Genomic DNA, 72,089 nt, shown 5'->3' on the forward strand with positions numbered 1-72,089 from the left:
GGTTTTCAGCTGGAATATTATCCCTCTCAACAAAGAAAACATGTTTTATAAGATGTAGACAGCTCTGTTTCCTCACCGTCATCTGTTAGCATCATGTTTTCTGCCTTGGGCCCTGAGCCTTTTCCTTCCCTCCTCTCCTTATCGTAAAAATTGCTTCTAAATAGCCCTACTGCAGCTCCCAGTACCTTTAATGCTGAGTATTCTTCCCAAGTATTTACGTTCACTCAATGTTGAAAATCCACAGTGAACAGACTGACAGAGTCCCCGTCCTGATGCTTCTTACAGTGAGGATCGGTTTCCTGCAGCTGAAGTGGGATTTACCTCTTGCCCCAGGTCCTGGGGTGAATATAACACACGATAGCACCAGGATGCTTTCTGCCATGTGATGTTGGCACAAATAAACTTTTTTGAGAGATGTGAATACCACCAAGGAAGCGTTATGAAGTATGCTGTAAGGAGGCCCCACGGACCGCCTGTTATCACCTGCCTCTATTCAGCAGAATATCAACAAATCCTTCCTATATGGATACAGGATAGGGTCATTACGGCGTAACTGATAACAACTAAGGCACACACCACATCCAGGAGGAATAGAGTGGTGGCTTTATTCATATCCACACACTCCAGGAGCGGTGTGATGTAAGTGGCTGTCCTACCCCCATCATTCATCAGTTAACTCCAATTTAATCTTTCCATAGCTCTCAAACATTAAGCACTAAATGCAGCCAACAGAGGATCCTTTCACTGCATGATTACACATCCTTGTGCCTGACAACCCATACCCTTCTTTATTCATTCTCCCCATAGTGAGGTATAAAGAGGTCTTGGGTGGCAGGGGTGGACCTGGGCTATCATCTCACTCTTGTCCCCAGCCCTCAGGGTATGACCATGGAAACTCATTGTACCTCTCTGGGCCTCCATTCCTCAACTGTAAAATCAAAAACCTGGACTTGAAAATTATTGAAAAAATATCCTGCCTACAGTTCTAAGTGGTATGTTCCCTGGTTCCAGAGACACTTGGTTGTGCACAGGTATCAGCAACCAGCACCCTGCTCCAAATGCCATCAGCTCTGTAGAAACAGCTCTTCATGGGAGCCCCCACACTGTGACTTGAATACTCACATTCTTTCCCGAGAGCTCGTTCACGTACTTAAACAGTCTTTGTGGGGAAAACGGAATCGGAACTGTGGCAGCCTTCTCGTTGCCTGGCTTTGTCACTTACGCACTTGTGGCCTTGAAGAAACCACACCACCTCTTTGAGCCTCTGTCATGTTCTCTGTAATCTGGCATAATGGTATATCATCAAAGGCAGTGGTGGGTCTAGAATTCTGATAAGACTAAATCATTGATCTTATTGGAAGGTGGCCTGAGGTGCCTGGCCAGAACCTGTGGCTAGAAGATAGCTGGCACAAGCGTAGTGCATTTACTTATTTGAGGAGGTCTGAGTGAGAGCCCTGGTGTGGAGGATGTGAAACAGATGGACTCAAGCCCCAAGTTACCCCAACAGTACACTCATTATTCACAGGGCTATTGTGGCAATTCAATGTGATTCTGTATACCAACGTGCCTGGCACGTGCTCAAAGAAATGCAACAAAATGCTGGTTGTGAACACAAGTCTGTTTTGTGGCCATGCTCTAGGTAACATACACAGAAACTCTTGTTGTGTACATTCTTGTTACTGGTTGACATTCAATAAAGTACCACCTTTTCTAAGCCTCAGTTTCCCCTTCAGTAGAATGTGACCACTAAATTAAGATCTCTCTTTTCTCCAAATTTACTACCCAGAATAATTTTTAGAAAAATACATCATGAACTCGTATGTGAACTACCCCATCAAGCTTAAGGATTTTAGAGAAAGAAGAGTCTGGTCAGAGAGATAATCAACATTTTCCATATACTTATTCATGTCAGTGCTAGATTCTGGAAATACAAAGTTGATCTAAACAGAGATTCTGGCAAATAATGATACACAATCATAAACAGAAAAAAGATTTTCATAGGAAAGATGCATGTATTTGCTGGCACTATGTATCAGAAATATATTACCTATGAAGGAAAGAATACATGAAGAAGTGATATTTGAAATATGGAAGATGGTTGGGAGTTAGGTGAAGAGTAGGAAGAAAGAAACACAGAAAATGTATCTTTAGTGAACTTCAAGGGCTCCTTAAGCACAAGTTGATCAAGATTATTGAGCCAGAGTAATAGACTCATTGATTTACTCTTTCCCAAATGTGACCCTATTAGAAACTGATGCCTCCAGCAAAATCTTCCAACCAATCCCTAATACTCATGGTTTCAATTCTGGAAGATATGTCTATCTTCCCAAGTATGTGTATATATAGATATAGAGATATATCTATTATATACAATAAATATAACATGTATTATATATATTATATATATATATATTTTTTTAAGTGGCAGACTAAAGTATTTTAGGACTAGATACTCTCCGTTTTCATGTGCACAGTATTTTTCAACATACTGTTTACAAATCAGACTTGCACATTTGATTTCACCTAATATCCAAGGTATTATCCTCAATTACAGGGGCAGAAGTGTAGAGATGGTGGAGTGAAGGGGCATACTTCTGGTCAAACAGCAAGCAAGCAGTGGGACCTAGATTTTCCTCCCTTCGATTTCCTGACCCAGCATTCTGTTGACCCTTCTCTTTCTAGTGAGGAGACCATGTGCAATAGGGGAAAATGTTTATTTTATTCCTTTTAACAGAAAATTGAGAGATTAAATTCAAATGATTTTTTTTTCACTTCATTTAGGACTTGCTTCCAAGCCACACAAAAGAATACATAAAAATTTTAAATCCACCCTTTGCTTTTTGACCCCAAACATTATTGTATGGCTCCATCCCAATCTTCATCCAACATAACTGGCTCTGAATAACACTTTGTTTCCAAAAAGTCAACTCCACCCTCAAAGGATAAAAATTCATCACCATAGGGAAGTCTCAAAGGATTGTGCTGTAAGCTCTGAAGGCTGTTCTCAGGAATATCCGAACATCTTTTGAACAATGACAATGCTATGTGAACAAGTGCTCAGCCTTCCTTGAGTGAAATCCCTGATGGTGACCAGTGGATCTTTGAAGGAATTGGTACTTATACACTAAAATACACCGAATTATATACTTATATACTTTTATAAAGGGTGAATTGTATGAAATGGGACTTATACCTCAATAATTTGGTGTGCTTTTTTTTTTTTTTTAAGTAACCTCTTGGGCTAGCTGCAGCAAAGCTAAAAGAGTTAGCTTTATCTACAGGTTGCAGTTAAGTTGGAGAGATATAAACCTACCATTACCCTCGCTCCTCCCTGTTTATCAGGTGAGGACTTCCTGCTGCCTCCCTGGGTTCCATGAACCCATCATCTTCATTTTCACAGGAGCCCAACGATCTAGATTGAGCCTTCCAGTCTTTCTTCAACAAAGATATTTGAAATGTGAGTCTTTTGAGAGCAATCTCCATGTCACAGGCCAGATGCCTTGAGGCCTGCCAAGTGTTCATGGAAACTGACAAATCCCCAAGGCCTCTCACGAAAACCATTTCCTCCAAAAAGACTCCCTACAGCGGAGTTCAAGGCAGCTGCAGAAATCCCCAACATGTGGGGGCTGCAAAAGAGAAAACAAAGGTTGGAGAGGTTAAAGCTAATTACTCTGAGGAATATGTTTGGTCAATGGCCTGGGGCCTTTTAAAACCAGCAGCAGACTTTACTGAGTGGAGAGATTAATTGAGTGCAAGGCATTGGCACCCTGAATTCAAGAGAATGTCCTCATTAGCAAAACTCACTAATAAGTGAAAGAACCTTGGATAAGAAACAAAGGAGTCTAGTTATCAAAAAGAAATTTTACCTAAAACTGACCTAAACACACACACACCATTTAGTGAATAAAATTATCTCTTTATCTTCTTTTTTCTCTCTCTTTTTTTCTTTCTTTTAACTCAGCCATCAAAGGCCCTACTCTGCGCCTAGCGCTGAGGCAACAACAGAAGGGGCTGCCACAGCCCTTCTCCCACATAGTTTATGGTTATTGGAATATTTCCAGATAAAGAATCTAGAATGCTGCAAAATTGCTTCTCACACTCATTCTTGCAAGTGGTTCAGTCTGGAGCTGTGTGTGTACATGCTCCATATGTGTGGATAGGTCATCCCTGGATAATACTTCCTTTGGTCAAGATCGGATTGATTCTGGTCAACAACCAGTCTTGGGGTTTGCAGAGGGACCACCAAAGTCAGAAGCAGTCATAGAAAGCTGTAGACCCAGAGGAATTCTAATTTTTGATATCTATGGAGCGGAATGGAAGACCCTAAACCATAGAAGAATGGGCTTCAGTATTTACCTGACCACAAAGCATCGTATCTTTCTTTATTTCCTCAAGATTATGGGAGACCCAAATATTACAATAAGTGATTTAGGAAGAAGGAATGTGTCACATCCCCAATGCTGTCAGGGCCCTGAGGTTGCTGATTCCCATAGAAAAGTAAGTAGCATGGAGGACAAGGGACATTAGAGAGGAGAAGGGAATTTGGGTAAATTGGAAGGGGAGGTGAACCATGAGAGACTATGGACTCTGAAAAACAATCTGAGGGGTTTGAAGTGGCAGGGGGGTGGGAGGTTGGGGTACCAGGTGGTGGGTATTATAGAGGGCACGGCTTGCATGGAGCACTGGGTGTGGTGAAAAAAAATGAATAATGTTTTTCTGAAAATAAATAAATTGGAAAAAATGTTATATATATATAAAAAAGAAAAGAAAAGAAAAGTAAGTAGGAATGCAAAGTATCTTGGTATTAACTCAAATACAGGAGGTCAAACAGATATTGGAATAATATCCCCAAGGTAGAAAGTCATATATGTAAGAGTTCATTAGTATTAAATTTTGCTATGAGTAAAAGAGATCTAGAAATTATTGCTTAAATTTTAAAAAAATGGTTTCTTTTTCACATTTCATAACTCTTGAGGTGGGTATTCCAGAACTGGTGGATTGCCTCCTTGATGTCAAAAACCAGCATCCTGATAAATTGGTCCTCTAGAAATGGTTTCTAACCCCATTACATCTTCAGGTCCAAAATTTCCTTCTGAAGCCAACCATTACATGCATATTCCAGAAGCAAAATGGGTGAGTGTAGAAAGAAAGGCAAGCCTCTTAGTTTTTAAAGAAAGCTCCTGGAAGATCCCAGTGATGCTAATTGTTATATAACGTTGGCCAAAATGTAGTCACATGACCACACCTTGTTGCAAGGAAAGGTGGGAGATTTGGCAGAGCAGCAATGTGCCCCAGTAACCATTATGGCCTGTTACTAAATGGAAAGGGAGAATGGATTAAGAGCTCAACAACAAAAAAATCTCTACCTTGGTCATCAAATTGCCGGAAAAAGAAGTATCATAAGCCAGCTATGGTATTAACTATCCAAGTTCCTTGGGAAAGAAAACTTCTGCCTTGCTGAGCCAGTTTCTTCACTTGTAAAATGAGGACATATGATCACTCAGGTAGGACCCCTCTCATTTTTTAAAACCTATTTGACTTAGGTAGATTATGTAGAGAATGTTCTCAATTCCTTGGCACTAAGAGTCTTATCAACTATCTATAAAACCTGAGTATCTTTTGCTAACAGGTGTCTGTCTAGGACATGCTACATTCAATAAGAAGACAAAACTATCAGAATGTGGTCAAGCTAATGACAAGGAATAACAAGGTCCATTAAACTCCATGTTAATTGCCTATAAGTGGTAAACTCCTAATTAAGCAGTTGACTTAAAAACCAGACAGTTAGGATTGCATTAGTCCTTATTTTTTTTCCAAAAATGTGTTCAACCATGAGCGTGAAGGACTCTTCATGCTGTTGAAGTGCAATTGATGTCCCAACCAACCTGGGGAACCCACTGAGGACCAATAAGGGAAGCCAAAAGACCTTCAGGGCATCTTGTGAAGCTTTCCCAAACACAGATGCTAACTCAGCTTCTGGAAACTTAAATCAACCTGCACACACGTGATTATAAGCAGAGAGGAGCGTGTCCAGGAGAAATCCACATGCCTGGGTTTTTCTGGTAATCAAACAGGGAAATTTCAACGTTGACCTATCTAGACATAAAAAAATCTTTAACCTTTACCTTCACAGACCCTCAACCACGTAACACACAAGGCTGCTTTCTTAAATATCACCACCAACAACTAATCCAATTCTAATATCTCAGATTCTGAAATTCATGTTTTTTATACAACCTAAGATGCTGAACTGTTGGGACTAAGAAATCACACTCAGGAACTGGATGTCCTGGGATGCTAGCTGTGTGACATTGAGCAAATTACTTAACTCTGTACAATGCAGTTCCTTCTCCCTTTTAATACTGAGAGAGATACTGATATTTATCTCTTTATGGGAGTAGTAAGTACAAGATATTCTGGAATGAAAGCACTTGTTAAATGTTACTTTAAAAAAACGCAAGCAAAATTTTATTCTTCTGCAGTCCAATTGTTAATTTCCACTAAAATCTCTTGTTGATCTTACTTCGACACCCCACTTGCCAGAGGTATCATTCTTGAGTCCCTGATGACTGGATATCATGGGGGAGCTGTTTCAACATCAGTCTTACAAGCGTCTACTCTCCCAAATTAACCTTCCATGTTGTCTGCCTTTCTGGTGTACACCCTGTACTTCCAGGTCAGCTAAGTCACAGTAGGAGAATGATGGGTTAGAAGCTAATAAGTAGTACTATAAATTCACATGGAGTCGTGGTTGGGCACAGAATGCTGAAGGGCGCCAGTTAGTCATGCCTACTTCCTACTTCCCACAGTGAGGCTCCCACTGTCCACACACAGAATTGTGATCCCAACTCTACCTTTTCAGCATGAATGAATTTTCTTCATACATGTCCTAATTCACTCAACCAATAAAATATTTACTCAATCTCTTCCACAAGCTGGATTAGTGGTTTACAAGACAACTCTCACAAAGATCAGTCTGAGTGAGGCTCATTCATTCATTCATTCAAAATGATCTTACTACTGCAGAAAGAATGCCGAGATCTTTCATACGGTTCTCTCAAAGTTAAGCAACACTCTTCTAATGTCAACAGAAGAAACGCGGCTTCTCATGGTCCAGTTGCTCCATCTGTGTTCCCCTCTATTCTCAGCTGTTTCCTCTGATACCTATTTTCACATTCTTCATTTCTCCCCTGTGGCTGATTCCTTATTCTTCAATTGTTTGGAGAGTTTCCATTCAGAAAACAAAGCAAGCATTACTATCTTTTATTTTTGTTCTTACTCACTCTTTTTCCCTCTCCTTTTCAAACATCCTAAGCATGTATAATACTTTCTCAGGGCCCTCTCCCCTTCACTGCATGACTCATAAGAATGTGGTGTATCCCTCAGACAAATGGCTTTTTCCAAGGTCACTACTTGCCATCTCTGTGCCAAGTTCTAGGGATCTTCATATCACTTCTTTGTCCTTTCTATAGCACATAGTCTGGTCACCCCCCCTGTGCTTGACCTATCAATGTCTCTTCCATCACTTTATTCTGAGTGTATCTCTGCAACATTACTGATTCTTCTCACTGTCCCTCCTTGGATCCAAGTTTTCCACCACCTAGGGAAGCAGTTCCCCAAAGTCTGTTCTCTCTTCTTCTTCACGTTCCTCCTCCTCAATGTGTTTCATTGATGTATGAATGCTGAGCTCACACATCTTTCTCTATGATGACTTTTCCAACAAGTACCAGGCTTTACCTTTCCAGTGGTTACTGGACATCTCCATAACAGTGGGTCACTCAAACATATCTCAAAAGGAATGAATGGCCTTCATGCTTTGCTCTACTTCTGTAAAGGGCCCTTAAATTGTCCATTTTTGTAGGCTTGCCAAAGATGGTCATAATCCAGAGTGTCCATTGTAACCCAATATATTCTTTTTAGACTCACATATATCATTGTCCCATTCAAAAACCATTGATCAAGATCCTTCCACAGAGAAAAAAAGAAATTTAAAATCTTTACTTCTATAGTGCTCAGACACCTCGGTGTGATTTGGGTCCAAACACCTTATTAGCTTCATTCATTCAGTCAGTCAGTCAGCCTTTCAATAAGTAATTATTGAGTACTTACCATGAGCCAGGCACTATTCTACACATTGCTGAATAAAATAGATAGTACTTGATTGCTATTATCATCAGTGCTATTATTAATATCCCTGCCCTTAGGGAGCTCCTGTTTCTGTATGGATTTGTCCCCCACACTATACTACATTCCATTTAAAGTATATTATTCTCTTTTTCTGATCCACTCAGTTTTGTTTTTCCCTTTTTTTTTTAATGCATGGCATTTCTTTTCTTCATTTCCTTTTTATCCGATGAAAATTGCCTTTTAGAATATTAACCATGACTATGCATAAAACCTCAGAAAACAGGGTTTATCAAAATCTGTCATGCATGACCTCCCTCTCCTCAGCCTCATCCCATTCCTCATTCCTCATTCCTCAAGTATCCCATGGGTTTCAGAAACACCAAACTCTTGTAACTCCTGGGATGGTTATGACTTCTCATGTCTCTGTACCTTTACTGCTGAGATGACTCCAGTCTGGGGAACACACTTCTCCCTCATTTTCCTGGCTTACTCCAGAAAGACAAGTGAACGGAAGAAGTAGAGTCTGGATTGGAATCCTGGATCTACCTTTCTTTACCTGTAGCATGACCCGGACAGATTGTTTAATGTTTGAAAGTCACAGTTTCATCACCCATACAATGTGGCTAACAACAGTAGCTACATCACAGAGGTGTTGCCATGCTTAAAGGAAATAATACATAGGAAGTACATGGACCACTGCCAGACCTCAGTAACTATTGGCTGCTGGCATTGTGGTCCCAGGCCTGTGGTCGAGATAAACCAGGAGCTCGAACACATGTAAGAAGAGCAGTTCATGGAACTCTGACAGGACTGTGGAGATTGGGGAAGTCAGCCCTTCTTGTGTGAATTCAGTTTATCTCTTCCACAGACTGTGACAACACATTTTATTGCAGATTTACGTGACTATCCACCGTGGAGAGGCAGAGAGGTAGGGCTTACGTCTTATCTGCATTTGTATTCACAACACGTAACACAGGCACTGGCTTGCAAAAGCTCAGTCATGTTAAGTGAAATAAAAGATTGTACCAAATTTTACCGCTGAGTCAGCTTCTTCTCAAGGAGGCATTTCTGGCTCTCCTCCACCTGCTTTATTCTCCGCAGCATCTGACGCTTCAACATTTCAAAGTCATAGTTACCTGGGCAATAAATATCCTGGTACCCCCCAGACTGTAAGCTCCCTGAGAGAAGCCACTCCATCCATGGGCCATATTTCAGTGTCGCTTGCTGAGAGAATGCAGGAACATGGTTGAAATCACACCTGGAAATGGAGCGGCTAGGAATCCAGGAATTGCCTGGAGGAAAGCTCTGGCATGGGCCTTGAGTGGATGGCCTGGCCTTGCTCTCACTTCCTGCCTTCCTCCAGAACCCCATGCTTGCACATTTTGAAGACTCTACTCTCTGTATGTCAAAGCTTTGAGATCTGGCTGCTAAAATCAGATGAAGGAGAAGCAGAGGGGCTGGGAGTCATTTGAAAGGACTGTTCTGAGATCCGTTTCATCATGTGGATGAATTCCATGACACATCAGGAAACTTTTTTCCAGCAGCAGGGTTTTTTTTTGTTTTCCTTCCACTTGTGGACATGTTGAAAGATCACACATACATTTTCAGTGAAGTCACTGACAATCACAGGAAGCCAGAGGCAACAGCTGGTGGGTCTGAGTTACCCCGAGACAATTTAATCTCCTGGCCTCACATTGGCGAAACAGTTTGGGAAAGGTAAAGTCCCATGTATAAAATAAATGTATATATATAAATATATAAATAGATGTATCTATGTATATTTTCTTTAAGAAAGAGAACAGGAGCAACAGAAGAAATCATATGGGTTAGGGCAGTTGGTGCCAATACCCAAAGCTAAGAAAGAAGGCAGGAGGGACCTTAGCCCTTGGATGACAGTGAAGCTTGTTATCAGCACCCAGGGTTGCCAGGACCAGTACTCCTGGAATAATATCCCTTCCTTGGCACAATGAGAAACTAGAAGACTTCCAGCTCCCTGCAGACAAACCCAGGGAGTTTATCTGATCTGGAATGCCTAGACCAGCAGCACTCATGGGAGATGAGTAAGAAGACAGGGACAACCAACAGGCCAGGGAACCCCCAAAACAGTCATCAGAGGGGAGCAGGCAGACATGCTGTATACCCATGAGTATGTCAGCAGGGATTCCAGAAAAGGTGGCACTTGAACGAGGTCAGCAGGTCTCACCTGCTATTGGCCCCACGGGCACAGGATCACATAGCAGAACTTCTTCCCAAGGGCAAAGCAAAAGTAAGGAGGATTGTGGAGGTCCCTAATGCTCACATCCTTCCTGCTGGATGGAGAGGTCTACACAATGATCATATTTTTGTATATCAATTAAAAGAAACTACCCTTCAAAGGGAAGGCTTAGCTTTCCCTGAAAACGGGGACTTTTTTAACCAAAAGAAATAACTGACCAGGAGAAGTGACCAGCTCTGTGATTACAATTGAAAGAGAAACTCTCCTGCAATAATTTACTGATCGCCACATTCACAGAGATGAAGAGGGTGTAGTTGCTGACCTTGAGAAGGTCAGCAGTAACAAGGTATGAAGAGCCCCTAAACAGGCCATCATGATGCAGTGGCTTGTGGGCTGCTCTGGAGGCCCACTGACCCTGCAGAGAGGGTGGGCAAGAGGGACCTTAACATGGTGGGTCACGAAGAAGGACAGGATGGAGGGCACAGACACAAAGCGGTCTATGTGCCACAATTTGTTTGCATTTGTACTCGTGTGCTCCTCTTCTGCACCTTTTACACGTTAGCTGAAACTGCTCTCGTTATGTATTTTTCCTAACCTTTTCTCATTTTTCCTCTACTTAATACATGCCTATTTCACTTAGGCTTACCATATGCTGGCTGCCCATTTAACTCTGTGCCTATCTCCTTACTGGCAGGTGGAATGCCCTCCTTAGTGTTCTCGGTATTTTAATCTGCCCATCATTCAAATCCTATCTTCCTCTGACTCCGTTTTCTTTCTTTTTCCTTTCCTTTCCTTTCCTTTCTTTTCATTTCCTTCCTTCTTTTCCTTTCCTTTCCCGCCTTTCCTTTTTTTTTTTAAATTTATTTTTTATTTATTTTCGGCATAACAGTATTCATTATTCTTTCACCACACCCAGTGCTCCATGCAATCTGTGCCCTCTATAATACCCACCACCTGGTACCCCAACCTCCTTTCCTTTTTGAGAGAGACAGACACTGGGCTCCATCTCACAACCCTGAGATCATGATCTGAGCTGAAATCAAGAGTCAAATGCTTAACCAACTAAGCTATCCAGGCTCTAAGACTCCTTATCTTTATTTTTATTTTTATTTTTTTAATTTATTTTACTTAAATTCAATTAGCCAATATATAGTACACACTTAGTTTCAGATATCATGTTCAATAACTTATCAGTTGCATATAAGACTCCTTATCTTTAAACTTATCTTTGAACAAATGGGACAGTATTTTTGCTTCCACTAAGTTCTCATTAACAACAGGCAAGAGAAGAAATGTGGTTGTTACAGATGCTGGTATAAAAGAGGGTTCATACTTTTTCTCATAAACATTTTCAGGAAAGCGGCCTATCTAGGCCTTTGAAACAACTTGGTTTTTCATTGTTACTCCTCAATGGATACTCAAATAATTTCCACATGAATTATATAATAAGAGAGTTGTATTTTGAATGATAGTGTCTTTTTGACTTCTGAATGTTAGATAATATTTTGATTACTTTTATCTCCCATATCTTCCTTTTAGAAACTCGTCCCCACCCCATCATTTCCTATTCTTTTTTAGTTGGTCCAATTATATAGAGTTGGGACCATGATCCAAACTACTCAATCAGAATAGCCTGTTCTCCTGGCTACAACAATCCAATGTCTAATGGTTTAGACATGAGGACAAAACACAAGCCCCAGACCAATCAAAGCTATCCTAAGATGTTTCCCAGAAGCCATGGGCAAAACTGACCATCTAGATGATCTGAAATGGCTAACGGCATGGGAAGAACTATAGATGGTGGGGCGCCTGGGTGGCTCAGTGGGTTAAAGCCTCTGCCTTCGGTTCAGGTCATGATCCCAGGGTCCTGGGATCGAGCCCCACATCGGGCTCTCTGCTCAGCAGGGAGCCTGCTTCCTCCTCTCTCTCTGCCTGACTCTCTGCCTGCTTGTGATCTCTGTCTGTCAAATAAATAAACAAAATCTTAAAAAAAAAAAAAAGAACTATAGATGGTAATCTTGGACCCTGTGTCCAAAAAACATAAATGAGAATAAAGCTAACACAGAAAACAGAGGCGGGTTGGGGAAAAAGAATAAGAGAGAGAATGATTTTCCCTCTTGAATTCAGCAGTTTCCAAAATGAGAATGGCCATTCTAGAACTTCCCAGTCATGGAAATCTATCCACTCTGACTTTTTATTGCTTAACTTAGTTGCCATTGAGTCTGTGCCTGTTGCAACCAAAAGTAATTTTTACATCCAGATGTATAGACGTATATCACATGATATATTGATGATAATGATCTCAAATGAAATGGATTTAGAGAAGAAAAATGGAAAGATAATAGATTATACAGAAAAAAAAAATATGGTCAGGGCATTGCATGATGATCAAAGGCTCAACCACCAGGGAAACATAACCCTTCTGAATATATATGCAGCAAACAGGGGAGCCTCAAAATATATAAACAAAACAAAGCAAGAGCTGAAAGGTGAAAGAAACACACATTATAGCTAAAGACCTTAACAGCCCACTTATGGCAAATAACAGAACTACTAGCCAAAAATTCAGTAAGAATACAGAATTAACAATACAACCAACCAGCAGGATCTAACTGATACAAACAAAAGAAGCCACCCAACAGAATCCACACATTTCTCAAACACCAGCGGAGGATTCAGCAAGATGGCTGTGTCCTAGGCCATAAAACGAGCCTCCACAAATTTAAAAGAACTGAAACCATACAGAGTTATGTTCTTTGACCATAATGGAATCAAACTTGGGCCCAATAACAGAAAAAACACAGGAAAATCTCAAAGTGCTTAGAAATTAAATGACGCGCTTCAAAATAATCCACGGATCAAAGAGGACATCTCAAAGGAAATTAAAACAAAAAAGAAGTGATTAAAAATGTAATATATCAAAATATGTGGGGTGCATCTTAAGCTGTGTCAAAAGAGTACTTGACAGCACTTAAGACAGTAGAAAAGAGAAAAACTCCAAAATCAATAATCTAAATTCTTACCTCAAGAAATATAATTCTTACTTCAAGAAATATAATTCTTACCTCAAGAAAATAGAAAAAGAAGAGCAAAATAAAAATAAAGCAAGCAGGAGTAGGGAAAAATAATAAAGAGAGGACAGATATAAATGCACTTGAAATTGAGAAAATATTAGAGAAAATAAATGAAGCAAAAAGCTGGTTTCTTCAATAAAGTTAATAAAACTCTCATAAGTCTGACAAGTTACCAGATGAAAAGACGCAAATCACCAATATCAGGCATAAAATGGGGGATATTACTGTAGATCCTGCAGCCACTAAAAGGATAATAAGGGAGTAATACAAATAACTTTCTGCTTATAAATTTGACAACACTGAAGAAATGGACCAATTCCTTAAAAAATGCAACCTACTGTCACTCAACGAAGACAAAATAGGTTCCTAAACAGTTCTAGAACCACTATAGAAATTTAATTTGTTATTTACTGCTCCCCAAAAAGAAGTCTCCAGGACCAGGAGGTTTCAGTGAAAAAATTTACCAAATATTGAAAAAAGAATTAGCACCAATTGTACGCATAAGCCCTTCCAGAAAATAGAATAGGAAAGAACCCCTCCCAACTCATTTTATTAGATATCCTATACTAAGTCATAAAAGAGCTGGACCAAAAAAGAAAGAAAGAAAAGAAAGAAAGAAGAAGAAAAGCTATACACTAATATCTCTCATGAACTTAGATGTAAAAATCCTCAACGGAATATTCACAAATTGAATCCAGCAACATAGAGAAAGAATTCCATGCCATGACCAAGTGCAATGTATTCCAGGCATTAAGACCTGGTTTGTTATTCAAAACTCAATCAATGTAATCCACCATTTCCACAAGCTAAAGAGGAAAAAGCATATGATCAACTGAAAAAGCATTCTGACAAAAAGCCTTCTGACCATCCATGATAGCAAATTAGGAACAGAGGGAAATGACTTGCATTCGACAAAGAGAACGAACGAAAAAGCCTACCGCTGACATCACACTTGTCGGTGAAGGACTGAATGCTTTCTCACCAAGATCAGAAACAAGGCAAAGATCCCCATTCTCACCATTCTGACTCAGCACAGCTCTGAAGTGCAGGTCTGCCCTCATTCATTGTGACCGGCTAACTCGGGCCCTGTGCGGGCCAAGTAGGTTTGGGGAACCACCGCCTCAGGAAGGAGATACACAGGCATATGGAAAATGACAAGAGGGTAGAGCCTCTGAGTTGCTGGGAGTGTAGAGGCACGGAGCGGTGGTAGGTCTGAGTGAATGCCAGAAAACTGGGAAACCTTAAGAGCCATTTCTCTCCGGCATTAGCTGAGCAATAGGAGACAGGAAGCCAGTGTCCCAAGTAGACATCCCCACCCCCACGTTCCCCACCACACGGTCCTTTGAGTCACAGCAGCAAAACTGCCCTCCATGCAGCACAGCAGAGCCCGTGGCTCTTTACACCTAAAGAGCAACTTTAATTCTATCAGACCTGCTGGGGCTTGTTTCGAGTCTGTGGAAAGATAGGAAGCTCTCAAACAGGAAGGTAGGATAAGGTTACACTGACAAATCTGTAATTTTGCTCATGACTTTAGGGCAGAGGAATGTTCTGCTATAAAAGTGCATTGCTACAATCAAATTTTAAAAAAATGTGTGTCTAGTGTAACACTAAGTGCTCCATGCAATATGTAGACACACATATGTATTTAATATGGGCAAACAATGAATCATGGAGCACTGCATCAAACACTAATGATGTACTGTATGGTGACAACATAAAAAATTTTAAAAAAATTAAAAATTAACTAGTTAACCAATTAAAAAATAAAATACATGTGTGTCTGTGTGCCCCCCTCTCTACCTATCATACACACACACACACACACACACACACACACACACTCACAAACATGTATACACACAGACACACATGTTTAAGCCAATTTGGCTGCTTGGAGGTGGTTCTGACCCTTAAAATTTGAGTGTTATCTTCATTCTGTCCTAAGGAAAATGCTTCCCTCATATAGGGAAATTGCTCCCTTCCTTATGGTCTTCAGGATCCCCTTTCAAGGTTTTCATCTCAAACCGCTGTTAACTACATCCCAGCACCCTTAGGTTATCAGAATCTCTAACCCTCCCTCTGTCTCCTCACATATTCCTCAATCACCAAGTCCTGGCATCTTTGTTTCTGAAATGGTTCTTAAGTGCATGATCTGTTCCCCCATAGGACACTCATGACCTCAGTTCTGATCCTCACCAACTCTTACCTGGACTAATGCACCAGTTTCCTGAACCATCGTCTTGACTCTGTCTCTACGTGGAAACATTTCTCCACCTTGCTGCCAGCATGGCCTTCCACGTCTTCTTTCATGAAGCTCCTTGACAGTTCTCCAAGTACTATGTACATATTAATTTCTCTTTCTGAAATGGCCTGCCCTGCCTTGTCTGTCTGGAGACTTTCTCTTTTCCCTGACAGTTCTGCTAAAACAGATTCTGTGATGCCCGTTTAAGTCACTGATACAGATATTTCCTCCTTGTGTCCTTTCCTCCTACCCAGTACTTTCGCTCAAGGAGCATTTTTGCAATGGCAAATCTGGGACGAACAGACGAAGACAAAATTCCTGCCATCAAATGATTTCCAGTCTCATGAATATTTTGAATGTTGTCTCCTTGAAGACAGTTCCCACATCTTAAACATCTCTGTGTCTCCAAAGCCTCTGTGTTGTGAACCTAGTGGAGACAAAGAAGGATAACATTCAGAATTGAGTTTGGTAATAATGGTTGAACCATAAGGATATCCTGGAAAATCTTTTATCCTCTCACTTAACCTGTTTGGGATTTCACTTCCCTTTTTATCACACGTAGGATTTGAAATGTATGACACCCACATTTCCTTTAAAACTCAAAGATTCTACTCTAGAGCCAGGGAATTCACATGATCATAGTTACTTCCCTCCAGATTCCCCCTAGAGGATGGCCCATATTCTCTCCACCTCCCCCACACAATTCTTCAGACCCTAAACACAAAAGCAGTAATCATGAGAAGGCATCTGGTTCCATTTTCCTGATACTTTTCATCAAGTCTCTCTCAGTACCGCAACCCTTCGGCGATGGTTATCTTTCAGCAGCTTGTAGACTATTAACTATATAATTAAAATAGAAAAAAAAAAAAAAAACAGGGATTTCATATTTGGGTTATATTCTACTGACAACTTCCCTAGGTGTTGCTGGGAAATGGAGGCGACAAGAAGGGTCATGTTTCCACATCAACATGGCACATGTCCGTAGGCTTGCAGAAAAGCATCTGATAGTCACCCACACATAAAACGTAGATCTGGAACACCTCAAGCTAAACATAGTAAGCTGGAAACAGGCTGTCACTGTGGGCAGTTAAGTTAAATGATCCCCATTAAACCCGCTGAAGTCAGGTCAGTGCCCTTGTGTCCTCCCCACTCTACAGAAACCAGATTTCACAGAAATGTATGTGGAAGTACACAGTGCTCTAAGTTTTCAGATCAGATCAAAGTATCTTGTCCCCACAAGATTTCAGCATAATAGAAAATCCTTTCTAGATTTTTTTTCATTTTTTTATAAACATATAATATATTTTTATCCCCAGGGGTACAGGTCTGTGAATCGCCAGGTTTACACACTTCACAGCACTCACCAAAGCACATACCCTCCCCAAGGTCCATAACCCCACCCCCCTTCTCCCAACCTCCCTCCCCCCAGCAACCTTCAGTTTGTTTCGTGAGATTAAGAGTCACTTATGGTTTGTCTCCCTCCCAATCCCATCTTGTTTCATTTATTCTTCTCCTACCCCCTTAACCCCCCATGTTGCAATCCCACTTCCTCATATCAGGGAGATCATATGAGAGTTGTCTTTCTCCGCTTGACTTGTTTCGCTAAGCATGATACCCTCTAGTTCCATCTCCTTTCTAGATTTTATCCAACATCTGCCTCTTTCCTTAGGATGAACAAACTCTATCTGACTAAACTCCATTGCTCTTATTTGATATCGTTGATGAATTGATTTAATTGTTGTTTTGAGTCACAAAAGTGTCATGCACAATGACCATTTTCCATTCTGTTGCCTTTCTGGAAAAGTGGGCAACATGGCCCTGGAGCATGGTCTCCCTTGTGAGGCTTTGTCCTTGCCCAAAACACACACTCCAAATCCCTCCACACCTGGCTGGAACTGACTCATGTTTCAAACCTGAAATTGGATAACACTTCCATTAACCTGCAGCCTTTCCCAAGGTGGGGCAAGTGGCATTCTTTCCTGTTCCCATAGTCCCCTTGAAAACCAAGCTTTGAAAGAGAAGCTATAATAATGCAAATGTACAATTATCTCTCACTTGGTGGTGAGCAGAACAAACAGAATGCACTCATTTTGAGGTCTTTATCCCCAAGTCAGCCTAATAAAAGAAAAAAATAAAATAAAATATTCACAAACTGTCAAAGATTGAAGAGCTTGACATTTTAATTTCCTTGAGCAATTCTCAAAAATACTCATCTGAGTCAGAAACATCTAACAAGATGGTCAAACATGGTGCAAGTGTAATCACTCTACAAAGAGGTAATTTTACCTCACTTGGAAGTGTCACAATTAGGGAAAAGCCTTAAATCGTACTGCTGTCTCTGCCCCCCACCCCCCAAATCCCCCATGCATTTGGTACATAACCTTGGCAGGCAATTCTTTAGTCTAAAACCACAGAGTGAATGATTCTGTTCCTAGTCTCCGGGGCGGGTCTTGCAGGGATTCCTGTGACCACAGAAGGCCACTCTACCTGTCCTCATCTTCCAGACCCCCTTTCTTCAACGGAAAGGCCAGCTTGGCTCCTTCCCGCTCCCTGGTGCCATTCCCAGGGCCTGCTACACATATTCGTGTTATCAAAGCAATATTCCCAGCAGGAGTTCCCAGAGGGGGCCACGCACCCAGGAAGAAGGAGATAAATGTCTGAAAACTCAGTTTTAATTGCATTTGGATTGGAGAAGCCTGTTTTGATTAATGAGTAATGATGTAACAGTATATCGCTTACAATTTAATGAAAAGTTAGGTTTTTTTTTTCCTCCTTAAGAAAGTGAAAGGGGAAGTCAGATAACTCCATGACACCTACCCCTGCCCCCAACAATAATTTGATTTAGGTGGGTAGTGTAATTTGAATGACCAGATTCAAGACAGACAAAAATCAACTTTCAGTGGGGCTCTAGTGCCCCCTGCTGGCGGCTAGTGCAGAGATCGGTGACACAGAAAAGGATCACTTGTCACTAAATGTTCCTGTTCTCTATTCCGCTTTTTTTCCTGAAAAATAAAGAAAGCGGGGTCAAAGAATTTCACTTAATAGAGGCTTTTAGCGTGTTAATAGGAATTATACTGTGGTCCTAGGAGCACCCTCCCATGTTAGGAAACCCCTTCTTCGGATACGATGTATTTCCCCCCCTATGTTCTTGACAGAGTACTGGCTCTCCTCAAGTCAATTTCCTGTTTCTAAAAAAAGACAATAAAGATCAAATAGCTTTGAAAGCATTGAAAAGGTACCATTCTTTGAAAAATAATTAATCTGGTAGTTGTTGGCTTTGGTACCTTCAAGTTGCTTTGATAATCGCGTCACCAAGTCTGATGGGTTGCCCTCCCGAATTATTGTTCTGTGAGCTTGGCTAGTGAGAAGGTGGACAGTAGGTGACAGTTGTTTGGTGAATGATTCTGTTTGTATTCACAGAAAATCACAATCCATATCCCTTTAGGACTGACTAAAGTACAGATGGGTTGTTTACCAGTTCTCCTTACTAATTTCCTGGGGCACCACCTTCTTCCCACCGAACGCAGTGACCGAATGCCCTCTCTTCTCTGTCTTTGCCTAATTGGGCATCATCACAACCAAGTTCACATCAGCTCTGCCACGTTCTCATCTCCGAGTTAACATTCTAATTGCAGGAAGTCCTTGGAATCTCTTTATGTAATTGTGCCTTTGCGCTTTACTTTGTATTAATTTGACAAAGCAAAATCTAGCTGAATTCAGAACCTTTAAAAAGCATGACACTCTTCCAGAGGGAACTTGTTTTGATAAGTGCCTTCTGCCTGTGGAAACTACTATGAATATGTTGGCCTTGGTAAAAAGCGTTTTATAGACCTTCCTGGCTTTAGGCAGGAAAAGTGCAATATTATACAGATATTTATTAAATATCAGCTGTATGTAGGCATGATATATTGTTCTTAATATAAGATACACAAGTAGCAAGAGAGACTAGTGACAATCCCACAAAGACTTTAGTTTAGTACGAAGGATGGTTGTCGATCAAGTATCATTTGATTATTTCCTCTTTGCTACCATAAATCATTCTACTGATCACAAAGGCTGTATTTAAAAGCTGACTATAAACCATTTCTTGGAATTTTGCTTTGAAATTATTTTGACTATGCACACATCCATGTTTACATTATTTGAATACACACATAAAAGCAAGTTGCAAACTATGGAAGGCTTGCCCAGATAGTCACATAATATGTTTCAGATATTATATTAGTGTCCCAGTTACTCTGACTCCCAGTTCATAATCTTTTAAACACGTGGATAGCCTATAAGCTTGGGAGTTCAAAACATTTGCCAGAAGATTGCTATGAGCATGCCCATGCTTCACTCTCTGCATTTCTGATTCAGTAGATGTCAGGTCATGTCCAAGAATCTGACCTACCTGGCCCACAGACAACCCTTTCAAAAAATATTGTGCTCCTGGGGCACCTGGGTGGCACAATAAATTAAGTGTCTGACTTTCGGTTTAGGCTCAAGTCAGGACCTCAGGGTTGTGAGATCAAGCCCCATGTTGGGCTCTGTGCTTGGGGACAGTGTGCTTGAGATTCTCTCCCTCTCTCCCTCTGCCACTCCCCCTGCTTGTGCGTGCTCTCTCTCTCTAAAATAAATAACTGACTCTTTAAGAAGAACATGTTACTGCATGCAGGTTTCTTTTCCACCAATTCAGTAATTCTTTTTAAGCTATTATTTGGGGAGGTGCCCATGTTTATGGGATATCTTCTGTATGCTAGGCCCTCTGCATGACGGTTTCCCATGGCACTTCAGAATTGTGGTTAAGACCAAAGAAAGCAGACTGTCTGGGCTCAAATCCAGCTCACTTAACCTCTCGGTAGTCCTCATCTCATCAGTAAAACGACATTAATACTAGTAATTCCATCACGCAATAATTGTGATGATAAGTAGGTGATACATGTAAAGTATATAGCTGAGCACCTGGGATATGAAAGCAGAGGTTCCCAGCGCACATAGAAATTGAAACTAAAAACATCCAAGTGGGGGCACCTGGGTGGCTCAGTCAATTAAGCCTCTGCCTTTAGCGCAAGTCATGATCCCAGGGTCCTGGAATTGAGCCTCCCACTCGGGCTCCCTGCTCATTGGAGAGCCTGCTTCTCCCACTCTCTCTGCCTGCTGCTCTGCCTACTTGTGCTCTCTCCATCACTCTGTCAAATTAATAAATCTTTAATAAAATAAAATAAAAATATAAACAGCCAAGTGGCTTGACCAAGTACACACAGCCAGTAAGTGCTATTTCCAAGATCAGATTCCACATAAAGCTGAAGCCTTTTGAAACATATATAAATCTTTACTCCCTCAACTTGCAGTAAGTCTTTGGACAAAGCAAGGCATTACTCTTGAGAGTAAGGATTAAAATTATGTTGTGGGGTGTGCTGGAGCAGAGAAGCCCCATATGAGTTTGCAAGAAACACCTCCATGTAGACCTTGAAAGATCTGCCCACTGCCTGGCAAATGGAAAGATGTCTGAGTTTAGATTAGCTAGAAACCCAGGTTTTCAGATACCCTGGATTCAATGAGAGCAAAAGAGAAAGTTTCAGCTTCTAATAACCTAATTGTTCTATAGACTCTGCCAGGTTTTAAGTGCTCAAAAGTGGAGCCAGTCCATTCTGTAACATGTTCTCACACTTGAGTGAAGTCAATCTCATCTGGTCCAGAAGCTCTTTACTAGACATAAATGTGAAAATCCCCTTTGTTGCAAATTAAAATAATGTCATCCCATCGTTGGAAATGAGACTCTCAAATAAATTATATTACTGGTTAAAATATGCGTACATTTCTCAACAGTGGTGAAGTGCTAAACATTCGATCAAGTGAGTACTAAAATCCAGAGTAATTACTTTGATTTCAAAACTGTCTCTCTGCTTCTCCATTTGAGAAGTGCGGAACCGGACAGGTAATGGTTTGGGTGTCGTAATATCCTCTTACATTACTGTATCACTCGGCAGACATGCACAAAAATAACACTCCCCATGTTAATGGTTTTGTATTTAAAAATAAAGCTGTAAATTCCATGCCCTAAAGATGGGGCACTGAGATCATGTAGTTAAACATGATAAGCCCTGGTATTCAAATCTGTTCAGTGGGGGTATGTTGAAGATACTTTCCACATTTGAATACTTGAACTTGTTCCTCCAAACAAAAAAAGTTCTACCGAAAAGAAGATAGCAAGTCTCCCAAGAGCAGCTTCTTTCAAAAGAAAGCCCGAAATATGAATTGTGCATTTCCATTCATATCCAGATTATCATTCCTTCTGAAACATTCCACTGTTTTCTCATTTGCTCATTCTTTTCTAGATTACTTAATTCTTTCCCATAATCTTTATTGTTTCCAGATGCCACACTCATGATTTGTTTAACGGTTAGCAATTATAATGGCCATGACTAAATATAACCAGTAATTGTGTAAAAGTTTGATATCCCAGTGTAACCCAAAAACTTTACAGCTTTGCAGACAACAGCTTTACAGACAACAGTCTAAGAAGTAGGATACCTTGAACAACAAAGTGAGGAAACAAAGGACTTTCTCGTTGGGTTTTGTTTTGTTTTGGTTTTTTGTTTTTTAAAGTGACAGAGGATTTCAGCTCTTAAGTCAGGAGGAAGACAAGAGAAGAGGTCTTACCCAATTGATTAGAAGGAATTCCTTTAGATTTAGTTGGCAAGAATGGAATGTGCTCTCTGGGCAACATGATACAGAGAAGAGATTTCTGAAAACAAAAAAAACTTCACAGATTTCCCTGCCAAAGTCAACATCAGTACAGTACCATGGAGTTAATGAGAAAGCACAAGAGATTGATCTATAGATGCTTGGATTTGAGAGGGACTTGCACACAATATTTGGAGTAAAAGAGTATTACTTCAATCCAGATGCGGAGAAAAGTTAATTTAAAAGCCAATTTAAATAGTGTCTTAGGGGCATCTGGGTGGCTCAGTGGGTTAAAGCCTCTGCCTTCAGCTCAGGTCATGATCCCAGGGTCCTGGGATTGAGCCCCGCATCAGGCTCTCTGCTCAGCAGGGAGCCTGCTTCCTCCTCTGTCTGTCTCTCTGCCTACTTGTGATCTCTGTCTGTCAAATAAATAAATAAATAAATCTTTAAATAGTGTCTTAGGATAAAATCAATAGACAATAGCTAAGAAAAGATATTAAGGGCTTTACAGAATGATATGAATACAAAAGTAATCATTACTACATGCACACAAAAAATCTCCCAAATTAACAAAAGCTTTATAAAAAAGAGAGCAAATGAAATAGATAAAATATTAAAGGACTCATATATATAATTAGATATAATTGCACATCATACATATTCAAATAACTAAAATTATAATTTTGTAATAAATGTTTTATATGTAACATATACAAATGTATAACATTTGTTACATATGTAATGTTACATATTTAAATATACAGAGATACATACACCAGATGTAATATATGCATATATATGTCAGAACAAAGACCAAACAAATCATATCATTGTATCAGTAAATACAAATGGATTTACTTCTCCTATTAAAAAAAATGTTTTCAGAATGGTTAAGAAAGCAAAATACAATATCAAGCTATATATAAGAGACATAATCACAAAAAGATTGGGAAAGATTACAAATAAAAGGTTAATTTATTCAGACAATGGAATATTTTTCAGTGCTCAAAGGAAATTAGCTATCAAACCTTGAGAAGACATGGAAGAACCTTAAATACATACTACTAAGTGAAAGAAGCCGGTCTGAAAAATGGCATACTGTATGATTCCAACTCGAGGACATTCTGGAAAAGCAAAACTCTGGAGATAGTAAATGAATCAGTGGTGGCCAGGAGTTGTGGGGAGAGAGGGGTCAACCAGCAGAGCACAGACCATTTTTAGGGCAGCAAAACTATTCCTTAGAACAATGATCGATTGTTATCATGAGATATTTGTCAAAACCCACAGAATGTACAATATCAAAAGTGAAGCCCAATGTGAACTATGGATTTGGGTTCTAATGATGCATTAAGTTCACAGATTATAACAAACGTGGTGGGGGATGTTGGTAATGGGGGAGGCTGTGCATGTGTTGAGGTAGGGGGTGTGCAGGGGATCTCTGCACTCACCTCTCAATTTTGCTGTGGATCTAAAACTGTTCTAAAAAGTAGTCTGCTGAGAAATACAGATAGATAGTAAAACAGATGGATAGTAAAACACCAGTCCTAAGTTAAAAGAAAACAGTGGTCATGACCTTAATGATCACCAAGATTGAATTTAGATCTCAATGTATTAAGCACTACTTTATAATGCTAAAGACAACAATGTACAATAAAGCAATTATAGGTATTAATATTTGTTTGCCTAATATTATGGCATCAGTTTTCATAAATCAGACGAGAGATAAAACGGACGGACTACTCACTGGGCTGCAGTATCTCAATCCTAGAAACACCACACGGATCAGAAACTAACCAGCAGGTCTCAGCCTTACAACAGCTGTCACCCCGCCCATCCCTGGCCTCGAGTTTCTCAAAGCAGAGCTCTGGGCCGGCCCTGGGACGTCTGCCACGTGGGGGCGCAGTTCAGGGGGAGATATTTATCACTTTTTTGCTGACAGGCTCTTGCCTCAGGCTCGGGTCCCCACACACCTTTCACCTCCTGATGCAGAAATTCTCCATGGTGACCCTGGCGGGGGCCCACCTGACAAGCACAACACAGCCCCAGGGCCGAAGAAGTGAAAGCCTCTGAGGATAACCCTCAACACCAGACAGTTACTCCTCGTTCAATCAGAATGGACGAGAGTGAGAAGCCGTACTTACAAACGCTCGGGGAGACCAGGCGAGCTTCAGAGTCCAGTATGGCCAAGGGACATCCTTAGTAACACTCTTAACATGGACTGTTCCTATCCTCTTCAGTCCTTTACTCTGCTCTCAGAGAGGACCTGTTACAGAGGCAGCCTGCATGTACAGTCCTTGTCTTAGGGTCTCCTCTGGGGGATCCAAGGTAACTATATAATCAGTGAAGTGAAACACACACACACACACACACACACACACACACTCTATCCAGTAGTAGACGTATCTAGATAAAATATAAATGTGTGTGTGTGCGCGCGCGCGTCTGTATATTATATATATATATATATATATATATATATATATTCCAATGTGGACATCTATGCAGTCTAGTTTACAATGTATAACATATATGTAATATATTCTATTTTTGGACTATGATCCGTCAGAATACACTTTCTTTACAAGTACACATGAAACACTGACAAAAATGAAAGAGGTCTTATGTTCCAAAGAAAACCTCTGTAAATCATAAAGAACAGAGAATAGCAGCAAGAGAATTCTCTGACAATAGTGGGATAAAACTATAAATTAGTAACAACTGCAAAAAAAAAGGCTCTTCCACCTATATATTTTTTAAAAATATGCTATTAGACAAGTTTTAGCAGAAAGGAGAAGAATTTCAAAACTTCACAGAAATAATGATAATGACCACAGCATATCCATCTCTATAAGATTCAGTTAAAGTGGTTATTACACAATATGTTATACCATTTCATAGCCATATCAATAAAAAGCAAAACAAATGAAAATAATATAATGTCAACTCTAAAAGTTAGAAAGATTACAAAGCCATCAAAAAAGAAAGACATGTATAATAAGACTAATTTATACTGTCATAAGTTAGAGAAAAATAGTAAAACTGATAAATCTAAAAGCTGACTCTGCTTTGAAAAATCAATGAAGAAATAGATAAATCACTAATCCAAAGAAGAAAAAGATAGAAAAAAGCACATACACAAAATTTGCAAAGATGCAAAATAAAGAAAAAATTTTAAAATCCTAAGAGATAACTTCACAAAAATCTAAGTGGAATCAGTAATTTTTTTAAAAACACAACTAAGTGAAATTGACCCCAGGAAAGATAGAGTCTAAAATCAGTAATATGCATGAAAAATAGATAAAACAGTTTAAAAAGTTCCTGTTGTTCCATAAAAAATAACAGGCCCAGATGGTTTCAGCAGGGAAATTCTCTCAAATCTTTGAAGTTTAGATAATCCAACGCTAGTTAAAGAACAAACAAACAAAAATTCCTGATCAGTTTAACAAAGTAAAATAATATTGATCCATAAATATGATAAACATTGTACAACAACAACAACAACAAAAATCTAGAGAGAAACCTCAATTTCAAGTGTTGATTTTCCAATAGAACATGAGCAAATGTCCATCATGACCAAAGATAATTTACTCCAGTAATTCAAAGGTGATTTAATATTAAGAAATCCATTTCTTCAAGTAAGAATGTGGCCCAGCTGCCACCTTGACTGTAGCCTCCTGAGACCATTGCCAAAAGGCCCAGCTATGTCCAGCTGTGTCCAAATTCCCAACTCACAGAAACAGAGATTAGGTTGCTCAGTTTGTTGTAATTTTCACAAAACAATAAGAGATAACTAATGCAAATATATCATAAATTCTGAACAAGATAAGTTATCATTGAAAGTATCGGGTAGGCTAGCCCATTGGATATTTAAACATTTAAGACCTCGATAATTAGAAGTTCATCAGGTGCCTCATCAGACAGATATATAAATGGAACAGAAGAGGAAATCCAGAAACAGATCAAGTACATACGACTTTCAGTACCTCGACAGGCATCATCTCAAACTGGTAGTAGGGTGATGACTGTATGGCTCTGCTTTAAAAGTTGAAATTTGACTCAAGTAACACACTGGAAAAACATATTCACAAACTGGTTATTTCCCTATGGTGTAAACAGCTTCTCTAAAGATAGAGGAAGAAAAGATGAGACCCTTACTGTTGGTTTGCAGACTTGGGACCTCACAGGGTGAACCCTGAACCTGGTCCTGGTGCATGGATGGCAAGGAGAGATGGAAGAAAGGAAGAAGAGGCAGGTCACCCCAGATTTGTAGGTCACCAGTTTAACAGACAATAGAACTTACAGCAAACCTTGTCTTGGGAGGCACGAGACAGGTGGATGCCCTGTTCATTTACACGGAGACCTTAACAGAGTTCAGTCACATGTACCATCCAGAGGGTCTCGACAACGCCTCTCTCTCTCACACAGTTATGTCCTTGGACATGGGTTCCCGCTGCGGAATTGGAGCAGACTGTATCTTCCAAGGAGGGGTAAGTGCTGGGAGCAAAGACCAGCTGTTCACATATACACAAAAGGAAATGGCTTTTAAATTCATGAAAAGATCATTAACCTTGTTCATAATGCTAGAAATAAAAGTTAAAACTATACTGATGGACAAAATAAGCCATGGGAAAACAATCGCAAATAATGCTTATAGAAATAAATAGTTAAACTACTGTGAAGGAGAATTTGGTAAAATCTAGAAAAATCACATGTGTACTTCATCTTTGTCCTAGCTGTCCCACTGCTAGGAATATATTTCAAAGATACATGGACAAAATTTCACGTAAGTCTGCAGTATACTGTGTCATTCACCCCAACAATTCCGCCTGCCTTGTATCCACAACCTTGACATGATCTCATCATGGGTGGACCATTTCTCCATCCTGAACTTTCAGCTTGACCCTGAGACTTACTTGAATGATACTATGTAAATTGTGAGGATGAAGAGCTTTCAATGATACTATGTAAATGGAAGGGACAGTGTGCCAGACCCATAGCTGGGCTTTAAGAGATGTAAACAATAAATGATTACTTTTATAGTCAATTGAATTTTTGTGGTTATTTGCTGCATTTCATTTTGTAGCAAAAGCTGATACAAAGGAGGCATTGTTTGTAAAAACAAATAACTGGAAATCACCCAAACGTCCATCAATCAGGGGCTGGTTGAATAGACCATGGGCGAACTACACAAAGGATTGTTATGCTTTATGCTTAAGGTTTTTTTTTGTTTGTTTTTTGGGGTTTTTGTTTTGTTTTGTTTTTGTTTTTTGTTTTTGTTTTTAACAGCATGAGCAATTGCCATTTAACCAGATCAATTTAAAATAATTATAAGCAACTCTTTTTCTTCAGAATCTTCGGATATTTTTCTGAAGCTTTTATGTGAATTCCATTTAGTTAACATGCAGAGTAATATTGGTTTAGGTGTACAATATAGTGGCTCAACATTTCTGTACATGCCGCCAGGGCTCATCACAAGTGCACTCCTTAATCCCCATCACCTGTTTTTTGTTTTTTTTTTTAATTTTATTTATTTATCAGAGAGAGAGAGAGAGGGAGAGAGAGCGAGCACAGGCAGACAGAATGGCAGGCAGAGGCAGAGGGAGAAGCAGGCTCCCTGCTGAGCAAGGAGCCCGATGTGGGACTCGATCCCAGGATGCTGGGATCATGACCTGAGCCGAAGGCAGCTGCTTAACCAACTGAGCCACCCAGGCGTCCCCCCATCACCTGTTTTAACACATCTCCCCACCCTACCTCCCCTCTGGTAACCCATAGTTTGTTCTCCATAGTTAAGAGTCTGTTTCTTGGTTTCTCTCACTCTTCTCTCTCTCGATCCTTTTATTCACTCTGCTTAGTTTCTTAAATTCCACATATGAATGAAATCATATGGTATTTGTTTTTCTCTGACTGACTTATTTTGCTTAGTATTATACTCTCTAGTTCCATCCATTTTGTTGCAAATGGCAAGATTTCATACTAGGGCTAATATTCCATTACACACACACACACACACACACACACACACACACAACACATCACATCTTGGTCCATTCATCAGTTGATGGACACTTGGGCTATTTCTATAATTTAACTATTGTGATAATGCTACTATAAACATTGGGTGCATGTAGCCTCTTGAATTATTATTTTTGTGTTCTTTTTAAAAAGATTTTATTTATTTTTATTTGAGAGAGAGAGTGAGCAAGAGAGAAAGAACATGAGTTGGGGTTGGGGGTACAGAGAGGAAAAAGTGGACTTCCCACCAAGCAGGGACCCCAACGTAAGGCTCCATTCCGGGACCCCGGGACCACAGCCTGAGCCGAAGGCAGAGGCTTAACTGGCTGAGCCATCCAGGCACCCCTATTTTTGTATTCTTTAGGGAGATACCTAGCAGTGTAATTGCTGGATCATAGTGTAGTTCTATTTTTTTTTTAAATTTATTTGACAGAGACCACAAGTAGGCAGAGAGGCAGGCAGAGAGAGAGAGAGAGAGGAGGAAGCAGGCTGCCTGCCGAGCAGAGAGCCCGATGAGAGGCTCGATCCCAGGACCCTGAGATCATGACCTGAGTTGAAGGTAGAGGCTTAACCCACTGAGCCACCCAGGCACCCCGTAGTTCTATTTTTAACTTTGAGGACGCTCCATACTATTTTCCAGATGGACTATACCAGTTTGCATTCCCACCAACTGTGCAAGAGTGTTGCCCTTTCTCCACATCCTGACCAACACCTGTTGTTTCTTGTGTTGTTGATTTTAACCATTCTGACAAGTGTGAGATGATATCTCATTGCAGTTTTGATTTGCGTTTCCCTGATGATAAGTGATGTTGAGCATCTTTTCCTGTGTCTGTTGGCCATTTGTATGTCTTCTTTGAAGAAATATCTGTTCATGACTTCTGCCCACCTTTAATTAGATTATTTGTTCCTTGGGTGTTGAGCTATATCAGTTCTTCATATATTTTTGGATACTAACACTTTATCAGATACGTATTTGCAAGTGTCTCCTCCTTTTCCACAAGTTGTCTTTTCGTTTTGTTGATTATTTCCTTCACTGAGCAGAAGCTCTCTATTTTGATATAGTCTCAGTAATATACTTTTGCTTTTACTTCACTTGCCTCAGGAGAGACATCTATAAAGAAGTTACTATAACCAATGTCAAAGTAGTTCCTGTGAGAATCTTCAGATATTGAACTATTCATAACATTTAACTAATTACAACATCATTGTAATTAAGGGACCAAAAGCTCTGCTTTGACCAGATCACTGCTTTCAGTACTAGTAAATCAGGAAGTGTAAGTCTCAAGTTTGGATTCCTCTACAAAGGAAAATCATGAATTCTGATAAGCCAGTAGTCAGACTTTTTTTCAATATAAGTGATCTCATTTTCTTTATGGCCACCACACATGAATGAGTAGGAAGGAGCTTCGGGGGAATAAGTTGCTGACTGCACAGCGGCTGACTACTTCCCTCCCTCATTACTGTGGGGAGCAATATGTCATGGCCATAAGATGACAACCTTGTGGTCAGACAGACCTGCACTTTCATCCCCACTCCAACATTTGCTGACAATCCAAACTATGACCAACTTAGTTATTGTAAAACTCAAATTCCTTGTCCATCAAACAGGGTCACTAACACCTACCATGGAGAGTTTTGGTGAAGCTGAAAAGAAGCAATAAGGATACAGGTTCTACAAGGTCAGGCAAGGTCAGGTTCTTGCAAGTTCAGGCACCCAATACATTTATATGTTTGTTTGTTTCTTGCTTCCCTCCCTTCTCATCAATAGTGTGGAAACATGAATGGAAATGCGGGCTCTGAAATCTCCTAATAGTTAAATTCAAGACTTTCATTAATACCTAATTAATAATAATTTGCTAACACTTCCATAATGTAATAATGTAATTTTCAAATAAGTTTATATAAATGATCATGATACCAGGATGTAAACACAAGATCAGAGCAAAAATTATTTTTGAGAACTCACTGGCATTCCAAGAAACTCTACAATCACATACAAAGGCTCTGAGTTGATATTGCATGAAAGGAACCTCTTTACCTTATTTAGCCTGGCTGGGTATGTTAGATTTGATTTATGATTGTGTGATCCCACCTGTTGACACAATGTGACATGACTCCTTAGGGCGGAGCTTACATCTCATCACATTGTTACACATGATCATATGATCTGGTTTGGCTAATGTCAGACCAATGAATATGACATCCAAGCAGAAATTCTAATAGTCATCAAGAACCAGAGTGAAAAAATCTCGTAATAGATATGGCATCAGTCAGAACACTAAGAATGGTCTTGCCTCAATCCTATTCAAAAACTAACCATAGCAATCTTCTCTGAAGCACTTGGTGGTAAATATTCTAAGCTTTGCAGGCCACATTCAGTTTCTGTTTTTTATTATTATTATTATTATTCCTTTTACAACTTAAAAATGTAAAAACCACTCTTGGCTTGTAGGTAATGAAGAGAAAGACCCTACCCTAAATCAAACACTGTTTTGGTGCTATTGGTACTTTCTAAGCTTAAAAAGAAAACTCAGGGGTTCCTGGACGGCTCAGTCCGTTAAACCTCTGCCTTCGGCTCAGGACATGATCTCAGAATCCTGGGATGGAGTTCCACATCGGTTTCCTGATTACTTATTGCTCAGCGAGGAGTCTGCTTCTTCCTCTATTCCTCCCCGCTGCTTGTGATCTCTCCGTCATGCTTTCTCTCTCTCTCTCAAATAAATAAATGAAATATTTAAAAAAATGCAAACTCAAAAGGATGAAGCTATTTCTAAGTAACTTAACTGGGCCCTACAATAACACTCAAGAATATTTGCAGGAATACAAAAATATCAGGACCCTGCAAAGTAAGATTGACAATGCTTGACATCCAATAAAAAATGCACAGGCATCCAAAAGCATCATAATACAAAACCACAATGATGATACAAATCAATAAAGCAAAACTGACTCAGAAATGACAGACAATAGAATTTGTTCTTATAACCTGGGAGGTTCTACCTTGAGCTACGGCTCAGAACACTGGCTTGGGGATCTCTTTTTATTTATTACACTTGAAAATTTTCTCTTCCTAGAATTCGAGAGCGATAATATTTCCAATAATTTTCTTATAAAACCTACCTAAGATTTTCCATGCATTTAAACCAGGAAACAGCTCTCTCAAGACATCTCCATTCATGATAGTGCCTGAAAGTCCTGACCCGTTTGGTTGTTTCATCAACACACCTCAGTCCTCGAGAAATCTTGAGGGACAAAAATTTACCCTGATCTTCAGCAAACTGGAATCTCCATTGTTTCAGGACACATTAATCAAGAAAGCAAAAATCAATGTAGACAGCATCCAGTAAGACCACTAGATGGTGCAGTATCTCCACATTTCACTAACACTAAACCAAGAAGGGACTTTTTAGTCTTCAACAAGGGATGCCTAGCAGATTGCTGCCCTAATTTGTCATTCCAAGGCCTGCCTTACTTACTGATGATCCTGTGAGAAGGGAGCGAGTGTAATACATTTTGCTTTGCTTAACTTGAAAGGGACCTATTTAATTTTTTTCATGTTGCTGCTGTGTTGCGAGTTTGAGTATTTTCAAATGTAAATCCTGAGATGAATTCTGATTCTGCTACCTCCACCTCTGCACATAGGCTGCTTGCCTTACTCACTTGCTTGGCCCCAGATTCCAGCATTCCTCAAGGCCTAGGGTTGATTCCTCTCCTATAATAAGTCTTCACAAACCTTTCCAGTCAACTACTATCTCTTTTTTTTCCCCCTTAAATTCTTTTTTTTTTTTAAGATTTTATTTATTTATTTGACAGAGAGAGATCACAAGTAGGCAGAGAGGCAGACGCGGGGGGGTGGGGGTGGAGCAGGCTTCCTGTTTAGCAGAGAGCTGGATTTGGGGCTCGATTTGGGACTCTATCCCAGGATCCTGAGATCATGACCTGATCCAAAGGCAGAAGCTTAACCCACTGAGCCACCCAGGTACCCTCCCCCCACCTCCCTGCCAAATTCTTGCAGGACTTTTGCTTTGTCCCTTACTTAGATAGTGTAGTATAACAATAGGGAATCTAATTTACCTCCTTGAGGCTCAATTTGCTTCTCTCTATAATGGAAACCGCCATATTACATCTTCAAGAATGTTTTCACAAAAACATCGCAACAATTAGCCCAGTATCTGACACATGGTAAACTCTTACAGATATATTTATTAATCAGCCTTTGTCAGTGTAGGAGGTATCATTTGTTACTATCTTGTGCTTCATTCATAATCTCTGTCATTATTTCTTGACCATCAGCAACATGTCAAGTATCTGCTTGCTGCTCTATGTAATCTGTATTCTTACCAGCCTTAGAGCAAGGAAGGGAAAGAGAGAAATCATTCCAGTAAACTCTGCAGTAGAGGCAGTACAAGGTGCTATGGGATCATGCAGCAAAATTAACTTATCATATAGATTTAGGAAGTCACCCTCAAGGAAGTATTATCTAAACCGAGGCTGATAAAAATAGCAGTGGTTAGTCAAATAAAGCAGAGAAATGGGGTGGGGCTTTAATCCTGCCTGTGAAAGCCCAAAGGCAGTAAGGCCAGAGTTTGGTGAATTTATGGCTTTCAAATGCTTTTTTTCCACAACAAATGTATTTTACATCACAGCACACATACAGATCCAAACATACACATAACTCAAAAAGGCATATCCCAACATTGTTAACCTTACTGCAGAAACGCATTCTTATATTTTCTATTTTACTTGAAAATTTTTAGTTGCAACTCACAACAAAGAACCAAAATACCTGTAGCAAAATGGGCAGAAATGAAGGGAGAAATAAGAAATTCAAATAGTAACACGTGGAGACTTCAAAACCCCACTTTAAACCATGGGTAGAATAACCAGGCAGAAGACCGACAAGGAAATAGATGTGTACAACACAATAAATCAACTAGCTTTAACAGACATTTTTAGAACATGTCACCCAGCATTAGAATATACAGTTGGTCCTTGAACAGCATGGGTTTGAACTGTGCAGGTCCATTTACACCCTTTTTTTTTTTTTTTTAATAAATACAGTATAGTACTATAACATATCTTCCTTATGACTTTCTATAATATATAGATACTATACTATGTCTTATAATATATATACTATAATATACCTCCCTTTATGATTTTCTTCATAACACTTCCTTTTCTCTAATTTACTTATTGTAAGAATACAGTATGTAATATATTTAACACACAAAATATGTGTCAACAGTAGAAGTGTTTTTGTTTTGTTTTGTTTTTTTAAGATTTTATTTATTTATCTGACAGAGAGAGAGAGAGAGAACAAGCACAAGCCTGGGAAGTAGTAGGCAGAGGGAGAAGCAGAATCCTTGCTGAGCAGGGAGCCTGATGTGGGGCTCAATCCCAGGATCCTGGGATCATGACCTGAGCCAAAGGCAGATGCTTAACTGACTGAGATCAGGCACTCCTACAGTAGAAGTTTTGGGGAGTCAAAGGTTGCATGCAGCTTTTGACTATACAGAGGGTCGTTGTCCTACCTCCTACATTCTTCAAAAGTCAACTGTATATTCTTCTCAAGTGCACATGAAACATTCTCCAGAAAAGATCATATCCTAGGCAATTAAAAAAAAAAACTCAATAAAATTAAAAAGAATTAAATTGAAATGTCATTCTAAAAACAATGGAAAAAATTATAAATCAATAACAACAAGTAATATAGGAAACTGGTAAATATGTGAAAACTAAACAAAACACTCCTAAGTAACTAATGAATCAAAGAAGAAATCACAAAATTTAGAATATACTTTAAAATGAATATAAATTAAGACATGCTATGTATAAAATACAGCAATACAAGTTCCTAAGAGGAAAATTTAGAGCTGTAAATATGTGAATAACTGTATTAAAGAAGAAGAAAGGAGAAGGAGGGGGAGGGAGAGAAAGAAGGAAGAGAAGGAAAAAGACCTCAAAATAATAAACTAACTTTCCCCCTAAGACACTGGATAAATAACAGAAAACTAAATGTAAAGCAAGAGCAAAGAAGGAAATAATAAACATTAGGGAATAAATTTATAAAATAGAAACTATTAGAGAACATAGGAACAATAAAAAAATTAACAAAACCAAGTGGTCTTTTGAAAAGATAAACAAAATTGGTAAATATTTAGCAAGATTGACCAAGAGAAAAAGAGAAAAGATTGAAATTACTAAAATTGGAAATGGAAGGGAAATTTGCTATCAACCTTACAGAAATAAAGTGTCCATAAGAGAATAGTATGAACAACTGAGAAACAAGTGATACAGGTTAGATGAAATGGAGAATTCTGGAATTTACTCAGGAAGAAGTTGACAACCTAAATAGACCTATAACAAGTCAAGAGATAGAACTAGTAAAAAAACAAAAAACAAAACAAAACAAACAAAACCTTCAAGTCCAGATGGATTCACTGATGGGTTCTATGACACAGAAGAAAACAATACAAATACTTCATGAACTCTTCCAAAAAAGAGAGAAGAAGGAAACACAGTCCAAATCATTCTATAGGGCCAGTAATATCCTAATATCAAACCAGACAGATATTATGGGAAGTGAAACTATAGAACAATGTATCTTATGAATATACATACAAAAATCCTCAAAAGACTCCCACAAACCAAATCCAGCAGCACACAGGCAAAAAAATTACATACTATGACCAACTGGGATGTATAGATTAGTTACACACCTGCAATTTAATTTATGTAATACACCATATTAACATAATTAAAACAAAAACTACATGATAATCTCAATAGATGCAGAAAAAATGTTTGACAAAATCCAACACCTGTCACAATACAGTTATACATCTAGACAACAGAATACTATTCAGCACTAAAATTAAATGAGCTATCCATGAAACAACCAAGAACCTTAAATGCATAGTACTAAGTGAAAGAAGTTAGTCTGGAAAGGTTAGATACTGCATAATTCTGACCATGTGACATTCTGGGAAAAAGTATGACTATGAAGACAAAGGATACATGATTGCCAAGAGTTAGGGGAAGGGGTGAATTAGCAGAGCACAAATGATTTTTAGGACAGTGAAACTATTCTGTATGTTACTATAATGGCAGATACATATGATTACACAATATGATTGCCCAAACCCCTAGAAGGTACACCACCAAGAGTGAACCCTAATGTAAACTATGGATTTGGGGTGATGATGCATTATGTTGGCTCATTAATTGTAACTAATGCACCACTTGAGTGGAGGGCATTGATAATGGGGGGGGTGCACAGGTGTAGAGACAGGAAGTATATGGGAACTCCCAGTTCTTTCTGCTCAATTTTACTATGAATCTAAAATTGATCTAAAAATTAAAATCTATCAGAAAATAAAATAAAATAAAATGTCAGAAAATAGAAGAAAATTTTAAAAATTGATCCTCTGCTTTTTCTGCTTTCACTAATGAAGACTTGGACCTCCTTGTTTTTGGTGAAAGAAAGTTTTCCCTTGAGATACGCATGCATGCATTCTCTCTGGAAGCAGAAGGCTAAGACTCAGCATGGTGGAACCCAGCAAGCTGGGGACCTTGATGTTTCCTGTTTGACTGCTGAATGGCTTTTTGGGAGGCATTTTAATCCACTAAGCCTTAGGCTCCTCATCTTTGAAATGGGATTGGTAGTGACAATTGCATTTAATAATTCACTTACTATCTGACTACTGTGCTGGAGAGTAAGGTCCACAAAGACAGGAACAATGTCTCTTTTATTCAGCATCACTACAACACTGCTGGCACAAAGCCAGTGCTAAATAATGATGTATAGATGAATGGACAGAGGAATACACAAAGGAATGATGATGCCTGGCCTGCAGGGTAGTTCTAAAGGCTCAATGGGCATTTGGCCCATGCTAGGTGTCCCCTTTCCCTGGCTCTGTGAGTTTATCTCTTCAACCAGAGAGATCTTCACCTGCCACCCTGAGAAACGTTCCTGGCAATTAAGAACAATAGACACCTAGACAAAGAAAGACTTCAAGACTACAACTGACCTAGAGAGAAAGAAGACACCTGCTCCATTTTCCCTTAACAATGCTTACAAAAGTAGGTCTTTGTCTTTCCTAATTGTACATTGGGGAGAAGCAGTATCAATTTAAATATAACACTTTTCAACCAAGGGATGGGCTATTTCTATCCTGGGTCTAACATAATGATTCCCAAGAAGCCACAAACGTACTGATTCAATTATTTGAGGAAAATTTCTGAAGTTGAGACAGGCTTTATTTTAGTCCCCATTATCATTTTCCTTGATCCGGAGGCTGGCAGAGTGAGAAACAGAATGAGCAGCCCTGGTCCCCAGCAAAAGAGAATTTTGTCTTGCTCTGTCTCTGTCAACAACAGGCTGTGTATACTCGGGCACATCGTGTCTCCTTTCTGGGGCTCCACTTCTGGATGTACAAAATCTGGAAATTAGCTACATCAGTGAGTCTCCAGAGGACATGCCTAGAGAAAACACTGGATTAATATCCAGATACAATTGTACACTTGGGAAAACAAAAAGTAGCTGTCATTTTTAAAACAGCAAACTGTATCTTGATTGGTGCTGGATTATGGTAAAGAGGGTGACTATAAACAGAGCTTGTTCTTAGCCACCCCTCACTCCCTTTCAACTCCAAGGGAAACCGATCTATGTTTCCAGAGAGGTGTGTGTGTGTGTGTGTGTGTGTGTATGTGTGTGTGTGTGTGTTGTGTGCATGAGTGTGATTTCTATTGTTCATCACTATAGAATTGTTGAAGAAACACAGATTATATGGTTCTTCTATCATTTCCAGATCTCATATTAAAATATTACACTTAAAATAAGAAAGATGATCAGGGGGTGCCTGGGTGGCTCAGTGGGTTAAAGCCTCTGCCTTCAGCTCAGGTCATGATCCCAGGGTCCTGGGATCGAGCCCCGCATCGGGCTCTCTGCTCAGCAGGGAACCTGCTTCCTTTCCTCTCTCTCTGCCTGCCTCTCTGCCTACTTGTGATCTCTGTCTGTCAAATAAATAAATAAAATCTTAAAAAAAAAAAAAAAACAAAGATGATCAGAATTGTAAATACAGGCATCCCCTGCTTTTCCAAAGTCCATGTTACACAACGTTGCCTTTATGAAAGACCTACATTAACAGCTGTATTCACTAACTGAAAGAAACCTGTAGAGTGTTTTTGCTTTTACCAAAAAAAAGGAGGGAGCGCTGAATGTGAAAATAGCATTCTGGATTATTTTGTAGCAGCCATTATAGAAGCAGTTGCACCCAAGCAGGGAGAGGAGACTCCCAGCTCCGTCCCCAGACCTACGCTCATATTTCAGCATCAAGTTGCCAGAGCTTTGACCCGTGCCTGTGAACATCTGTGCTTGACCTCATTTTATTTTGTGCAAAATGTGTCCTAAGGTATCAGAAAAGTCTGAGAGGTGATATTGGGGGTTTCTTTCTGAGAGTGGGGGAAACATGTGTTGAGTTCTTCCAAATGTGCAAGGTGCAATACAGAGGACTATTCAGAACTTTGCACTCACCCCTCAATTGCCTCTAAATAAATTGAGAGAGAATATCTCAATTACATTCTGCAACATTTCTCTCCTGAGATTTTCAGGGTGGTGAATGTTATTACTTATTAAACTCACAAGTCAATTCCCAAGTAATAAGATACTGCTTTTCACCACAGAGACCCAAGTTAATGGACCAATAATGGGGCTCACTTCAGTCTAAAGTTAGCATCAGGGAACTGGAAATTTATAATTCAATGTACTCCGTACCACCTTATTCTTATATATGGGAAGGAAATTGGTATTTATTGACTTCCTAAAATGTGCCAATTTTCTTCTGATTTAATATTTTAAATAGCTTATATTACTGGCACATAGTAACTGTTCAATAAATGCTTACTGAGTTAATAAATTAATCAGTTATTTTGTGTCCACATGTTATAGATGAGGACATTGTGGCTCCTAGCAGCAGTAAGTGGTAGAGCCAGGATTCAGGGATGTCTGATGTCACGTCCAGTTCTTTCTCTTCTCCTTTGCACCTCTTGGTTTCTAGAATCTATTCTTGACTTCTCAGTAACACATGATCTCCATGTGCTTCACCATTTTTTTTTTCAGCTAAAATCATCTTCAAAATTTGAGTTGTCTCTCAAGCAAAATATTACCACCAGAAAAGACACCTGCAGGTACGACCAGATAGAGATAGAAGGTCAATGTTGGTCAATCAGCAGATGCCTTCACGGTGGCTGGACAGCTGCCCCATTTCTCTGCCACCCCAGCTTTTAAGCTTAGTGATGTTCTTCTGTAAGAGTAAAGCTTTTATAAAAGAACAAGTGCAACTGAGAATATTAAGGACAGCATTGTGGGAAACCAATAAAAGTAATAGTAATCTACTAAATGCCAGGCACAAGAGACTGAATTCAGGAAATAATGTCACTTCTTTCCTGAATGGGCCTACTTGCCATTACCAAAGTGACAGCAGTTTTTTCCTAAGTCTTGGTGATAATCAGCCATTATCCATCCCTGGATGTAGAACATTTTAATAGCTTTAATTATTATTTAAAATCAGCAATAAAAATAAATTACAGTATTTGAAGAAGGAAAATGAGAGCTTACAGGGGTGATATGCCCTCCTTAGATAATCCAGTTAGGACACAGGGCATAAATCCAATTCTCTCTCAGTTCTAACCGTTTGCCAATCCTCTCTTTTTTTTTTTTAAGATTTATTTACTTATTTTACAGAGAGAGAAATTTGAAAGGCAAATAAATATCAGTAGATAATCTCTTTGATCTCACTTTTAATCTGGGAAATCAAAACTAAAAGGAGATGCCATAATGATATATCATTAGAAATCAAGAAATTTGTCAGAAAATTTAAAAACCTGCCAGCACCAAGTGTAAGCAAGAATTTGGAGAAATAAGGAGTCATATAAAATTTTAGTTACAGGCTTTTTTTAAAAGAATTTATTCATTTATTTGACAGAGAGAGAGATGACAAGTAGGCAGAGAGATAGGCAGAGAGGGGGGGAGCAGGATCCCAGCTGAGCAGAGAGCCCGATGTGGGTCTTGATCCTAGGACCCTGAGATCATGACCTGAGCCAAAGGCAGAGGCTTAACCCACTGAGCTACCCAGGCACCCCTCTAGTTCACAAATTTGTAACAAATCACTAGAAAACTATTCGTTAAATAAAGTTATGAAGTGGAACATTTTTTTATATCCTATAACCTAGTAATCTCAATTTTTGGAACTTTGAATATGTATGAGTCTCCACCTGAAACTAGAGAATCCAGTTGCTATTGAAGAATCTTTCAATGTATAGTCTACATGTACACTGAAAGGAGAACGGATCCATTAATTAAATACATTCACATAGCAGAATACCATTCAGTTGTGAAAAAAGAATGATAGCTACATTTTTCAACATGAATGATTTTTTTTCCAATTTATTTATTTTCAGAAAAACAGTATTCATTATTTTTTCACCACACCCAGTGCTCCATGCAATCCGTGCCCTCTATAATACCCACCACCGGGTACCCCAACCTCCCACCACCCCCGCCACTTCAAACCCCTCAGATTGTTTTTCAGAGTCCATAGTCTCTCATGGTTCACCTCCCCTTCCAATTTACCCAAATTCCCTTCTCCTCTCTAACGCCCCTTGTCCTCCATGCTATTTGTTATGCTCCACAAATAAGTGAAACCATATGATAATTGGCTCTCTCTGCTTGACTGATTTCACTCAGCACAATCTCTTCCAGTCCCGTCCATGTTGCTACAAAAGTTGGGTATTCATCCTATCTGATGGAGGCATAATACTCCATAGTGTATATGGACCACATCTTCCTTATCCATTCGTCCGCTGAAGGGCATCTTGGTTCTTTCCACAGTTTGGCGACCGTGGCCACTGCTGCTATAAACATTGGGGTACAGATGGCCCTTCTTTTCACTCCATCTGTATCTTTGGGGTAAATGCCCAGGAGTGCAATTGCAGGGTCATAGGGAAGCTCTATTTTTAATTTCTTGAGGAATCTCCACACTGTTTTCCAAAGTGGCTGCACCAACTTGCATTCCCACCAACAGTGTAAGAGGGTTCCCCTTTCTCCACATCCTCTCCAACACATGTTGTTACCTGTTTTGTTAATTTTGGCCAATGAATGACTTTTTTAAAATGATTTATCCAATTATTTATTTGAGAGAGAGAGAGAGAGAGAGAGCACAAGTAGGGAGAGGACAGAGAGAGAGATTCCTGAACAGACTCCCAGCTGAATGCAGAGCCCGATGAGGGCTGAGTCCATGACCCATGAATTCACAACTAGACCTGAAATCATGAGCCAATCACTCAACCAACTGAGTCACCTGGGCACCCCAACACGGATGAATTTTAAAAATACATCATGGAGGGGTACCTGGGTGGCTCAGTGGGTTAAAGCCTCTGCCTTTGGCTCAGGTCGTGATCCCAGGCTCCCTCGGCAGGGAGCCTGCTTCCACCTCTCTCTCTGACTGCCTCTCTGCCTACTTGTGATCTCTGCCTGTCAAATAAATAAATAAAATCTTAAAAAAAATCATGGAGTAGAATAAAGCAAGTTGTACAAGAATAACCATAGCTTTACATAATCTTATCAAATTCAAAAACAAAGACAACAAAGAATTACATATTTTATCTATATATAGGGATGTGGTCATTTTATTAAGAAAATCAAGGAATTAGAAGAATTCCTTTTGTCATTCATTATACCATAAAAATAAAAACAATCATTCTATCAAATGCTGGTGAATATAGAGAAATGGGCATATTTACTAGGAGGGAATAGGATTGCAACAATATTGTTGAAAAGTAATGTAGTATCTATTAAAATAATATCTATTAAAATAAAAATATATACTCTGATAAAGAAATTATGTTGATCATAATTGATCCCCTTAAAAATGTCTCTAAATATATCTATGCAAGGAGTCATCCTTGTTTGTGTTAGCAACAAGCAGAAAGTAACCAAAATGTCCATCAGCAGGGGAGTGGCTGAATAAACTGTAGTATATGCATCCTGGGCAAAGTTATCTAGCTATTGTAAAAACTGAATAGGACTTTGAGAGATAGTTATATTTAGTTAGATGAAAGTAAAAGATGGCAGAATACTGCAATGTAAAATGATCCTACTTTTGTAAATAATGGATTTGTAAAATGATAACATTAGCCCTAAGCATTTGTGCATATGAATGTATAAACTTGTCTATGGGGAAAGAAGTAGATTAATGCATATCAATCTGCTAAACTTTGTGACCTTGAGAACTAGAAATGAAAATGAGCTGGCATGAAATTATTAATTTTTAAATACAACCTCACATTGTTTCACTGGTTCAAAAGAGAGTATGTTACTTTGATAATATAAAAAATAAAGAAAAATTTTTTAAAAATTTAATAATTCATCTCCACTGGGGGCATTTTGGAAAGTTTCCAAAGTGTGTTTCAGGAAATTATATTTGATAATAAATTTAAAGAATTCTCTTACCAAATAAGTTTGGAAATATGGAATTTAAAGAAAAGCTTAAGGTAATTTTTTTTACTAAATTATTTATCATATTGTTTAATAATTTTACTTGTGATGTGAATTTCCAAGATGAGGGTATCACTCATAGAATTTCTTAAACATTTTGACAACTTAGAATATCAGAGGGAACTATCACTCCGTAAAACCAATTTTCTGAAGTAAGTGCTAATCCAAGTCCCCAGACATAACTAATCTCAACACAAGGTTCAATTCTTTCTCATCTTTTTCTTAGCATTTTTTACATAGTGTAGAACATATGGTACACATAATTTTACATCCGTTTTCTCTGTAATGCTATGTCATAGACTTCACTTTATCACTGGAGAGATTTTTATGGACATCATTAGCTGTAGTTTAGTTAGGATTCCAACATAAATGTTTGTGAAAATGTAACCAATATAATCCTAAATTAGTAATGGAGGATAGTAAAGAATATGATTAACCTGTAAATTGTGTATTTGTATGGTTCTCTCTAAAAGTTTTAAAGGGACCGAGCAGAGATGCTGGACGTTCTGGAGATGCGAGAGAAGTCTTCATGTGGAGAGGAATTAATTTTTAAAGATTTTATTTGTTTATTTGAGGGACAATGAAAGTACCAACAGAGGAGGGGAGCAGGAAGAAGGAAAGTGGGTCCCTGATCCTGACACAGGTCTTCATCTCAGGAACTTGGGGAGCCCCAGGACCCTGGGATACAGGCTGGATCCCAGGACCCCAGGATCATGACTAAGCTGAAGGCAAATGCTTACCCACAGATGCTTAACTGACTGAGCCATCCAGGAGCCCCCCCCCTTTTTTTAAAAGATTTTATTTATTAATTTGACAGAGAGAAATCACAAGTAGATGGAGAGGCAGGCAGAGAGAGAAAGAGAGATGGGGAAGCAGGCTCCCTGCTGAGCAGAGAGCCTGATGCGGGACTCGATCCCAGGACCCTGAGATCATGACCTAAGCCGAAGACAGCAGCTTAACTCACGGACCCACCCAGGCGCCCCCCAGGAGTCCCTTTGAGCAAGGAATTTGGGGACACAGGATCAAGGCAGCTCTGGCCAGGATTAGAGAAGGTAGAATATCCTGATAAGAAATGAGCATGCATGCTCAGGACAGGGAATATAGCCTCTCTTAAGCAAAAAACCTGACTGGTTTATGTAAAAATCAGAAATACAGCTTTAGGGTGAGATCCAATTCTATAGAATTTTGCAAAAGGAAGCACTACTTATTATTATGCAGCTAGATCTGGGTTGTGGTAACTGAGACCTATAATACAAAAGAATTATGTTTCTAAGTACAGTGTGTTTTCTCTGATCCACAACAAATCCCTTGTTCATGGAAATGGCTATCCACTGAAAAGAGAACTGAAGACCTATCTGGAGTCAGTTCAGGCTGCTATAACAGCACACCATAGACCAGGGGGCTTGAGAAACTGACTTTCTAGAAGTCCAGGATCAGGACACCTGTAGACCCCGTGTGGGGCAAGGACCCCATTCCTGATGCACAGAGGGCTCTCTTCTCCCTGAGTCCTCACCTGCAGAGAGCAGAAAACAGACAGCAAGGACGAGCTCCTGGGTCTCTTCTTCTAAAGGCACTAATTTCATTCATGATGGGCTCCAGCCCCATGACCTCATGATCATCCATAGCCCCCTACCCTTTTTCCTAACATCATTACCCTGACAGTTAGGATTTCAACATAAGAATTTAGGAGGTGGGGGGCGCCTGGGTGGCTCAGTGGTTAAATCCTCTGCCTTCGGCTCAGGTCATGATCTCAGGGTCCTGGGATCGAGCCCCACATCGGGCTCTCTGCTCAGCGGGGAGCCTGCTTCCTCCTCTCTCTCTCTGCCTGCCTCTCTGCCTACTTGTGATCTCTGTCTGTCAAATAAATAAATAAAATCTTAAAAAAAAAAAAGAATTTAGAAGGTGGGGGACACGACACTCAGTCAATAACAGTCACTCCAGTAATTTAATTTGAAGCTGCAAAAACACTTATATGAGTAATAAATGCACCAGCAGTTTCAGTGTAATTCATAAACCCTACTCATATGTCATATATAAAACTTTACATATTTATAAAAATATAAAAACTACTCAAATGTATTATCTAATTTCATCTAGTCAATCCATCTGTGAGAGTTAGGTACCATTATCTTGATATTATAAGTAAAGAAAGTGAGACTCAAAGAGCTTGAACAATTTGTTCAAAGTCACAGTGTTAATCAGTGGATGAGCTCAAATTTATACCCAGATGTGTCATCTGATGTTTGTTCTGCTGCACCATATTCCTTCCTTAGTATTAGACACTCTGATGATAAAGACAAAGGAAATTAGTATGTTTGATTTGTTAACTTGTTTATTCTTGATTTTTTAAATGTGGATTTACTTAATAGTTAGTTGGAGGATCTCTTCAGTTAATTTGCTTTTAAAGAAACAAAACAAAACAAAAACATTGGTGGTATATTTCTATGCTGTTGCATATTGGAGAATATGTTTCCTTAGTCGGAAACATGAAAGGTAAATGGAATAAGTGCAAAGATTTGGAGTCACAACCTTCTTCCCTTAAAACCCATCAGCTGTCACTCCTTACTTTCTAAATTCTGTTGTGGCGAAGTCTGAGCCAGACTGATTTGTGTTCTTTTCTTGGTAACCTGTTTCTTTCCCCACCTTAACTGAGTACCTGTCAAAATTTCCTTTATCCTGCTATATCATAAATTTGCCAGGATATGTTTCTGTCAGTCCTTTTTCACTCATTTCATCAGAGAAGCAAAAACCCTTTTGTCTTTACTTTCTAATCTAATTACTTATTGAGATTTTTTTAAAAAAATTATCTTTGATATCTCCATCCCAGGTACTTTGATTTTTTTTTTCCTTATGAACACTTGCTATGTTTAGGTGAGATCTCCGTTCTCTGCTCTCCATATCTATCATTTCTGCTGTTATTTTTCTCACATTTTATTTTTTTCTCAGAATTCCAGAAGTTCTCAGTTTCTTTCTTTGTTAGACAAACATTTATCAAGTGTTACTCTGTGTCACTCATTGTTCTAAATCTTTGGTATACAAGAATGAACAAAAGGAACAAAAATCCTTCTTTGTGTGACTTATAAGAAAAACTGAGGGAGAGTATTTTAAATAGTGCTAAATAATTTGGAGATAAGTGAGCAGGCAAGTGAGTGCCAGGAGTGGGGAAGTTAAATGTTTAATACAATGAGAAGTCAAGATCTTATTTTAATTTTTTTTTTTTTTGAAATGAAGAAGTTTATTATTCACAGATCCTGGAGAAAGGACACGGCATACCTTGAGGGGACACACAGGAAGGTCAAGACAGAGTAAAGACAGAGCATTAGGACCTATGCACTCCTTCATTAGGATCTGTCAGTAGCCACTCATGCAAGTATATGTTTTAAATAGAGCCCTGCAGAGTCACAAGCAAGTGTAAGTTCCTGATAGGACTTCTTCAACAGCCCATGTTGAACCAGCTGCCCAGTCTCTCTGGCCCTTCTTCTAGTGTCCCCTTGAAATAAGACCCCCATGAAGCTTTCTAAAACCCCATTCTTTCGGTTTGAATTGAGCAATCTGCCCTTAGTCTTGGAACCCCAAAGTCAAGATCTTATTAAGAAATACTGGAGGAAAGACCTGAAGTAGGTGTGAGAGTAAGCCAGATGGGCATGTGCAAGGAGCACCCCGGGCAGAGCAAGCAGACAGGCAGTGACGCTGACATGTGTGTTGAAGGAGAAGCAGATATTAGTGCTCCTCATCTGCAGTATGATGGGGAGAAGTAGGAAATGAGGCCAGTGTGGTCATCTAAACCCAGATCAGGGGAGACCAACTGGGTCACATTAAGAACTATGCCATTTTCTCTAAAAAGGAAAACCAGGGAAGAGTTTTGAGCCAAGAAGTAACAGGATTCATTCCCTTTTTCATAGAATTACTCTATATGCTGTGACTAGGGTCAAGGGCACAAGGAGAGATACCAGTGAAGTTTACTGTCATTGTCTTAATGAGAGGTGATGGTAACTTGAACCAGAATGATAGGGGAGGAGGTGATGAGATGTAGTTGGACACAAAGTATGTCAAAGGATGAGCTAGTAAGACTTTCTGATGGATTGGGTACGAGAACCATAGATTTTTTTGTACTGGGCAAACTGGAAGGTCAGAGTTAAATTTCAACAAGGAGAAAATTCCAGAAATAGGGAAAGGAGATGAGAAACATATTATAAAGCATGTTATTTATGTGATTTCAGAGGGGTATGGCTTATTTTTGCTCAAGATTTTATTTGTAAGATTCATACATGTTAACAAAAGTGGCTATAGTCAATTTATTTTCATTGACCTATACCAAGGGTTGGCAAACTCTTTCTGTAAAGAGAAGATAGTAAAAATTCCTGGTTTTGCAGACCAGATGGTCTTTACTGCAACAACTCAACTGTGTCATAGCATGAAAGGAGCCATTGCCATTATATAAAAGAATGAGCTTGGCTGTGTTCCAATAAAATGCATTTGCAAAAATGGGCAATGGGCCAGATTTGGTCCATGGGTTGTAATTTGCTGACCCTCTCATCTACAGTATCCTGTTGAGTGAGTATACCACAATTTGTTTATCTATATTACTGCTGATGGTCATTTGGACTGTTTCTTCTTGGAACTATTGCAAACAAAGAACCTTCCCAAGGCATGTCATGCCCAAGTGCTTGTATTTCTATTTGATATATAAAAAGAAATGGAATTGTTGGGTCATAGGCATGGTAATTATCAATTTTGATGATGTTACACTGTTTTTTCAAAGTGACTCTAATAATTTAACTTCCGCCATCTGCACTGGAGAGTTCCCCTCGTTCCGCACGTGACTACAAACTCACTATTGTCAGTCTTTTCATTTCAGTGTTCCGCTGAGTGTTTAGTGGTATTACATTTTGATTTCAATTTGTACCACGGGCTTGCTAATGAAGATGAACACTTTCATATGGTTTTTTGGTCACAGACATCCTCTTTCCTATGGCGCTAGTTAAAGGACTGTGCATAATTCCTACTGGGATAACTTTTTTCTCATTATTTTGTAGAGTTCACTATAAATTGTGCTTGTAGGTTGCAATGACATTTACCCAAGTATTTACATTTTGATGTTCTTTATTCATTCTTACATTTCTCAGCTTCTATATGGTATATGTTTCTTGTGCATTGAATGAACACAACCTTTTAGTGTTTTTACTAGAGCAGTTCTGCTGGTGCTGAATTCTATTAGTTTCTGTTTGTTTGAAAAATATCTTAAATTCACATTAATTTTTGAAGGGTTTATTTATCTAAGCATAACATTTTCTATTGTCTATCATTTTCTTTCAACACCTTCAAGAAAGCATTCCTTTTTCTGGTTTCTATAGATTCTGTGATAAATTATCTACCTTATCGCTGCTCATTGAAGGTTAATATATCTTCCCCACTTTTCCTCTGCTAGTAACCATTGGGTTTGGGTTTTAAAATCTTTGCTTTTGGTTTTAGCAGTTTTGTTCCAATGTTCCTAGGTGTGGCTTTTTTTCATATTCATCCTACTTGGGATTTGTAGGGCTTCTGAAATTTGTGACTTAATTTCTCTTGACATTTTTGAGAGATTCATATTGCTTTTTGCTATTTTCCCTTGCTTTGCTTCCCTTCCAGATCTCCAGTAATCTATTATAAGACTTTGTTATTGGATTGCCTAAGCATGTTACACATTTTTCTGTATATTTATTCATTCATCTTTATAAGTTTCATTCTCGATATCTTCTTTGAGTTAACTAATTCTACTTTTGGCTTTGTCTAATCTGCTCTTTAACACATAATACATTAAATTATCATTCTTAGTTATAAATTTGTTTCATATCTAGAATTTCAATTTGATTCTTTTTATACTTTCCAAGTTCCTCTCAAATTATCAATCATGTCTGTTATTAATGTGAAGATATTTTGCACAGTTGTTTGTTTTGATCTGTGCTTTATAGCTTTATTATGTGGATGGCCTCTGGATCCATTTTTCTTATTTGTTGACCCTCCTGATTTTGTATCATATTCTCTTGCATGTGCATCAATGTGTGTGTGTTTTTTTTAAGTTTCATAAATATTTTTTCCAGTTTTTTCTAGGTTTTCTCAGCAGGAGGTTAGTGGGAATCACATAGTTTATAATTCAGGAAGTAGAATTTCTGATTCTTCCCTCTTTTTTTTCCATTTTTAGAAATTATTTGAATTGTAACTAATGAATCATGGAACACCACACCAAAAACTAATTATGTACTATACAGTAGATAACTGAACATTTTAAAAAAGGAAATTATTTGAATTGTGCTCCTCTTCTTTTTTTTTTTTTTTTTGTTTTGTTTTGTTTTGTTTTTGTTTTTGTTTTCTGGCCGTCTTTTACATCAGTCATTTGAATTTTCATCTCTTTCTGGTAATTTTTATCTTCCTGTCTTTATTAGGGTGATCTGCTTCTGTTTCAGAGAAGCAATGTTTCCTTACATTCTCCTGAAAATACCAAACTAGTCTCTAAAATTTTCTCAAGTCTTTTACTCTTCTGAGACTTCAGGACAATGTTCCTTTGTTTTATCTGGAAATTTCCCCCAAAAAAGTTATTAAAATTGCTCTTTCATATATTTGTTCTTTAAGGAGAAGTTCTTTCTAGACTAATTAACAGAGTTTGCAGATCACTACTATTCTGCTTTCTGTCAGCTGCAGGTCTGGTCAGGTTTCAGACTGTGACCCATATATACCTGGATGACAACCTGATGTGGACAGTTTTTAGGCCAATTTTTAGTAGATTTTATTTAAGTGGGTTTTAATTAGGCTAAAAGATCACTTCTTTGAATGCATTAAAATGCAGAGTAAAAAACATTGTAAATCCCAGTGTATGTACTCCCTCTAGTTCTCCCTATTTTTACCTTTCCTACCCATACCACCACTTAGCATTGTACCTCCAGGATGCCTCACTATAGTCTGTTTGAGAGTATGTGTTTAAGAAAGTTCAACTTGACCATTGTAGGAGCGTTTCTAAATGTCATATTCTTTGTTTGTAAAATGGGGATAATAACAGAATTGCTCTTTTAAGATTATTAATCAAAATGACTTATGTCAACTTAACAGCACAGTTGCTGGTACTTAGAATTAAGTGAATGTTAGCTATCGTTACTGTTAGTAGAAGTAAGCGGTAGTACCAGTAGTAGTATGGCTATTAATTTGCTGCCACCTGCTTCACACTCTGACCCTAACGTGATGGATTTCACTAGAGGTGACTTGAAGAAATGGTTGGTGTCTGGGGAATGGGCCAGTCTGTGGGCTCTTTGAAAGGCAGTACCAGTGCAATGAAGACCTTTATACCAGTTTCCTGATAGGAGCAGTTTCATATGTTGGCTAAGGGCTGGACAATGGGAGAAACAGGAAGCAGTCTCAAATGCTGATAGGCGTCCAACAGAGTACAATTGAGTGCAGTAGGCAAAATGTATGGGTAGGGGCTGGGAAATCTGATAGCACATACCTGGTCTTATATAGGCAGCTATATTTTTACTTCAGCTAACTGATACTATACCAAAACGTGGGCTAAGTGGTTTCCCCAGAAGGTGGGGTTTGTGAATGAAGCCATATCTCATACCTATGTCAATTCATCTTTTTAAAGATCCAGGAGAACCGACAACCTGCATCAGCTCTACGGGCTGTATATCGCTCATGATATATTGTTTTTTAACTTATAAAATAAAGCCCACTGCTTTGTCAATAGCACCCCACGGCCTCGGTCCAGAAATCCACTTCAAATCTATCTTCCACTTCTTGATTTTAGTCTTGTTCTTTCTGTAATTCCAAGATGCTCCCCAAGAATCCTCTGACTGACTCCTGAGCCATAGGCTTTCTAAGTGGCCCTGTTACAGTTTTTGTGCTGATTTGGGCATAGAGTCTTCACAGCACTTGCTGCCTGGCTTTAAAACATGGGTTTCCATCATCCCCCCTCATACAATGGCTTCTTGAAGCTGAATATCATTCTTATCTACCTCTCATCCCAGTGCCTAACATATACTTGACCCTCAGATAATGTTTGTTAAACTGAATTGAAATTTTTGAAATAACATGGTGTTAAAATCAATCTTTGCAATATAGGAACCATAGAAGGCATGAGCACAGAACTTTGATCATTCATGGTTTCCTGTACTCATCATTTTGGGGTGTGAAGAACCAAAGATCTGTAGGACCCCTAAGGTAAAATATGTTTGAGAAACTTCTAATGCATTGATTTCCTAAACTATAACATTCAAATAGCAAAATTACTCAAATAGTGACCATCGCTATTGTTTATGTGAGAGGCAAAGAAATGAAGTTCTTTGCTAAGTAGTTTATAGGAAATGGCTTTTTCAATCTTCATGCCATCCATAAAAGGCAGATACTATTGTAGTTCCATTTGCCAGATGAAGAAACTGAGGTTCACAAAGACTGTCCATGGTGATACAGCTAGGAATGGGTGGATCCAGGATCTGCACCCAGGTCTCACTCCCCCTTAATTCTTAATGACACCCCACCAGCACCAAGTGACATCAGTGGCCTGCGGATGATTTTTTTTATTTTTTGTCCCAATGAACCTCTAACTCAGAGCGAATCCGCACTGCTTTGTGACTTTCTTATGACAGTTTTGAAGACGTGAAGAAGCACAGTAGGAGCAGAGGCACCTTGAATAAAAACGACTGCATTTGATGGCTCTGATTGTGCCTTTAAGCATCCTTTTGCTATACAGATCCTTTTAGAAGAAGAGGCACTCTAACTAATAGGGAGGTTTTTGAGAAAACACCTCTCTCTTCCTGTGAATAAAGAATAAAGCAAGGACTCTGGAGTCATATATTCTTGGTTTCAAATCCCTACTCTGTCCTCTTATGAATTGATTATGTTCTTTCAGGCTTATTTTCCTTATATATAAAATAGAACTAATGATGTCCTGCTGGACTCACAGGTTTGTTATGACAACACGCATAGGAAAGAGCTTTTGAAATTGTAGGGCACTCAGCACTCGGGGAGAGTGGTTACTTTGCAGAAATGACATTCCCCAAGTCATTTTATGTGAAATGTGTTAACCTGGGGCAGGACCTAGGTATACACTGTGTGGTTCTGCTTTGACAACAGCTCCTGGTTTAAGTAACCATCAAACCAGTGGAAATCAGGCTGTTAACACCAAACGCATGTAATATATAGAAATGAACTTTTTCTTTGCCAGGGACCTATAATCACACCTTATAGAAGCAATGTGTATTTTTCAGTATGTTAATAAAATGCATATTGATGAGCAATGAAAAGCAAAGAGACAATAACAGAAAGAGATATTAGACAGAAAACATACCTCCATGGGGATGGATGGAAGAAATTCAATGTGCTTTTTTATTTTTATTTTTTTAATTTCCTTTCAGTGTACCAGAATTCATTGTTTATGCACTGTGTTTTTTATTAATACTTGTGTAACGCTTATCCAAACTGATCTTTGTAAGAACCTCAAGCCAGGTAGACCTGATTTCCATCATACTAATATCCATTCAGTAAAGAGGAAATTTCACTCAACTGACAAGTGGTGCCAAGGAAAGGAAGCAGGGATTTCTCTTTGCATCCCCAGGTGTCCTGTGTACCAAACTCAGACCTTCTAATTTAAAGCTGTCTTTTGCATGAGAATATGTTTTACAAAGGAAAACCAATGTATCTTACTCCATCATGACCCCTTTACTAGGAAATAAGCAACTCATTTGTTATCAATTTGGTTTTCATAGATTCACTCTGAGAGTGTCCCGGGACTGTGAGACTCTGTCCTACGGAATCAGCAGATGTGATTTTGATAGCATTTAATAGCACGAGAGAGCCTGTCTCACCAAGGACCCCCTTGCTGACTCTTAATTAATAACTAGTAGATGCTTCTGTGCAATAAAGAAGCCAGTAGGTGACAGACAATGCCAGGAGATAAAATAAGAAGAAAAACAGATAATGTGAAACATTTAAAATGAAAATAAAAATTATGATAACATATTTATTGAATAGTTCTGGTACCATAATAAGCACTTCCATATATCATTTCATTCTCCCAGCAAACTGTGAGGTACACAGCATTGTTAACTCAATTCTGCAGATGAAGACACTGAGGCAGAAAGAATTTAGGTAAATTTCTGAAACCTCTTAGCTGCAAAGGCAGAAAACCTATAAAGTCTAATTCGAAAGGAATCAGCCTTTCTTCTTCAGATAAAGCCCTGGTGCTGCCGGGCCATGGTTGGCATGAAGACAGAAAAAGAAAGAAAACATCATCTCCGGTTGCCAAGACCCACTTTCTATCTACATCACTTCCCTTTATCTCCCTACCTTATTCTACTTTCCCAATCATAAGCTCACATTTGCACACTCTGACCACCTTCTACTTCCTGGGACACGAGTTCCCCTTTGTTTTATTGGTCTAGTTCTACCTCCTGCAACAAAATCTCTCAGCTTTCCACTTGCTGACCTCATTCTTCATCCCAGGTCATTAGCTCATATCTCTTAATGGACCTTGATTTGCTTCTTGGTTCTCCTTCTTAGAATGTAAACATGTTTGGACATAGAAAATAAAGAAGCAAGAACATAAGTGATTACCTCCATAGTTCTTACTTTGTAAGCAATACCCAGATTGGAAAAGAACTTTGTATGTTTGAAATCTCTATCCTAAGAGTGACCAAGCACTATGGAACACAGCACTCAGGCTGATGCCACAGAGGGTCTTGTAAAACTCATTCTCTCTGAAGATAAGAAAGAGATATTACCACTATGAATTCAGACCTTGAGGCTATTACAATACAAAAAAAAATTGAGCCTAGAAGCAATAAATCTAGAATATCTCTCTGGGTATTATTATTATTATTTATTTTAATGGAGAATTTTATGCATGAGACCTCTTCCAAAAAAATGAAAGAAAGAAAGAAAAAAAGAAGAAAGAGGAAGGGAGAGAGAGAGAGAGAGAGAGAGAGAGAAAGATCACATGAAGCTTCTGCTTAATAATTCTTTGAATTTAAGACAAACATGCTATATGAGAGTGGTGCAAGCTGCAAGAATAATGTTTTGCTAAAAAAGAAAAAAATCATGACAATCAGGTCAGCATTAAAAAAGCACAAACTGTGAATGAACATTCTTAATCACCCACTACTGGATAGGAAGCTGAGGCTGGAGATAAGAAAGACTTGGGTCAGTTACTTTCACATCCCAGTTCAGATCTTTGAGTCTTAGATACATCCTTCAGCAAGTAAGCAAAAGTACAAACCACTCAGTCTCTCACCAAATGAAGCAAAGAGCTAACCTTTATGAAAGCTTACTCAGGGCATCTCAGGCCTCCAGCAGTCCATGACTTGTGTGTGTGTGTGTGTGTGTGTGTGTGTGTGTGTGTTTGTCTTTGTTTTACCTACTAGATGTTTCAGTGTTTGTTAATTAGTCATCATCATTTAAAACTAGTAAAATTTCAATATTTTCTCCCCATTTATAGCTTCTCTTTAAAAAATGGTAATGCTGAGCTTTGCGCAGTGGCAGTATCGTAGCCAATGAGGTTTATCCGAGGCGCGATTATTGCTAATTAAAAAATGGTAATGCTGTAACAAATAGCATGGAGGACAAGGGGTGTTAGAGAGGAGTAGGGAATTTGGGCAAATTGGAAGGGGAGGTGAACCATGAGAGACTATGGACTCTGAAAAACAATCTGAGGGGTTTGAAGTGGCGGGGGGGTGGGAGGTTGGGGTACCAGGTGGTGGGTATTATAGAGGGCACGGCTTGCATGGAGCACTGGCTGTGGTGAAAAAATAATGAATACTGTTTTTCTGAAAATAAATAAATAAATAATTAAAAAAATAATTTAAACAAATGGTAATGCTGAATAGCACCTACTTTAGGGGAGACAGGCACACTGTCCCCCACCCCCCACCAGTTTGTTTTACGCCATAGCCGACCCTGCTGCATGGCACTCTGCTCATTTGGCTCACATACACGATCTTCTTGGCCTCTCTAGACTTTAGAATTTGCCACACCAGCATCACATCTAATCCTTGAAAAAGGTCAATGATTTTCATTCTTTTATATATAGCTGTCGAATTTCCCCAGCACCATTTATTGAAGAAACTGTCTTTTTTTCCACTGGATATTTTTTTCCTGCTTTGTCAAAGATTAGTTGACCAAGGAGTTGAAGGTCCATATCTGGACTCTCTACTCTGTTCCATTGGTCTATGTGTCTGTTTCTGTGCCAGTACCATGCTGTCCTGGTGATCACAGCTTTGTAGTAAAGCTTAAAATTAGGCAACGTGATGCCCCAACTTTGTTTTTCTTTTTCAACATTTCCTTAGCAATTCAGGGTCTTTTCTGGTTCCATATGAATTTTAGGATTGTTTGTTCCAGCACTTTGAAGAATGCTGGTGGAATTTTGATCAGGATGGCATTGAAAGTATAGATTGGTCTGGACAGTATAGACATTTTAACCATGTTTATTCTTCTGATCTGTGAGCTTGGAATGCTTTTCCATCTTCTTATGTCTTCCTCAATTTCTTTCATGAGTGTCCTATAGTTCCTCGAGTACAGATGCTTTATCTCTCTGGTTAGGTATATTCCAAGGTATCTTATGTTTCTTGGTGCTATAGTAAATGGAATAAATTCTCTAATTTTCCTTTCTATATTTTCTTTGCTAGTGTATAAGAAAGCAACTGATTTCTATGCATTGATTTTGTATCCTGCCACATTACTGAATTGCTGTATGAGTTCTAGTAGTTTGTGTGTGCAATCTTTGGGTTTTCTATATAAAGTATCATGTCATCTGATAAGAGAAACAACAGTGAACAACACGGAACAACAGTGGCAAGACTGGGCATCGTTGTCGTGTTCCCGATCTCAAAGGGAAGGCTGTGAGTTTTCCCCCATTGAGGATGATATTCACTAGGGGTTTTTCATAGAGAGATTTTTATGAAATTGAGGAATATTCCCTCTACCCCTATACTTTGAAGAGCTTTAATCAGGAACGGATGCTATATTTTGTCAAATGCTTTTTCTGCATCAATTGAGAGGAACATGTGTTTCTTCTCTCTTCTCTTATTGACTTGTTCTATCACATTGATTGATTTGCAAATGTTGAACCACCCTTGCATTCCAGGGATAAATCCCACCTGGTCATGGTGGATAATTAATGTACTGTTGGAGCCTATTAGCTAGGATCTTGTTGAGAATCTTGGCATCCATATTCATCAAGGATATTGGTCTGAAATTCTCCTTCACACCATATAGAAAAATGAACTCAACATGGATGAAAGACCTCAATGTGAGGCAGAAATCTACCAAAATCCTAGAGAAGAACATAGGCAGTAACATCTTCAACATTGGCCACAACTTCTTTCAAGGTATGTCTCCAAAGGCAAATGAAACAAAAGCAAAAATGAAGTTTTGGAACTTCATCAAGATCAAAAGCTTCTGCACAGCAAAGGAAACCATCAACAAAACAAAGAGGCAACCCACAGAATAGGAGAAGATATTTGCAAATGACACTACAGACAAAGGGCTATTATCCAAGATCTATAAAGAACTCCTCAAATTCAACACCCAAAAAAATAGATAATCATGTCAAAAATGGGCAGAAGACATGAACAGACACTTCTCCAATGAAGACATACGAATGGCTAACAGACACATGAAAAAATATTCATCATCACTAGTTATCAGGGCAATTCAAATCAAAACCACATTGAGATATCACCTTATACCAGTTAGAATGGCCAAAATCAATAAGGATGGGGAAACAACAATTGCTGGAGAAGATGTGGAGAAAGGGGAACCTTCTCACATTGTTGGTGGGAATGCAAGTTGGTGCAGCCACTTTGGAGAACAGTGTGGAGATCCCTTAAGAAATTAAAAATACAGCTTCCCTATGATCCTGCAATTGCACTACTGGATATTTACCCCAAAGATACAGATGTAGTGAAAAGAAGGGCCTTCTGTACCCCAATGTTCACAGCAGCAATGGCCACAGTCACCAAACTATAAAAAGCCAAAATGCCTTTCAACGGACGAATGGATAAAAAATATGTGGTCCATATATACAATGGAATATTATGCCTCCATCAGAAAGGATGGATACCCAACTTTCATATCAACATGGATGGGACTGAAGGAGATTATGCTGAGTGAAATAAGTCAAGCAGAGAGAGTCAATTATCATATGGTTTTACTTACTTGTGGATCATAAAGAATAACATGGAGGACATTAGGAGAAGGGAAGGAAACTGAATTGGAATCAATCGGAGGGGGGAGATGAAAGATGAGAGACTGTGGATTCTGGGAAACGAACTGAGGGTTATGGAGGAGAGGGAGATGGGCGGGATTGGTGAGCCTAGTGGTGGGTATTAAGGAAGACATGTATTGCATGGAGAACTGGGTGTGGTGCATAAACAATGAATCTTGCAACATGAAAAGAATTAAATTAAATTAGGATGTTTAAAAAAAAACTCAATGAAGCAAGTAGTGCCTTTGCGTGGGAAGAAAGAAGTAAAATCGATTTTTAAAAAGGTTGTTCAATCCACAGTAGTTAACTTCCTTCATTTTTCATCTTCAAAATTTGGTTGGATTCCATTGTAGAGGGGAAGACCTCTTCTTAAAAGTTTAATTAAATACAGATGAAAATAGAGACTCTTTGCTGAAGCTTTTACTCAAAGAACCATAAAGTGTTATTCAATGCAAATCCAAATACAAAAATAAATCCACCAATGTCCACTCCTGCTATTAAAGGTAGATGAGACACATTGTTACCTAATATCAACCAAAGTGCCTATTAAAGTAAGAATATTTTAATAATTAGAATATGTTTTGAACTGGAACTAAATTATTGCCTAAAGAGGTGAATGTTTAAAGCAAAAAAAGTTTGGGGGAACAAATTTAGAAGATGGGTTGTGAATTATTTATGGGCCTTTTTAAAAAGGTCAGCATTTTTACTCAATTCTGCCAGGACCCTCTGAGGAATGCAATGCTGCTACTCTAGATGTTTCTTCCTTAGGATGCCTGCTCTTTATCAGCATCCCTGTCTCCATGGTAATAGATTAGTGTTCATCCCCCACCCCCACCCCTAACTACACCACCCATAGCAAACCTTAGCAAGAGGAAGAGCCCTCTGGGGGGCCGTGCACTGCAGCACCAGAACATAAACAACTCTGTGGGTGGTTGCCATGGCCGTTCTTCATCCACAGTATAATTACCCCAAGGTACACTGGCGATGCACTTATGTGCATTGAAACAAGAACAGCTACATTTCAATAAATCACTCCAGCCAGGTGGTCACCACGTTAGTGTTATAAGAAGCTGAGGTTACAAGGCAACCATGGCCATAATTCATCATTAGGAATAATGGCAGACCTGGAGTCCATCCCAGGCATGGAGTGCTTCTCTAGTTTTATACAAGGAAGCCTCATGTCTCCATGAAAAGTATACCACACAAATGCAGATTTCCATCTAGGCAAACGTAGGGATGATGCTTGCTTCTTTTACTTAGCAGTTGTGTAGATTTGGTAAAGTCATTTTTCCTACCTGAATATAGATTTGCTCGTTTGTAAAATGCAAGTCATAATATATACCTTATGAAATTGTTACAAGTATGAAGGGGGATTTATATGTGGATAGTGACCAACATTCAGTGGTAGTTATTAATATCATTTTTATAATGAAAGGACTTTGAGAATGAATGATAGTCATCAAATAATTACAAGATAAAATCTTCCAAATGAAAACACCCACTCATCCCTTCTCCACACAATCACATACACAGACATGTGTGGCTAGTAGCCACTTGTAAGCAAAGATATGCCCTGCAGATGGAGAGGTTAGGCAAACACCCTGCCTGTGCTGTGTATAGTTGAATTCTTCATCAGACACTCTCCTGAGGTCTAGCTGGCCTTCTCTTGCCAGCTAGTGTTGCATACGTCATACCATCATACTAAGAACAGTGTATCTAGTCGGGGTTCACGATTGTGTTGAATGAGGAAATGAAACTCAGTTTGGATTAATCTTCTTCCAAATCAAATAGATGTTGCCTCTCACATCAAGCTCACATTTTTCTTCCTGTCAATCCCTCATCACCAACTATTCCCCCTTTCCCTCGTCCTAGGATTTTAGCGAACACTCTCGGGCCACAGAATTCAGAATTGAGTGAGCGTTCTCATTCCCATTTTATCTTGTGCAAACTCGTGCTCACAAAAATCACATGATATGTCCAAGGCCACCCAAGTCAGTGGCAGGACTGAAAAGAACACCAGGTGTCTGACCCCTAACTCTCTTTTATTCAGAATTCATTAAACTGCCCCAGATGCCTCCTAATAGTCTGTTGAAAAAATTACTATGCCTCTGCAAATATGTTGTCGATAATATCAGAATTAGTCTTACTTTCAAAAGTCTCTGATACTTCAGACAATGCCATCAAGAAATGCCACTTGAGATGTTGAATTGCTTGGACAATCCAGTTGTCAGCCATCAAGCCCGACATATCACGTGCTATTTTCCAGCCGTCTCTCTTCCTGACCACATTTAAGCACATGGACATCTGCTACATTTTAGTTAGCTTCACTGCTAATATCCATGAATATGTTTAATTCCACTTTTTATCCATACTGCCCCCGTTATATCTTTCTGCAGCAGGTTCTCTAAGAAGGATGCAAATATCTTTTTACAAGTTAATCTGGCTTGCCTGAAAGTTTTAGCATTTTAATTTCATCACGTTTTCCCTGGGCCTGGGGGATTCGGAATTGGGAGGGATTTCAGATTATAACTCACTATTTTACAAGATGTTTTTCAACCAATCTTCCCGTCTTTGTCAGAATTTTCAACAACATTCTCCATTCTTCAGGATCGACACTTTTACGATGTGATTTCCTACATTCTCTAAGGAAGAATGTGGTTAAAGGGAAAACTAAGGGCTGACCATGAAGAGTTTCTGTAACTGGCGTTTAAGTTAGAGTTTCCAGTTCCCCTTTGGAAATGGAATCCCAGTGAGTAAATAACCTAACAAAGACAGGCTTTACTTTAACCTGAAATCCAGGTTTCCAAGAGTAAGAAACCTTATAAACCTACAGTTAATTTGACATTTATTTTAATATTATAATTGTTTTAGGACAGTGAACCTACTCTGTACAATGCTGTATTCATGCATCTATCTCTTACGTATTTGTCAGAACCTGACTGTACAATATCAAGAATGACCCTAATGTCAACTATGAATTTTGAATGGTAATTATATAACAGTGTAGATCCATCAAAATAACAAATTTGCTGCTCTAGTTGGGATGTTGATGGTGGGAGAGGCTGTGCATATGTGGGGACAGGAGATATGTGGGAAATCTCTGTATCTTCTGTTTAAGGTTGCTATGAACTTAAAACTGCTCTAAAAGTATTAGGATAATTGATATGAAAACTATTTACTTATAAGTACATAAATTATACCTCAAATAAAAGCTCTGCTTTTGTAATTCTGTGCTTTTTAGAGCCATTTTTTCCTTTACTCATGACCCTGTTCCTAGTGTCTATACAAAGATCTAGCTATTAGGAGTGTGTGTGTGTGTGTGTGTGTGTGTGTGTTCAAAACAATTTCAGCATAAGAATTATGTGATTGTAATCTTGTCATCAAATATTTGCTCATTTGGATGTTACTAATTGGAACCCATGCTATTTGATACACAGGTTGCAATTCTTTGTTGAGATAGTAGAGGTGTGAGAGATAGAAGTGGTAAGAGTATTATAAACAATTTTTAAAGTATCCTAAAAAACTCTTCATCATCCCTCCTTTGAATATAAACACACATCAATTGTAGATGATTCTCACTAATTCAAAAAAGCCAATTTAAGAATCTCTCGATGAGTATCAATTTGTCAGTTGAATACTGAGTTACTGTATCAAATAATAAACCTGGCTGCTCTTACATAAATCACAGAGCAAGGAATGCATTTCTCTCAAGTTCTTTTAAATTAGTCAAGTTTGACACTACATGAGATTCTCCAGGATCTCTCACATTTTCATTCAAAAACATTTACCAATAGAGATTTTGTCCTATTCTTCATACAGGATCTAAAATCACATACAACATAGATGTGTGGCAAATATTTATAATTTGTTTGATAAGTTCTAGCAAATTTTATAACCTCTGTTTTGGCTTTATTTAAATTCAAGTTAGTTAACATGCAGTGTTTTGTTAACAAGGTAGAGTTTAGTGATTCATCAGTTGCATATAATACCCAGTGATCATTACATCAAGTGCCCTCCTTAATGCCCATCACCCAGTTACCCCACCCACCCTTCCTTCCAGAAACCTTCACTCTGTTCTCTATAGTTAGAGTCTCTTATGATTTGTCTCCCTATGTGTTTTTATCTTTTGATAACCTTGTCTAACACAGGCTTTCTCAATCATGGCACTATTGACCTCGGGGTTGGATAATTCTTTGTTGTGGAAGGCTATCCTATGCATTGTAGGATGTTCAGTAGTATCCCTCTCCCCAATACACTAGAAGCCAGCAGCACCCTCTGATCTCTGATTGAGACAACCAAAAATATCTCTGGACACTGCCAAATATCTTCTGGGGGGGGGGGGGTCTCCCTAGAAACCCATATAGAAACACAGGACTAACCAATGACTGAGCTCACAAAGCTCTCCCTTCTTTAAAAAAAAAATCTATTTTAATTATACTTAATGTAACTCAAGTTAGCTCAGCTCTTCAGAGCATGGTATTAATGAGTTCAAGGTCAGAAGATTGATCCTTACAAGGTTTAATGCATTCATTCAGCAACCATTTATTGAGTGGCCTACAATTGCATTGCACTGTGCGAGTTGCCGAGAGGAAAGCCAGAAAAACACGAAAAGCCACGAATGCCCTCCAGGAGCTTTTGGTTCCACATAGTGAGTGAAAAAAAGCCAAATGAATGGTGGATACAGTAAGATAATGATCCAAGGTGACACCAAGGGTTGAGAAAACTATGCCTGAGACTAATATTGAAAAACAGAAAAGAATATGTTTAGAGAGGAAATAGAGGTGATTCTTCCTATAAACTAGGAATAACAAGGATGATTATTTCTAGTAAACAGTTAACATGTGCAAGGCACCAGAGTGCTTATTACATCAACCCCTCTCCCCCATCCGTGTACAATGTCGATGAACGTCATGGAATTTATGTTCTAGTTCTGAAGTCATCAGACTGGTTTATATCTCTACTTCTCCTAGTTCACTAAGTGACTTGGGAAAGATACTTATCATCTTTACATACTAATTTTCTATGTATAAAGTAGTAATAATATACAGTATGGTTGTTTTGAAGCCTAAAAGAGGTAATAACATGAAAACTAACTGAGTATAGTTCCTACATGAAAAAAATAGTGAATGCTTCTATTCCTCTTATTTTAAAAAATTGCTATTAAATAATCATTTGATTTTGGTATTTAAGCCAGGTCTGTCTGCTCTGAGGCTGTGTACTCTATGACTCAGCATCTTCCTAGAGCACTGGGGATGGGAACATGCAGACAGCAACGGGAGCGCCATGCCTGCCTGGAGGAAGACAGTGAACCACATAAAAAGGAGTTGGTACTACTCACAAACAGGAGGAGGTATCAATGAGTCTGAGCACTGCTCCTAAGAAGTCCCCCCAAAAAGCCACTGTAGCTGGAGTGAAGAAAAATCTTAAGAAGAAAAGAAAAAGGGACAAAAAAAGAAAAAGAAAAGAAAAGGGAGAGTAGAGGAAATGTGGTACTATATGGAGGGAAAAGATCACCCTGGTCATTTGAAGAATGGAGAATGGAGTGAGGCATGACAAAATTGGGCACAGTGGGGCCAATGAGGAGACCACATGATAAATAATGGTAGCCGGACTTGACTAGTGATGGAGAGATGAGAGAGGTAGAAGGATTTCAAGATGTTTTTGGTGATAGAATTGAAAGGATGTCCCTCAGCTGGTGGTAAAGCCCAGGCATTTAACTGCAAATCTAATCCTTTTACCCTACATTTATAGCCACCTTCTCCTCCAACCTAAATACCTATAAGCACTAGACACACACACACACACACACACACAAAACAAACAAAAAGCTATATGCATAAATCAGCACTGCATCCTCCAAAAATGGAAAAAGAAGGCAAATTTTATCTATGTATCCATCTACTTCTATCTTTCTATCTAAGTAATCTCTGTACCCAACTGGGGGCTCAAACTGATGACCCTGAGATCAAAAGTCACATGATCTACAGACTAAACAAGCCAGGTGCCTCCCAAAAATTTAAATTTAATGTTTTTGTATTTCTGCTGAAAATAGTAAATGTCTGTAAAAAGACTAAGTGAATGATATGAAATCAGTGATATCATCTCTGTATACAATAGAAACATGACTGCCTGGAATGTGGTATTTACTTCAGTGCACCTCACTGGCATCAAACTTTTGCTAGATTATCTATTTCTTCCAGGGCAAATTTGAATAAGTACTTATTTTTAAATTACACCAAGATGGTTTAGGTTTGATACATAATATACTGCCATTAGCTGGAGAAATCTTTCTTATATCTTTAACTTCTAATGCATTTACTGATGTATTCAATAATTATTTTGAACTCGTTTTCTGCCATGTGCTGTGCTTAATGCCTGTGATAACATGAACACAAGACAGAATATCTCCACTTTTAACCAGGTTACAGTCTACAGAGACATACAGACAAGTAAACAAGCAATTTCAAAAAGTCAACAACTGGCTGGATTGAGTAAGTTTAAGATACTGGGGAATGAAAGGATCTCCAACCCTCTCTCGGAGGAGCTAATATTGATGTAGAAACCTGAAAGATAATTAGGTTTATCTTGGAAAGGTGGAATAAGAGGAAGAATGAATGTCCAATGGTGAGCTCAGAGTATATGCAAAAGTCCAGAGACGAGTGTGAAAGGACATGCACCTGGAAGAGCAAATATTTCAGAATGTCTGGAGAAGAGACTTTCACAAGTGGTGAACCCACAGGGACAAAATTAAGAAGGAACTTATGGTCCATGCTAAATAGACAGCCTGAATTCATCCAAATGTCAAGGAGATTTGAGAACACTCTCAACAGAGAAGTGACATGATCAGCTGTGAAATTTAGAAAGATGTGTGAGTACAGGGTGGAGAATGCATGAGTGGACCAGGCACGTGAATGGGAAGCCTTACGTGTTATGACGGACTAGCAGCCCTGTGATCTAAGAAAACTGAACCGACATGGAGAAAGAGACATATTTTAAAGAGACTATTTCAATTGATAAGATGGGTAAGGTCTTGGCGATTGACTGAATGTGGTGGGTGAGTGTTAGGAGGTATTGAAGACAATTCCCAGGTTTTTAACTGGAAAAATTGAATGGATAGGGGTGCTATGGATTTAGAAAGCACAGGAAAAATGGTTAAGATATGGTAATAAGTTGTACTTTGGACATGTTAAGTTTCATCTGCCTGTAGGTCATTTAAAATGTAGGTCACTTAAAATGGCATCTGGTATTTGAATTCACCATACTGACAGGAGACCTCTGTGCGAGATTCAGAGATCCTATTGGCATCTGCATATACTGCAGTATTCTGATCAAATATGATCCATGAGCACAGATGTCAGAGAAATGTGACAACATTCTGTGAAAGCCTTTCACAACTATCCTGGGGATGTTATAATTCCTCTTGATACACTAAGCAAACAATTTCTAAGGGTTACTCTAATGACCTTGCATTAATCTATTATGAGGTTTTCACTGATTGCTGTTTACCATGATTCCAACCTATATCCAATATGTTGATCAATATTTATATATCAAGTGCTCCACATATGTTCAGCACAATGGCTATCTGAGCTATCTTCAGAGTTTTGGGGTATATTAGACTAGAATTAGGACAGAGAACCCTAAACAAGGTGCCTAAGAGCAGGAGGAACTTGTAGAGTAAATCTCAGTTTTAAGCTTAGAAAACAGCAAGTATCAATCTGTATAAAGTCAAGATGGATTAGAAAACCCAAAGTGTAAGAAGGTTGGACAAACTAGGAAATAATGCTAAGTGTGGAAGATCAGGTAGAACAGGATAGAACAAAGCGTAAGCCAGGAGAGCATGAAAAACCCGAGGCAATAAGGCATATAAGCACCTATATATTGACTTATTTTTTATCAAGGTCATAGTTCTTGGATGGGCCAAATCAGTTTACAAGTGCAAAGCTGTGAAAGACAGCAAAAATTTATATTGGTTTGATTCCTTTCTGGCTGTAGAACATTATTCTACACATCTTTTATTATTGTAGGATTTCCACTTATCATAATTTCCTCTGCTGTCTAAGTCCTTTAGGCAGAAACTCCTGAAATAACTATAAGTAAATATAACTTAGTGAACAGTTATTGCATGTCCCCGAATGGGCATTTTGCATGCTTTCTCCCATTCATTCTCACAACAGTCTTACAGAAAGAATATTGACTTTATTAACGAACTTGTTTACAGATGAGGAACCTGAGTCTTAAAGTTCATTTATTTGCTCACCCAAAAATATGTATTCATGTTCCCAAGTATTTAGCAACACCAGAACAGATTTAAAAAAAAATATATTCTGTGCATGCATAGAGTACTATGCAATAATGAAAATAAATAAATCACTGCAATGATCTACTGTAGTGTTGCATTATTATATGGGATGATCTAGAAAGATCTTAAACTGTTATGAGAAAAAGGATTTTGATCAAGAAGAATATATACAATATAAGTTCATTCTTAAATAATTCCATAAAAGGCAAAATGAATCTATGATAGCAGAGGTCACTGGGGAGGAAGCAAGGCTAATGAGCAGGAAACATTTAGGTGCTGGTAGCATACTATTATTTGATCTGGGTGCTGGTTGCATGTATGCTGCCACTTCATAGACATTCATCAACCTATACATCAGTGATCGATGTACTTTTCTATGTATGTATTATAGTTTGGTAAAAAGTATTTATTTTCAGAACTAGAGACAAGTTTTCTTTTTGGTAAGTCCTCCATAGAATACTACTAGTATGAGGGACTATAATACTAGTATGAATCTGCTATTTGCTATTCATTATAGTTATAAAGAAGGAAAATACTTCATGAGACAATGGACCAGGTTTTATAAATGTGCATTAAATAACAACCCACCAGTGAAAAGTGAGGCTAATAGTGGAAGACTTTTATAGTTCAGAACATGTGCTGAGAGAATTGTTTATTGCAAGCCTACCATAAACTGGCTCACTGCTGTGTGATTTACAAGTGCAATCAGGCTCATTAAGACTTTACCTCTCCCATTTCCTCCATATTAAGTGAAGAAATTGAGTTTCCTGTTGTCACTGGGAAGAAAACCAAAACTCTGAAGGCTGCCTGGAAGACTCTCTTTATTCTAGCTTTGCTTTCCTCTCCATTTTCTTCTGGATACTTGCTCCAACTCCACTTGTGTTCAGCCACCCTGTCCTTTCAGTTTACCAAAGCTGCCATTCTCCCAGACCCCAGGATATTTGTACATGCTGTCTCCTCAGTCTGGACTTCCATTCCCTCTGTTACTTTATTATCTCTTGGGAAAGCTTTCCCAGCCTTCCCAGTACTACTCACTACCTTGGTCTTGTTTTCGAGGACCACAGCCTGCTCCTGCCAAGCTCTGAGCTCAGAATGCAATTAAACCTTTGTTAGCAGAATTCATTATTTAAGATTTTTCACCCTCAGTAGACTGTAAATGTCACAAGATAACCCATCACGCATTTCTTTATTTACCATGGATCCCTGATGCCAAGTACAGTCTTGGCACATGCTAATTACTCTGTAAATATTTGTCAAAAAACAAATAAACAAGAGACTGTGGACTCTGAGAAACAAACTGAGGGTTTTGGAGGGGAGAGAGTTGGTGATGGATATTAAGGAGGGAATGTATTGCATGGAACACGGGTGTGGTACATAAACAATGAATCTTGGAATACTGAAAAAATAAAGTTAAAAATAGCCACAGTCGCCAACTGTGGAAAGAACCAAGATTCGATTCAACAGATGAATGGATAAAGAAGACGTGGTCCATATGTACAATGGAGTATTATGCCTCCATCAGAAAGGATGAATACCTAACTTTTGTATCGACATGGATGGGACTGGAAGAGATTATGTTGAGTGAAATAAGTCAAGCAGAGAGAGTCAATCATCATATTGTTTTGCTTATTTGTGGAACATAAGGAATAACACAGAGGACATGGGGAGATGGAGAGGAGAAGTGAGTTGGGGGAAATTGGAGGGGAAGTTGAACCATGAGAGACTGTGTACTCTGAGAAACAAACTCAGGGTTCTGGAGGAGAGGGCAGAGGAAGGTTGGATGGGCCTAGTGGTGGGAATTATGGAGGGCACGTATTGCATGGAGCACTGGGTGTGGTGCATAAACAACGAATTCTGAAAAACGGAAATTTTAAAATATAAATAAAAATTTTAAAAAGAAAATGAAAAAACGTATGTTAGAGGTAATATGTAAAAATAAAATTAAAAATTAACAGAAGATATATTGGAAAATATATGAAAATAAATGAAAAATAATTTTAAAAAAGAATAAAAATAGAAAGGAAGCAGAATCTCTTTCCCTTAGAGATGAAGCTTCACAGCACTTTATGATCAATAAACTTGGTGGAAGCTAAAACAAAAAAATAATAAGAATGTTATGCAGGTTGAAGAAAGAAAATGTAAATACGTCTGCAACTTATTTTAAAATCCATTAAAAAAGATGGAATGATGGATGATAAGATGGACATATGATAAAGGAATCAAAGTAAAATATTAATTGTAGAATGTGGATGATGTATATTTGAGTACTCAGTGTAAAATTCTTTTAACTTTTCTGTATGTTTGAAAATATGCCCCAAAAAAGGTTGAAATGCATCTAACATCAATAACAGTTGTTTTTGGATGCCATAATTTGTTAGTGAATTGTTTTTTGCTCTCATCTTTGAACATTTCTATTTTCCTTTTGTTATAATATATCAGTCTACAAATATGTATCATTTTATAACTATGATGTTAGTTTTTTTCTTCTTTTAAAGATTTTATTTATTTATTTAACACAGAGAGAGATCACAAGTAGGCAGAGAGGCAGGCAGAGAGAGAAGGGGAAACAGGCTTCTTGCTGAGCAAAAAGCCAGATGTGGGGCTTGATCCTAGGACCTTGAGATCATGATGGTAGTTTTAAGAAGAATGGCTTATTACCTGCTATTTATGGGTTTCTACCACTAAATTATTAAAATAAAACTCAGACCTTAAAGCCCCAAAATTAATTAATTAATTAATTATAAATGAAAAGGGTAATTTCTTCAAGGTTACACAGCTAGTAAATCTCTATACAAGTTATTTCATCAAACTCTCCAACAGATTTAGTTTTTGTTACTTGTAAATAATGAAAATGAGGGATAGAAAGATCGTCACTTACGTAGAGCTCAAACAATTCATCAGTTAGCACCCAAACTGTAGCTCTGAGTCCTACCTTCTTTGACCATTTTTCCTTAAAAAAATATTAAACCAATTTTGCTTGTTTTTTACCTTCCTCTCACCACCCCCATTGTGATCATTTGTATGGCTCCCCAAAAGGAAATGCAAAGAGTAAATCTGTATCCAAACATTAATATGAGCTTAATGAACTAACTAGAAAAGCAATCTACCACTAAAAATCTAAATTAATACACTAAAACCATAACTGAAAACAGTGCTTCAATTTGGCAACTGCACCGGTCATTTCTATAGAGTGTGGTTTCTTTGCATACTGCATATTTCCCTGCAGAGAAAATGGAGAACAGCTATTGAGTTGTGCCAGAAAGAGGAGTAGCTGTGTTGAACATCCTACAAACATTCGTTTAAAAGCATGTATCATCCTGACGTTTTATTTAGATGTATCTTTTAAAGAAGCAATTGTCTCCATGCTGTAAGCTGATGGAAAGCAAGTGTAGCTTCTCTTTAAAACCATTTAGGCCCCCAGAGCAGAACAATTCAAATCATAGCTAGGCTGCAACTGGGTATGTGTATGGCTTCCCTGTGGCCAAGTTCTTAGTTAAGCTGAGGATCGTATTACTCCACATCAGCTGATACCTCTTTAAATGCCATCGCCTGTGTTTCTGCAACCAAATTTAGAGACGAGCCTTTGCAGCAGTGCTATACAAAATCTTTTATTTCTTTTTGATTATTTTTGTTCTCTATATTTGCCTTTTTCTTTACATTCCTAAATGTTCAGGTACAGATTACGAACAGAAGTCCCAAGCTGATAAATGAGAAATGCATTCCATTGACTCAAAATGTGATCATGTTCCAGTATTTTCTAGAGGGCTTCCCCCTTTTTAATCCAGCTTGGATTAAATCAAGTAATAACTCACTGAAGTCGGTAACTGAATATGGGACACACTGATTTATCTTTCTCTACTTCTAAAATCAATTGACCACCTCTAAAATCAGAACACCACTCATCCAGGATTCTTTGCTGAGAGAAAGGCAGTATTTTTATTAACACTTAACCAAAAGGCCTTAAAGCACCTGCTCTTTGAAAAAAATCAATAGAAAGGAAGATAAGAGGAGGATTTGAAGTAATGATAATGAAATATTTCAGTTATGGACTCAAGAAAACCAATGCACATGAACAAAAACCATAAGGAGAAATGGTGAAGAACATTCCAGTGAACATCAGAAAACAGAGAAACTAATATATTGAAAGGTAAGGAATATAGGCTTGGGTCAGACAAACCTAAGTTCACTGGTTCTTTCACTTATTAATTCACTCATTTGACAATGGTGGCATGGCACAGTGGTTAAAAGCAGAAACATTTTAGCCTCAGTGACTAGTTCTAGCATGGATAAGCTGTGAGGCTCCTGGCAAGTGACTTAATGTCTCTGGTTTCAGTTTACTGGTTCTGTAAAACAGGGCACGATAATGTATCTATATCATAAAGTTGGTAGAAGCATTTAATTAATTAACATAGGTGAGATGATTAAAACTGTGTCACATGGGGAGTACTACATAAAATTAGCTTTTATTGTAACTTTGCCTTGTACATATGCTATATTCCAACTCCCTCAGTAGGTGGTGAGTATTGGAAAGGGATAGAGCAGGTCATAGCCTTCATTTCATAGACCACTGTAAATATTATGATGGGATGGAGTAGAACCTGGGAGAGAAAATAATAGGGCTGTAGAGTGACTTGACTTATTGATGGGTGAAAAAACACCTCTCTGATGTCACTGCATCTGAAGTTTGAAGGGATGAGAGGCAGTCAGGTGACCTTAGGGAGATAAAATACCCAACCAAAGGAAAGAACCGGTGTGAGGCACTGGTTGAAGAGTATTTGCCCTTCTGAGGAAGTGATTAAGGTTTCTAGGTCAGAGACCTAGAAAGAGTGGAGAACTGGTGGGAAAGGAACCTGGCAGTGGGGTGCAGGGTGGGCCACCAAGGCCCCTCATAGACCAAGTTCTAGTCTAAGAATTGCAAGAGGCTACTGAAGGATGTTACACAGAGAAGGCACAATCCATTTCCTTAAGGGAATAGAATCTATATTTAGGGCAGTTCGAGGTTCACACAAAAATTACACCAAGTTTAGAGAATTCCTATATATTCCTTGATCCCTCTGCCCCATGGTTTCTCCCACTATTCCCATATTGCATTATTGTGGTACAGTTTTGACAAATGATAAACAACCACTGATACATTATTAGTAAGGTCCACAGTTTCCATTAGGGTTCACTCTTTGTGTTGGACAGGTTTGTGGGTTTTAGCAAATGCTTAATGCCATGTACCATACATGACAGTAGCATACAGAATCATCCAGAATAATTTTACAACTCTATACTATTTTTATGTAAAATAAAACACTAGTTAAAGTGTGTGGGAAATGTGGCTGGAGCAAGAGAGATGATGAGAATCTAGTTAAGTGGCTACTGTTATACTCTTGACACGAGTTGATGGTGACTTGGCCTAGGATGGAGGCATGGAAATCAGGTGAACAGATATATTTATGCGTATATTGTTGAGTATTTGCTACTGTTTTGGTAATGGGTTTGATGGGGTTATGTTAGTCGTGGTAGACTACTCTCTGTATAAACTTCACCACCTCAGTAGTTTCTCATCATAAGTCTATTTCATGCACCCTGGCAAAATGACTTTGGGCACAGGGTAGGCTGTGAAGGATCATAGGGGTAGTGCTCATCATAGTCTCCTGGCCAAGATCCAGTTCTACAGTCCTTAACTGCCAGAGATTTGGGAGGAAACAATCTAGTTGCAGGCCAGGGGGAAAAGTAAACGGGATGTGTCAAACACACAGCTACCCTTATACAGGATAAAGAATCCAGGGGTTTCTGGCTTGAGCTACTGGATTAAAATAGATTTTGAGATTAAGATGAGGGAAGAATCAAGAATTTGGGGAGAGAGAAAGCACAGAGATTAAAAAGTCACTTAGGATTTGAGATCTACCCTTTAAACTATATTTCTTTAGGCAATATACCGAACCTCTTTATGTCTCAGTTTTGTCATCCATAATATAGAGATAATAATGGCTCTTACCTAGTAGCATTACAAAGACTCCATGAAATAATACATATTTAAAAACTTAGCATAGCACCCAGTACAACCTAAGCACTCAAAAACTCTTCATTTCTGTCATTATCATTATATTTACCATTATTAAGCAATAGGTGAAGCTTAAGACAGGGACATGATATAGAACACACTTCTCTCTTCCTGAAATATGGAATTTTCAGGCATATTCTTGTCCCATTAACTGGTAGAACATACAGTTAAGCTTAAGAACCCACTTCTAATTTTCAATGAATTCCTTGGCATTTTGGGTGGCTTAATTTGAGAGTTTGCTGCTACCCTTTATGGCATAAATGGACAAAAGGGAGTGGAAGAATTAAAGGCATTTTTAAAAGGATTTTTAAATTTTTAAACTTATTTTAGAGAGAGAGAGAGAGTGTGTGTGTGTGTGTGTGAGCAGGGGTAGGGGCAGAGAGAGAGGAGAGAGAGAATCGTCAAACTCCTTGCTGAGTGCGGAGCCCAACATAGGGCTCCATCCCAGGACCCCAAGATGATGACCTGAGTTGAAATCAAGAACCCTCTTACACTGTTGGTGGGAATGCAAGTTGGTGCAGCCTCTTTGGAGAACAGTGTGGAGATTCCTCAAGAAATTAAAAATAGAGCTTCCCTACGACCCTGCAATTGCACTCCTGGGTATTTACCCCAAAGATACAGATGTCGTGAAAAGAAGGGCCATCTGTACCCCAGTGTTTATAGCAGCAATGGCCACAGTCGCCAAACTATGGAAAGAACCAAGATGCCCTTCAACGGATGAATGGATAAGGAAGATGTGGTCCATATACACTATGGAGTATTATGCCTCCATCAGAAAGGACGAATATCCAACTTTTGTAGCAACATGGACGGGACTGGAAGAGATTATGCTGAGTGAAATCAGTCAAGCAGAGAGAGTCAATTATCATATGGTTTCACTCATTTGTGGAGCATAACCAATAGCATGGAGGACAAGGGGCGTTAGAGAGTAGTAGGGAATTTGGGTAAATTGGAAGGGGAGGTGAACCATGAGAGACTATGGACTCTGAAAAACAGTCTGAGGGGTTTGAAGTGGCGGGGGGGGGTGGGAGGTTGGGGTACCAGGTGGTGGGTATTATAGAGGGCACAGCTTGCATGGAGCACTGGGTGTGGTGAACAAATAATGAATACTGTTTTTCTGAAAATAAATAAATTGGGGGAAAAAAAAAAGAGTCAGTGCTCAACCGACTGAGCCACTCTGGTGACCCCCCAAATCTAGGCATTTTAAGTGTGTCCCTGGAGAAGGTTTTGACTACAACAGTGTTCGAGGGGAGCATCAGTGGAATGCAAGGGGAAGAAATCTTATATAGGATTAGTGTGTCAATAACTTAATACGCATTTCCTTTCACATTACTCTGATCTCAACATTTCTAATCTCACCTGTTCGTCAAGCCCAGGTCAAAGATGCAACCATCTGCTAGTCATCCTACAAATAATATTCTTGCTCCTGCCCCAGAAATAGAATCCTAATATTCTGTTTGTAAGATATCTTTTCCTCACTCATGTGCTCAGGAGCAGAGCATGTGACTAAGTCTAGGGGAAGGACAACATTCAATTCCCCAATCACAGTGATTGTCTGAGGGCTGGACATTTAACCAAGTGGGATGAATGTGAATGATTCCTAGGAAACGATGT

At 38.7% G+C, this 72,089-nt stretch overlaps 1 long non-coding RNA gene and 1 pseudogene across 1 annotated transcript; one reads left to right on the forward strand and one right to left on the reverse strand.

The window, feature by feature from the left end:
• Positions 1–3,172: 3,172 nt before the first annotated feature.
• Positions 3,173–33,896, reverse strand: LOC122904300. Its single transcript, XR_006384178.1, has 3 exons — positions 33,874–33,896; positions 15,623–16,085; positions 3,173–3,626 (listed from the first exon to the last, which is right to left on the reverse strand). It is a non-coding gene; the product is annotated as an uncharacterized LOC122904300 (long non-coding RNA).
• A 19,485-nt stretch (positions 33,897–53,381) lies between these two features.
• Positions 53,382–53,461, forward strand: LOC122905658 (annotated as a pseudogene).
• Positions 53,462–72,089: the final 18,628 nt, after the last annotated feature.

Source organism: Neovison vison, chromosome 4 (genome assembly GCF_020171115.1).
Source record: "Neovison vison isolate M4711 chromosome 4, ASM_NN_V1, whole genome shotgun sequence".
NCBI classification, from domain to species: domain Eukaryota; kingdom Metazoa; phylum Chordata; class Mammalia; order Carnivora; family Mustelidae; genus Neogale; species Neogale vison.